The 63,424-nt window shown below is 35.4% G+C and overlaps 2 protein-coding genes across 9 annotated transcripts; one reads left to right on the top strand and one right to left on the bottom strand.

The window, feature by feature from the left end:
• Positions 1-20,686: 20,686 nt before the first annotated feature.
• Positions 20,687-25,031, top strand: LOC113723216 (F-box/kelch-repeat protein At3g06240-like). Its single transcript, XM_027246392.2, has 3 exons — positions 20,687-20,876; positions 21,136-22,472; positions 24,568-25,031. The coding sequence occupies exons 2-3, from the start codon at positions 21,145-21,147 to the stop codon at positions 24,701-24,703; spliced, it is 1,464 nt and encodes a 487-aa protein (XP_027102193.1). The 5' UTR covers positions 20,687-20,876; positions 21,136-21,144; the 3' UTR covers positions 24,704-25,031.
• A 313-nt stretch (positions 25,032-25,344) lies between these two features.
• LOC113727287 (CSC1-like protein At3g54510) lies at positions 25,345-42,840 on the bottom strand. 8 transcript variants are annotated; one of them, XR_011839437.1, is made up of 11 exons: positions 42,346-42,840; positions 41,788-41,928; positions 39,701-39,764; positions 37,382-37,594; positions 35,241-35,411; positions 34,020-34,318; positions 32,310-32,589; positions 31,858-32,136; positions 29,937-30,170; positions 27,813-29,376; positions 25,728-25,880 (listed from the first exon to the last, which is right to left on the bottom strand). XR_011839437.1 is itself a non-coding variant. In XM_072075863.1 (11 exons), the coding sequence occupies exons 1-10, from the start codon at positions 42,627-42,629 to the stop codon at positions 27,965-27,967; spliced, it is 2,016 nt and encodes a 671-aa protein (XP_071931964.1). In that variant the 5' UTR covers positions 42,630-42,840; the 3' UTR covers positions 25,728-25,880; positions 27,925-27,964. The 8 variants fall into 8 exon arrangements, 6 of the variants coding, with proteins under 6 accessions (XP_027107157.2, XP_071931963.1, XP_071931966.1 ...); XR_011839438.1 differs by having other exon boundaries at positions 27,813-28,015; XM_072075863.1 differs by having other exon boundaries at positions 27,925-28,015.
• Between the last annotated feature and the right edge of the window lie 20,584 nt (positions 42,841-63,424).

The following is a 63,424-nucleotide window of genomic DNA, read 5'->3' as shown; positions in this document are numbered from 1 at the left end:
TCACATTGCATGAATGTGTGATAAATGTGCAAGAATGTATGCCGATGTGTACTTTATCACATCGACTGAATTGAGTTTAACCCTATGCTGGCACACTATCCGAGACTCACAATTTGCGAGGTCGGATCAGCTGGACAGCTTTGGGTTTATAACTTACCAATATTAAGTGCAAAGCTCAAAACTCTTTGCCGAAAGGCCCTAAATACAATGTTGAATGTTTAATATTAAATGAGGGTACGGACCGGATCCGTGAAATTATTGCGGATACGGGTAGGGATTTAATTCCGTTACTCGGATCCAGATCCGGATCTGTTTTGTCAAACAAAAAAACGGGTCAGATACGGAATATAGTATTCCGACCCGTATTAGACCCAGATCCAGATATAAATGGATTAATAATTTAAAAAATATATATATTTATCAATATAATTTGATTAGGGTGATGTATTTGAGTAAAGTCAATTTGATTTATTTTCTTATTTGATTTTTTTTGTGTAAATATATTTTTTCTCATTTTTATTAGAAATTGTAAGTTTTGATAAATTTTTTCAGGTAGACCCGACTCGGATCCGAAACCCGTCGGATCCAAATCCGGAACATAGAGTAGAAGACCCGTCGGGTAAACGGGTCGAGTCCGGGTCCGGTATGTTATGCCAGGTCCAGGTCCGAAATAATGAATTCCGACCCAGACCCGACCTGTTGACAGGCCTAAATGAGGGGATTGTTGATTTATCGGAGGGCATAAGGTGAATGTTAAATGAGGGGATTGTTGATCTTTCGGAGGATATAAGGTGGGAGTTCGGAGGTTATAAGGTGGTAAAATGTAGGGGATTGTTTATTGGCAGTTATAAGGTGAATATTGTTCCTTGTGAGTTCCGTATCCTTTTAATGTTTAAATTATTGTTCATCCTTGTATTTACTTGAACGAATGATTGAATGCATGTATAAATGTTAATGTTTATCAAGTATTTTACATTAAAATATTCCTATTACAATTAGTTGCTGCATTGCCAATTTCTAAAGTTCAGTATCGATTTACCTGAACCTATATTACTTGGGAAAACATGACTATATGTTAAATTAATTGTGTTATTCTCTTATTTTGCCTGTTTACCTAGAATGCTCACTAGGCGCAAGCTCATCCCACGTTTTGTTTTCCTTAACAGGATTCGGATCCGAGAGTGTTCAAGAATACTGTTGGAATGTTTTGAGAGACTTTAAGTTTTTATTTTAGTAGAAATGACTGTAGTGTATATATTTTTGGATTGTAATTAAGATAGATGCCGAATGATGAATCTTTTGTACGCAAACCTATGTAATAGCTTTTAGATGTATGTAAATGTTATTTTGGGGTGTAATGAATATTATTTTAATTAGTTTAGAAATTTCAAGTAATTCTTGCTATGGATTATAGTGAGTCCTAACAAGAGTTGGACAGGCGGTCTACTGACCCCCTCTGGTTCGCTTTTGGGGAAAGTGGGGCTATCACACAAACCATCCCTGGGCTCTATATCAACGTCACAACGTTTGAGGAAACCACCACCGAATCTATCACTAGTGGAAGAGATACTCCCTGAATATTTTGTTGATAATCAATACTTGAGACTGAAACAACCCTAGGCTTTGGAAGAGAGCAAAGTAGGTTTTCTTCTATGGCTTTTGAATCAGAATGAGGGTGTTGAATCTACTGAGCAACCTGATCCTCGGATAGCACTTGTTTCCTTGGTTGTTGACTGAATAGACTTTCTTGCCCTGAACAACGATTTGCCTCACCATGTCCCAAATGCCAACACCTATTACAATATTTTGGGGGATTCTTAGGCTTGATAATCTGCCAAAAACCACTATCTTCAACACCAATCCAAAACTGCGAACAAATGGGTTTTGACACATCCACTTTCATGTAAACCCTAGCAATACTAGGGCACGTGAGTGATGCCGTTGCTGCATCAACGAAAAAAGTAGTTCCTATAGGAAATAGTAGAGAACAAGCTCTGTTTATTGAAGAAATGAATAGGGAAATTAGGCAAAAAGACCCAAATTGGGACCAACAAAGATTCCCTTGGAGTCCATCAAAAGACATGCATGGGGTATTTGTCAAGGTGCCAAAAACCCCTAGTCCATATGCGATGGAAATCAACTTCAAAAACAAAGCACAATAGAACATGGTGTGAATCAAGATGACCAACATGTACCACATTCTGGAGATCCATGGAGACGAAAAATTTACAAACTTCATCAATCTTCAGACATCTATGGGAGAATTTACCAATCAAAGCCAACTTGAAAGAAGCGGCCAATTTTGAGACATCCTCGTGGGTGAAGCAAACCGCCAATTTTCCCCTATGTAAAGAAGGAGTTTTCAAAGAGATAGGAGAGCGAGAAGAATTAGAAAATAGCTGAGAAAAGAATTTGGTAGAAAATTTAGGATGCCCTCCAGCGGATTGCTCAATGGCAGCCATGAAAGCAAAAACCTAGCAAAAATATTAGTCTATTTTTGTTTTTTTCCTTAGAACTTAAATCTAATTGAATCTCATCCAAAATTAACCATGACTGATCAAATGCATAAAGCATTGTGTGACTGAGGATGCATTTGATAAAATTGAAGTCTGGAAACTAAAGTTTGAAATCTGAAATTTGAAGTTTGAGTCCATTAAATTATTGAATTGTTAAACATTAAATCTAATACATCTGAGTGCATATCACATTTAGTGATAAGTAAATAGCTTATCACTTAATTTTGAGAGCAAGTTTTGCCTAAAAAATTCATTGCCACTTAATTAATTTAGATGTTAAATTTTTGTTTATCAAACAAGGTATAAGTATAATAGAGAGCATCCCACATGCATATGGACATTGACCTTCTTGACTCTAAATCTTTTTGACATTTTCATAATAGAAAATGATATCAATTACTACTTAATCCAAGATGCTAATAGAATTAAATTATACTTACAAATCAAATAGATATGGATTGGTTTCTGTATTCTGCTATTCAAAACATTGTTTTGCTTTCATTTTTTTTTAAATCCTTGTCCACATTTAATTGCAGCTCAATTTGCATTACTTTCCCAACATCATTATATACCAGCAAAAGTGAAAAATAAGGATTTTATATGTAATCTACCTTCTGGTGCAAATCTTTTTATGAGAATTTAGAGTAATCATATAGTTTTGTTTTGACGATAATTTGAATAGGAAAGTGATGAATTGATTGAGGTAAAAAATAAGTAAGAAATAATAGCATAATTTATTCAAACGTGTGTAAGACAGGTTATTAATAGATTGATAGAAATTTAACACAAATGAGAAAGACCAAAACGGGTCCTAATTAATTGTTGTTAGATAAAAGGAGCAATGGTAATAAATGATCAAACCAATTACAGGAGGTCAGAACACGATTGAAATTAATTAAAAAAAATGAAAGGTAAGAGTTGATTTAAAAAAAAATTAATCACATAAATAATATGAACGTATAAAATGCAAGTTATTCATAGATAGGTGACAATTTACCATAAATAAGAATGTGCAAAAATGATTGTAATCAATTAGTACCACACAAAAAAAATAAACTAAAAAATTCATGTGGCATGTAGATAGAATGTCCACTTCGCAGAAAATTAAAATAATGAAGTTAGCAATCTATCATATAAAGAATTGACGTTTTATGATATATATGTATATATACATACATACATATATATATCATTTATATATGTATGTATGTATGCATGCATGCATGTGGTAGTTGAATTGTAAGGTCCAAAGATAATCTAAGAGGGGGGTGAATTAGGTTGATTAAAATTTTAATCAAATTTATGCACTTTTTCTTTAATAAAAATTTACCTTCTTTTCTAGTAATGATCAACCAAGTAGATTAGAAGAGAGAGCAATGTTGATTATAAAAAAAACAAGTATAGATAAGCAATGAAAATTTTATTAAACAAAAAGAATAAGATAGAATATCAAACCGATTGTCTACCAAGTTTTTCTCAAACTTGAAGACCAATCACTAGGTTGAGCAATTTCTCTTTGATGAAAGATGATCAACTAGATGTACAATGGAGGGAGCACTTCCTCCTTGCCCTAAGCCTCACTTAGTCAAGTTAAGAAGTTTTACAATCACTCAAATAACCCTCAACAAAGCTACACTAATGAAACTTTCAACCACAAGAGAAATGCTCACAAGAAATTCACACCACTTGGAGAACAAATCTAGTTTTGGAGACTATTTTCTAACTAAAATATCCCTTGAGATCTTGTAAACAAAGTGTGCAAAAGTCTCTTCTTGGTTCAGAACAGTTTGTATTTAAAGGGGACCAAAAATGGGTTTCATTAATGTTTCCAACGGATAGAATGCAAATGAAGAGTCAGCTAGCCGTTGGGGCTGTCAGACGTCCGACGACCAAATCATCGTCCGAACCTATCGTCCGAAAACAGCCAAGTTGTAGTTCGGACGTCCGATGCGTTTTTTATCGTCCGACAGCATCAGCGTCCGATCGTCGTCAGAGAGTTGGCAAGTCTTCTTGAAATTTTTCGGACGTCCGACGCGGTTGATGTGCGTCCGAGGCGTGCGTCCGATCCTTCCAGACGTCCGACGATTCCTTATGAGCGTCCGACAGAGCTTTCTTCTTAATGTTCTTTATCCTTTTGGACGTCCGACATGAGTGTCCTGTTTTTGTTTTTTCTTTTGGTTGATTTTCATTTCTTGACATATTCGTACCTGATTCTTTGATAGGCAAAAAATACTTATATTTGAAGAGAGTTAAATAAACATTTCAAAATATTTTGTGATCATCAAAATCAAGAATAACATTCTCCCCCTTTTTGATGATGACAAAACAATGATTTGAAATTAGATTTGATGATTGCAATATAAGCTCCCCCTTTCTCAATTGACAAAAACTCCCCCTTACTTAGTGGATTATAGAGCAAAAATTTGAAAAACTCCCCCTCACTTGGCTACCCTACCGAATTAATCAATTATCCAAAAACATAACAATTAAGCAACCAACATCCAACATTTTACCAATTCAATCCATCAATCAATTCAATTTCAATTAAATCATCAATCAATCCAATCCAGTCCTCTCCCCCTTTTTGTCATCACAAAAGGCCAATCAATCACATATATCACGGAGAACCTAGGTCTAAACGTTCATCACATCCACACATTCATCATTCAAAATACTTAAACATCCATCCACATATCCATAACCATTACAGCCATAATCATCCATCAAAAAGTACTAAACAAACACAACATAAACATAAGCATTACATCTACATATCTATTGTTGAACACCATAAACACTAGAAACGCATGAAATAGTCAAACAAAATGCAAATGACCCTATGTGATCCTAAATGGTGAACTAGGTGGATCCAGGTGTCCTTCGAGAGAGCTGATATTGGGAGAGGTTCTCCTCTTCAGTTTCTTCATCATCTTCAACAGTTTCTTCAACTGGTACCTTGCCTTTATCTGATGTGGAAGGGCCATGAGGAGTCACGGGAGTTGATGAGCTCGGGTCTGGAATTGATGAACTTGGATCAGTGGGGCGTGGCTCTTTGCCATGGGAAACTTCCTCAACCACAGGTGGGGAAAAAAGAAGGTTCTTTTTGTCTAGGTAGGCTGTTTGTTGCTCAGAGGACATGGTGAGCATTAGACCATGTTTCAGAAGAAGAACATGCTGTTTGAGTTCACGAAGGAGCTCAATCACTTCATCATTGGAGGAGGAAGATCCCTTAGTGGCAGACTTCCTGGAATGAATGGGAGTGAGTGCAACAGATGAAGGAGTGTGTAGTGGATCATGTGCAGCCTTAGACCTAGGTTCACTAGATGATGCCCCCTTATAAGTCCATAGATTATCCTTAAAGACAAGATTTTTCCTTTCAAAATATCCTTTGGTAAAGGCATAAGAAGATGATTCTTTGGGACAAACACTTAGAATTGGTAATTTGTAAAATTCAAAAATCTTTTGAAAAAATTTTTCATAAGATAATTTTCTGCGAGAATCAGTGACATAGCGAAGTAAAAATTTGCACATGACAAAACCAAAATCAATACGAATCTTTTCTCGAAAATAGTAAAAGAGATACAACTCCATTTTGTTTGCATCTGTTCTATGGCCATCAGTAGGCACAAGCAGGTTTGAAATGATTGAAAAGGCAATTAGATTCACAGGGGCAAGATCATTCAGTTTAGCATCAGCAGGGGCAGAAAAACTTCTTTTAAAATAAGTCAACATCTTAGCCCCATCAAAATAATTATCAGCAGTAGGATACTCTTCATAGGAAAAGAAATTTGTAATTTTACTCTTGCATCCAGGTGCAATAGTAATTTTTAAAATATCATTCACAATTTCAGAATCAAAGACTAAGTCTACCCCATTAACCCTGGATATAATCTCAGTTTGGTCAGTGCATTTCCTAAGATTGGCAAAAAATTGAAACAACATTTCAGGATAATAGACATTAGGCATAGAAATGAAATGTGACCATTTTTGGAAAGCAAACAGACTCAGAATGGATTCTAAACCTATTTGGCGAAATTCAGAAGAATTTACGGTGCATTGAGGGATGACACATTTCTGGAATATCCAAGAGTGTTTGTCTTTTGCAGCATCATCAAAGAATGTAGGGACTGTGGTTGATTTTGGAGACGGTTGAGATGAGGTTCCCTGTCCAGATTCAGGCTGAGGGGTGGGTTGTGGTGTAGGTTGTGACATTTGACCCTTTACAGCTCCCCTCTTGACGCGTTTGGATGATCGTTTGACCGTAGGAACATCATCATCCCATCCCTGAGTGGATGCTTGCGTCCGGCAGTGACTTTCCCTCCTCTTAGATTCATCATTGTGCGAAATGTATGGAATGAAGGATGCAAATGATGCACACAGTAGTATGGAAGTGAATCGCACAGAAATTTTGGGACAAAAAGGCCTTGAAAAAGATTGGACAGAGCGGTTATGAGAAAATAAGGTTTTGAGTGAAATTTGAGAATTTGCGAAATGTTATGCGATTCGGTGAAATGATCAGGAGAAACGAATAGCAATCGATCAGGAAAAGTTTTGGTTGAGTCAATTTGGGAATGAGAGTTTCAGAATGGTACCAATTTGAGAGTGAGAAACGAGAGAGTTTTTGTCCGAGAGGAAATAGAAGAAGAAGAGTTTGAAGCAAATGAGGAAGAAAGTTACTTTAAAAGGTGAACCGTTGCACTGTCGGACTGCCGAACAAAGTCGTGCGTCCGACAGTTTCGTCCGAACAGGTGTTTTCTGGAAAAATAGCTGATGAACATTATCGGACGTCCGTTCATCTTCTTTCGGATGTCCGAAGGCTTTGAAAAATTTTAAGATGATTTTTCGATTATCCCTAATTTTGATCTTAGATGAGTGAACTGATCTAATGGCAAAGTTTTTGTAAAAATATCAGCAAATTGATCTTTAGAACAAACATAATTTACACATACTTCACCTTTTTGAACAAGATCGCGAATAAAGTGGTACTTTATATCTATATGCTTTGTCCTAGAATGTTGAATTGGATTTTTGGTCAAATTGATAGCACTAGTATTATCACAGAATATAGGCATGCAGTCATATGACAATCCAAAATCATTCAAGGTATGCTTCATCCATAAAAGTTGAGCACAACATGCACTAGCGGCAATATATTCCGATTCGGTTGTAGACAAAGAGATTGCATTTTGTTTCTTGCTAAACCAAGAGACTAAGCAATTACCAAGAAAGTGACAAGTTCCACTAGTACTCTTTCTATCCACACGACAACCTCCAAAATCAGCATCCGAATATCCATATAGTGCAAACTCACTAGATCTAGCATACCAAAGACCATAGTCTAATGTACCTTTCAAATACTTAAAAATCCTTTTAACAGCATTCAAATGTGATTCTTTTGGACAAGATTGAAATCTAGCACACAAGAAACAGCAAACATAATATCGGGTCTACTTGCGATTAAATAAAGTAAGCTTCCAATCATACCTCTATAGTGCTTTTCATCCACATGTTTACCTTCTTCATCTTGGTCAAGTTTTGTTGAAGTGCACATTAGAGTTCCAACTTGCTTTGAGTCCTCCATGCCAAATCTTTTCAGCAATTCTTTAGTGTATTTGGCTTGATTTATGAAAATGCCCTCTATGGTTTGATGTATTTGAAATCCAAGGAAGAAATTTAATTCTCCCATCATACTCATTTCAAATTCACTTTGCATAATGGTGGAAAAATCCTTGCATAGATACTCATTAGTAGCACCAAAAATAATATCATCTACATATATTTGCACAATAAGGAGTTCATTTAGCACTTGCTTAGTAAACAGTGTGGTGTCCACAACTCCTTTTTTGAAATTATTTTCAATCAAAAAACCATTCAATCTTTCATACCAAGCTCTTGGAGCTTGTTTTAACCCATACAATGCTTTTGAGAGTTTAAACACATGATTTGGAAATTTTGAATTTTCAAAACCGAGGGGTTGATCCACATATACTTCTTGATCAATAAAACCGTTTAAGAAGGCACTTTTAACATCCATTTGAAACAGTTTAAAACCCTTGAAGCAAGCAAAAGCGAGAAGCATTCTAATTGATTCTAATCTAGCTACGGGAGCAAATGTTTCATCAAAATCAATTCCTTCTTCTTGAGCATACCCTTTTGCAACTAATCTAGCTTTATTTCTTACAACTACACCTTTATCATCCAACTTATTTCTAAATACCCACTTAGTGCCAATGATAGGGTGATTTTGAGGTCTATCAACTAGTGTCCAAACCTCATTTCTTTCAAATTGATTGAGTTCCTCTTGCATTGCCAAAATCCAGTTTTCATCCTTTAAGGCATCATTGATATTTTTAGGTTCAAAAAGTGAAACTAAAGCAAAATTGTCTATCAATTTTTTAGATGAGGAACGAGTGTTTACCTTCTCGGATGGATCACCAATTATAAATTCTTTTGGATGATTTTGGCTAAATTTCCAAGGCTTGGGCTTGGGAAGATCTTTGAATGAATCATCATTTTTGTCCTCATCTTCCCTTTCTTGATCTTCATGAGCTTCATTCTCCATTTCCTTTGCTTCTGGTTTAGAGTTTCCTCCATCTCCAATTTTTAGCTTTTCCATTCCTTCACGAACACCTACATCATCATTCTTACACGAACTTTTGGAATTATCATCATTAGTTTCATCAAATGTTATGTGTATGACTTCTTCTATCACAAGAGTCCTTCTATTAAAGACTCTATATCCTCTTTTGTTCTCACAATATCCCAAAAATATTCGTTCATCAGATTTTTTCTCAAACTTACCAAGATATTCCTTTAAATTTAAAATAAAATATTTACAACCAAAGATTTTGAAATATCCAACCGTAGGTTTCTTATCAAAAATCAGTTCATAAGATATTTTATTCAAAATGGGTCTCAAAAGGATTCTATTCATCACATAACATGCAGTATTTACCGCTTCAACCCAAAGGTATTTTGGCAAACTACATTCACTTAACATAGTTCTAGCAGCCTCTTGTAGTGTCCTATTTTTTCTTTCTACAACACCATTTTGTTGTGGAGTTCTTGCAATAGAAAACTCATGTATTATGCCATTGTGATCACAAAATTCTGGAAAATCACAATACTTGAATTCCGTTCCATTATCACTTCTAATTCTAACAATTTTTAAACCAAGCAGATTTTGCACTTTAGCAAACAATGAAGTGAAATTCTTGAAGGCATCATCCTTATGAGTAAGAAATATCACCCAAGTATATCTAGAATAATCATCCACAATCACAAAACAGTATTTCTTACCTCCCAAGCTAGTGATTTGAGTAGGACCAAATAAGTCAAGATGTAAGAGTTCTAAAGGTTTAGAAGTTGATACACACTTCTTTGGTTTAAAAGAAACTTTTGTTTGTTTTCCAAATTGACATGCATCACAAATTTTATCCTTTTCAAAACTGATTTTTGGCAAGCCTCTAACCAACTCCTTTTTCGAAATTTCCTTTAGTAAATCCATGTTAAAATGACAAAGTCTCCTATGCCACAACCAAGGATCTTCATTTGAAGCTTTAAGACATTTGAAATTAGATGAATCAATTTTATCAAGAATCACAATATATATGTCGTTAAACCTCTTACCTTTGAACACAACATTATATTTGGAATCAAGCACAATGCATTGATACTTTTTAAACAATACATTCAAGTCTTTATCACACAATTGACTAACACTAAGCAAGCTATAACCTAAGTTATCAACTAAGAGCACATTATGAACAAAAGTTTCACCATCCTTACCAACATCACCTATTCCAATTGTCTTAGCTTTCACATCATCACCAAATATCACCTTTCCACTTGATTTTGATTTTAGTTTTATGAACAAAGAGGGATTACCGGTCATATGCCTTGAGCAGCCACTATCAATAAATCATTTGGACTTGTTTGAGCCTTTTTCTTCATTATCTCCAATAGCCATGAATGCCATTTGAGCTGATTCTTCCTCTTCTTCAACTTCCCCTTCGGAGTTGCATTCATTCCAAGTAATTTGGAAGTTGTTGAATCTTGGTTTTCGATCAGCTTTTCCATCTTTCATTTTCTTCATGGGGCATTCGTTTGCATAGTGTCCAGGCTGTCCACATTCATAGCATTTGTCCACTTGCTTCTTGTTAAATTCTTGTTTTCCTTTGTTCAAATGCTTCATTTGTTCCTTGTATTTGATGAATAATTTTGAAATTGATTGCTAGGTCCTCCCCTTCTAAACTTCCTTTTATTCAAGATTCTCTTGAAACCTCTTGTGATGAGAGCAAGATCATTATCATCACCATCCGAGTCTTCATCATCCAAGTGAGTTGGATCATCTTCACCTTGAGTAGTCTTTAGAGCAATGTTTCTCTTTGCTCTGGCATCCTCTTCCTCCTGCATTTTAGATTTCAACTTCAACTCATAAGAGATTAGTGAGTTAATGAGAGATTCAATAGGCACAGAATTTAAATCCTTAGCCTCCTCTATTGCAGTCACTTTATTTTCCCATTCTTTGCCCAATGTATTGAGAATTTTTCTGTTCTTCTCTCCCAATGTGTACTTTTTGCCCAACACCTCGAGGTCTTTGATCAAGTCATTGAACTTGCAATACATTTTGTCAATATCTTCAAGAGGTTCAATTTTAAATGATTCATACTTTGTGACCAAGATAGTCTTTTTCTGTTCTCTCACGTTGTCACCACCCTCATGGATTTTTCTTAGCTTATCCCACATTTCTTTGGCCGATTTACAGCCTTTTACTCTAATTGATTCATTTGAATCTAAGGCACTATAAAGAACATTCATGGCTTTGGCATTCAATATGAGATTAGTCCTATCTTGAGCATTCATTTCAGCTCTCGTTTTTGGCCGATGCAAACCTGTATCTGCATCAAGAAAGTTAGCTTCATGCGGTCCTTCACTCACAATAAACCATAACTCAATATCAATAGATTGCAAAAAGATAATCATTCTTTCTTTCCAGCTAACATAATTGGAGCTACTAAACATGGGAGGCCTAGTAACAGATTACCCCTCAACAAACATAGCATGACTGGTTGTTATTTTTACTCCAAGCCTCTTGAGTTTAATCTCTAAGAGACCAAACTCTGATACCAATTGTAAGACCCAAAGACAACCTAAGAGGGGGGGTGAATTAGGTTGATTAAAATTTTAATCAAATTTATGCACTTTTTCTTTAATAAAAATATACTTTCTTTTCTAGTAATGATCAACCAAGTAGATTAGAAGAGAGAGCAATGTTGATTATAAAAAAAACAAGTATAGATAAGCAATGAGAATTTTATTAAACAAAAAAAAATAAGATAGAATATCAAACCGATTGTCTACCAAACTTTCCTCAAACTTGAAGACCAATCACTAGGTTGAGCAACTTCTCTTTGATGAAAGATGATCAACTAGATGTACAATGGAGAGAGCACTTCCTCCTTGCCCTAAGTCTCACTTAGTCAAGTTAAGAAGTTTTACAATCACTCAGATAACCCTCAACAAAGCTACACTAATGAAACTTTCAACCACAAAAGAAATGCTCACAAAAAATTCACACCACTTGGAGAACAAATCTAGCTTTGGAGACTATTTTCTAGCTAAAATATCTCTTGAGATCTTGTAAACAAAGTGTGCAAAAGTCCCTTCTTGGTTCAGAACAGTTTGTATTTAAAGGGGACCAAAAATGGGTTTCATTAATGCTTCCAACGGATAGAAGGCAGATGAAGAGTCAGCTAGCCGTTGAGGCTGTCGGACGTCCGACGATCAAATCATCGTCCGAACCTATCGTCCGAAAACAGCCAAGTTGTAGTTCGGACGTCCGATGCGTTTTTTATCGTCCGACAGCATCAGCGTCCGATCATCGTCAGAGAGTTGGCAAGTCTTCTTGGAATTTTTCGGACGTCCGACGCGGTTGATGTTCGTCCGAGGCGTGCGTCCGATCCTTCCGGACGCCCGACGATTACTTATGAGCGTCCGACAGAGCTTCCTTCTTGATGTTCTTTATCCTTTTGGACGTCTGACAGATTCCTTCGGACGTCCGACATGAGTGTCCTGTTTTTACTTCTTCTTTTGGTTGATTTTCATTTCTTGACATATTCGTACCTGATTCTTTGATAGGCAAAAAACACTTATATTTGAAGAGAGTTAGATAAACATTTCAAAGTACTTTGTGATCATCAAAACCAAGAATAACATGAATCAATTCCAATCTTGAAAAAGTGCTTTACCTTTATTTCTTGTCCATCTTCTATAGGAGACACCTATTTTCTCCAATCCACTATGATTTTATCATTTATGTATCCCCAATTCAATATACATGATATATGTGTGTCTATATAAAACAAACATATATAGATACATTCATACATATATACATACATATATATATGTATGCATATATATATATATATGTATGTATTTGTATATGTATATGTGTATATATAGCCTATCAACTTATGATGCAAATTTGAATAGTTGAACAGTTGATTCTTTTTTTGTCATCTTAATTAACATGTAGAACAGGACTCTAATTATATAAAAAAAATTTCCTAGTCAAGAAATGGCAAAGACATTAGCTCTTTTTGGATTAGCTGTTTTTGGAGGTGTTTTTAAAAAAAATTTACTGTAGCAGTGTATATGAAAAATTTTTACATAAAATTTTTTTGAAATTTTTGATATATTGTATGGATGAGATATTTTTTGAATTATTGTATATTACTGTAATATTGTATTTGAAAATTTTGTTTTTGAAAAAATGACCAATCCAAACAGAGCAAATATTGTTGAGGAAAAGATATCTTTTTTTGGGTATTTTGAAAAGTGAATTCATGTATGGAGAGAAAGGTTTTCCATTTGCTAGCTTGAAGAGATATGTGGCCATGCTATGAGAGAAGAATTAAGTAGAATAGAATTGATAAGATTAGATTTGTAGGGTCATGAAAACAATTTTTTCTTCCATATTTTATCTAGTTACTGAGTTTCTCTAAAAATCGTAATATTTGTTTTATTCTACAAAAAATAAAAATTTTGTTGAAAAATGAATAAATACATGATAAAATATTTATCATTTTTTTCTTGTTTCCAAGATGGGGAGGCTTACTTCACCATCGACCTATTTGTCAAAGTTAAATTAATAAAAACAATGTTCTCTTGTTTTAGGAGAGTGAGGATAGGACCATTTAGTTAAAAGTTATTTTAATTAAAAGTTTGGATATTTATATTTAATCTAAGATAGAAAGAGAAAATACCCCCACCCCAGATATTCGCCCGCCTCTTTTTTCCCCCTATGGGTAGCCACCCCCGCTGCTATCCTTATCGAGGCATTCTATTATGTTGTCGATGATTTAACAGGTAAATACAGAACAAGTATTCTCTAAAACTGTAGATTCTTGGTCATTATCTAATGGGACACTTATTGTGAGGACCCGCAAAATTTCCTTATTTTTTAATTGTTTTATTGTATTTTATTTTATTTTATTTCTTTGTATGCAATTTTCCTTTACTTTACCTTATTATATTAATTTACCAGAGATTTTATAAGAAAGAATAGTTTTGAAATCATTTTTTTGCAAGTATAGGTTAGTTTATATGACATTAGTAGTGTATATTGTACGTGGGACCCGCTTGTGCATTAAGTGCACTACATTTTCAACAAATAGGTTAATTTTTGCATAAAGAGATTATTTCATCAGGTGCTAGGAGATTATTAGAGATTAATTATTTGGTGTAACCATTAGAAGACAAAGGATGAGAGAAAACACTAGAAAGGCCAAGTGTCATTACCCCATTGGAAGTTGGATTTTGACCAAGTTTATTTAACTTTCCTATACCTCCAATTTTGACCAAAAATCACACCATTTTCTTGTGTCTTGGTCGAGCTCCATGGAGAGCAAAAGAGAGAGGAACTCTTCAACTTTCACTTCAATTGCTTGCTTGAATTTTGAGATTTAACCATTAGTTTTGCAAATCACTCCATAAAAGTGCTCATTAAGATAGTCTCCAAGGTGTTTGTGGAGTGAATTTGGGAGGAAGAAACCTAAGCTACCATATTTCTTGTGGGTAGAAGGTAACTTTCCAAGAAAACCTCTCTTTACTTCTAATAATTGCATCATAATGGTTTAATATTGTTAAATGTGTAGTTTTATGGGAAAAATGATGGCTTGAGACGGTGTTATGGAAATTTTCAGTTTTATTAGAGGATTTTCTGCCCTATTATGAAGCTTAGTGTTTGACCATGGATTGATAGCTTTGTGATGTGTATTATTGAGCTTTTATATGCTAGTTCTAGTTGCCTAAAGGAATTTCAAGCTTTTGTTTGAAATTTCAGATTTAGGGTTTCTAATTTGGCCTTGTTTGTGGTTGGTTTTGGAGCTCTCACTTGGTGAGATATGAAGGGTATTTAATGGTTTATGATTTGTATGTGAAGCTGTGGCTGAAATGAGATGAGATTGGGTGTTAATGTTAGGTTGGAAAAGTAAAGAAAAACAAAAGGAGTGCTGCTGAAATTTTCGCAAGACCCTTGAGCAGTCTTGGGGAATCTGCTATATGTTGATGTAGGAAAATCGGAATTGAGTACTGTTTGTTACGTTTTAAACTAGATTCAAAGGGATATAAACCGTGTAAATTTCGGACCCTGCTTCTGTCTTTACAATTTATGGTGATTTTTCAAACTTGACTGAAATTGCGTACCTGTTCTGTCTTTTACTGGACAAAGCAGCGACTTGAGGCTCTAATTTGACTGACTTGTGATCTGAATTTTAAAAATGTGTCTTCTGAGAAATTTTACTCCTTTGAGTCTATTTTCTGACGGTATAAAGTTTACCAGTTTTGGATTTAAGAATTTTGAGATATGATTTTTCAAATGTTGGTGCGCAAAACTGGAAAATCCTGTTTTCTTAGAATTATTCTTACTCTTATTTTGCACCTTAAGTTTGGAGTTAGTATATCATTGAGGGTATGATTTTGGGTAGAAACGAAGGGTTTTTAGATCATTCATATCTATAGGACCAACTACTATCTTTTCACTCCAAAACTATACCTTCGTGTGCATTGGTAATTTCCTTGGTTTGACATATGACTCGTAATCGAGTCTCAATTGTTCTACCTTGTTGGTTTAGGATGTGCCAGTGATCCAAGTACTTCGGGAGGAAACGTTTGAAGTTATTTGTTTAAACTGGTGAGTGTACCATTCCCTTAAATTGTTGCTTATCTGTGACTTCTGTATACTTTATATGAAATGAGGGTATACTTCATCACACTCATTTCTCTCATCTGTTCATGTTAGTTCTTGTATCTTGTATAAATCTGTATTTGTTCTTTGTATTTGTTATCTATATCTGTTCTCTGTATGTGTTGATGTCGTTTGGAGGGTTGAATCCAACGACTATTCTATGACTTATGAGCTCAAAGCCGGTGGCTAGTTACTCGAGTCGTGTCGGCAAAGGCTTGGTCGATTAGATAACGAACCATGATAGTCCACTTTTAGGAAATCTTTGGGTATTGGAGACTCTGGATTTCCGGTATACTCGAGTATTACCATCTATGTTTCTGTTGAGGTGTTCGGGCCCGGTGAGGGGTAAGTTTGCTGGACGGAGTTGGCGTTAAAGTAGTGCTCTACTGGACTGACTCCTTTATTTGAAAGTTGACGGAGTGTCAATTACTTTGATCAAGCTTTGGTGAAGTAAGGAGAAATTGGCTCTTAAGAGCCACCTGTATCTTTTCTATTCGAAATCTTTGTTTATTTCCCTTATCTGGCATGTATATTTGACTATGTGCATTTCTGGTACCTCACTAAGCTTCTAACTCACCCCGTTCCTGTTACTTTATTTTCCTTACATGAATACTACTTTGGAAATCATTATTTTTGGAAGGAAGAGTTGAGCTAGTAGATGTGTATCATTTTGTTAAGCTCCTCTATAATTATAAACTTTAAATGTATTTTGTATAAGTATGAACTTTTGTCCTACTTTTGACTTGTACTTCATGGAATCGTAAAAACATCAATGTATATATGTTGGTAAGTGTATACTATATGTATCTTATGAGCAATGCATGTCTTGCATGTCTTTATGGTTATTTAAACCTTATTCGAACTTGTGGGCAAAACCGGGCGAGTGCGGAATTTAAACGAAGAAAGAAAATTTTTGGCGGGAATTTCTGTACGAGAATCCTGCCAGTTCTTGGCCGAATAGCTGGCCGGATTGGCAAGGGAGTTGGATCACTTTCGTGTTTAGCTACTGCCTCCAATCCGACCTGATCTCGGTCGGATTGTGACGTGGCAGCGGCACTTTTATTTTGTTTTTCGATGGAACATTGTATCAAAGTTTTATTGCATCTTTTAGTTTAGTTATTTTAGTTTCCAAAAGTTCTTTTCTCGAAGTCCCTTTTGAATGTTTGGTAGGGCTTACTTCCGTTTCGGATCCGTAGTCCCGACGAGAGTTGGGCAGGCGGTCCGTCGAACCCTTTGGTTCGCCTTAGGAGAAAATGGGACTGTCACACTTATCAATTAAAAAGAGTGCATACAGAGGTGTAATAGCAAAAATGTAACAGAAGACCTCATGCCAAAGTGGCAGTGAGGAGAAAAATTTGGCCCGAAGACGAGGAAAGAGATATTCATTACCTTTTGCCTTTAAGCCTCATTTGGTACACAGGAGTTGTCTAAAATAGAAAAACATTTCTAACTTATCCATTCCACTCTCAAGTTTGGTACGAGCCCATGAACATTTGAATTGGAAAGCGCTTTTTCTATAGAAAACTCATTCCTACTTTTTCTTAGAAACTCTATCCCTCACAGAATCGTGAGGACCTTCTAGGTTTATTTTGGAATATTGAAAATTATTTGGGTCAAGTTTATCCTTAGTTTTCTCTTTATACGATTGTCAACTATTAGGCATATACCTTTTTATACTATTATCAAATATTAAGCTATATGTTGGTTTAGACAATGATTAACCATAATCTTTTAAAAATGATTCTAGTTATTTTAAATTTTTTTTCCTCTATTAATTTTAAGATGTTATTTATCTAAACTTTTGTGCATATGTATTAGTTTTTATTTCATATGATATAGACATTGAAAACATAATAATGAGAGAAAGTGAATGTTTAATTCTATGTAATTTACTTTTCTAATAAGTTAGTAAACAAATAGCTTACCTAAAATGAACATAACAAGAGTGAAAATATGTAATGCCCTATAATATAATTTAGAGAAACTAAGTGAAATTTGTATTTATTTGAATCTAATATCTAGATATTAATTATAACAAACATTAAAATAGAATGGATATTCCATTCTGCCTTGTCTACCCGACAGTAAAATGATAACTTCTTTTACAAATCATTCTTATTAAAAAGGCATTCAGTTGGGCAGAAAAACTTTTCCATTTTGGACATTTTGACGTACCAAGCGCAGGATTAGGGGTTTAATCCATGAATGGTAAAGTAATAGATGAATTACCAACAATAGTCAGCCCAAACCTTGGACATGTTGTCATTATTATATGCGACTGTGTGTCAATTCAAGTGAAATAGGAGTACAATTCATAAAAATGTAACAAAAAACCTACTGTCAGATAACCCATAGAAGGTCCAAAACGTGCTAACAAAATTTGTTACCTTTGGAAGTGAAGCGTGAAAACTTAAATAACACTAGTAATGACCAAGTCCAGGAAATAGAACACCCTATGTATGTATATATTTGTGTGTATATATCTTAGGGAAATTATGGTACCATTTTGTCCTTTATTTGGAGGATAAAATAGGAAATATCAAATGTGACGAATAGTTTACACCAATCGCTCCTCTCTCAGAAACAATTTCACAAATGCGATGTGTTCAGAAATGCTTTTTTATGAATTAATTTTATATAAGATTTTAAGTACTAAAGTAAATGGTGGTATTTTAACCTTTTTTTCTCATCAAATAACGGTTACTTTAGTAGTTACCATATTTATAGTCATTCATTTTGTCTTTTTTTTTCCACAAACGTTAACAGATATATATATATATATATATATATATATAGTCATTCATTTTGTCAAGATGTGTTTAGATGAGTTACAATTAAAAATAGTTGTAGGTAGTTATTTTAGCAATTTATATTTAGATAGTAAAGTAATAAGTGAATTTCATGGGGTTAAAGTTGAAGGAACATAAAGTGACACAAAAAAGTTTACACCAACCCCTCTCTCCCCCTTTATTATTAAGCTTGAAAAATAAGGATGCATGTATATGTTTGTGTGTGTTTATTTTGGCAAATTATGGTACCATTTTGTCCTTTACAATAAAGCCTCCATGAAATAATAGTCGATAAATTAATAACCTCTATTACATAATAATTTTTTCTAGTTCCCACTTGGGCTAACGAGCTAAATTAATGATTTTGATAAAATAGTAAGATAATAAAATTTTTTTGAAAACCTTATATAGTCTTTTGGTTCCATTCATATCTTAAATTAATAATACACTCAAATTATAGATTATACTTTTCTAAAATATGAGTCTATATTTTTCTTAAAATTTAAATCTAATTGAATCTCATCCAAAATCAAACATGACTGATTACAAATGTGTAAGGCATTATGTGAGTGAGTATAGTAAAAAGCATCCCACGTGCATATGGACATCTATCTGTTTGACATCTATCTTTTAGTATTCCTAAATCTTTTTGATATCTTGCTAATAGAAAAATGATATCAATTACTATGTAATTGAAAATATTAATAGAATTAAATTATACGTACAAATCAAGTAGATATGGATTGGTTTATATTCCTTAGATAAAATTGTAAATACACTCAATAAATTAATAAATTATTAATTTATTGGTTATATAATACCTTTTAAATTAATAGAATTTGCATGGTCCCAAGGGTATTAATTTGTAGAGGTTTTACTGTATTTAGAGGGTAAAATAGTAAATAGAAAAAGTGACAAATAGCTTATACCAATGCCTTCTCTCTCAGAAACAATTTTACACACGCAAAGTGTGTGCAATTCAGAAATGCTTTTTTACAAATTAATTTTATATAAAATTTTAAGTACTGAAGCAAATGGTGGTATTTTAACCTTTTTTTTTTCTTCGTCAAATAATGGTTACTTTAGTAGTTACAATGTTTAGAGTCAATCATTTTGTCAAGATGTGTTTAGATGAGTTATGGTTAAAAATAATTATAGGTAGTTATTTTAACAATTATTTTAACAATTTATATTTAGACAGTAAAGTAATAAGTGAATTTCATGAGGATAAAGTCGAAAAAACAAAAAGTGACACAAAAAGTTTACACCAATCCCTCCCTTTCCCTTTATATATAGTATAAATATCTATATATTAGTATTAAGGGCACACTTAATGTATGTGCAGTTTGGAAATAATTATTAACTTGAAGAATATATTAATATTGTTTTTACAAAATTTTATATAATTTTTCATGAAAAATTTGCAATTTATTAGTAATTTTTTCTTTAATATAGTTATAGTTAATTCGATAGTTGCACTACTTAAGAGAGTTATGACACATGTGATTGGGTGGTTGGGATAAAAATTAATTTTTTAAGGCCAAAATTGAAAGTTCAAAAAATGATGCAAAATATTTACCTCAAGTGTCACCTCTCTCTGTTTATTGTTGTACAGATAGATAGCATGAATGACACAAATAATTTACATCAATCCCTCATCTCTCCTTTTATATGTAACATAGATATATAGTATAGATATTGGAATTTTTTTGCATTTGGATTGATCATTTTTTTAAAAACAAGATTTTCATATATAATGTTACAGTAATATGCAAACAAAAACAATCTCAAAAATATCAAAAACAATTTCAAAAACACAAAAAACAGTCTAAAAATCAACCTCATTTATAGTAAAAAATTTTCAATTACATTATACAATAAAATATTTTAAAAATATCTTCAAAAATAACTAATTCAAACGGAGCATATTATTCTCAATATATTTGCCAATTATTAATCAGCAAAACATTTACTACTATAAAAGAAGTGGGCCAGTGGCAAACACCCCATTTCGTGTCGTCATATTTGAGCAAAATTGGTGGTTAATGAAAATGAATTTACTCAGAAAAATTATAAAATCGATCCAAAAACCAAAGCAAAATCACTATTGCTGCCTCTTTCTGGAATGATTGCCCCGCAGCCGTTTGCATAGAGTCATGTCAATCTATCAGTCGGCCATCCAAAATTCCCGCCATTGTTCCATTTCAACCCCTGGAAAACTTCCCGCCAAATTTTACTGCCGTAAAACTTGGTTCAATTGTGATACATATCAAATCAGTTACTTCTCCATGCAACTCTGATCACAATTCCTCCTTCAAGGTGACTCCTGTCTTCCCCCATCATCCCTTTTGATCTATTAATTTTATATATTACTAATATCTTGTTCAAGTTCAACAATTATAGATATAGATTTATGGCTATGGTTAAGAGAAATTTGGCTTAAATTGAAGTTCTAATCTCTTTTTTGGATAAATGTGTGAGTTTTAATCTACAGAGAATTTTGCAATTAGTTTTTCATTGAAAAGGGCTGCTGATATTGCGGTTCGTTTTGCTTTTTACTTGTTGGATTGAATTGCAGATATTAGAGATGGATTTGAAAAGGAGGAGGAACTCAGTGAAAGTAGAGATTGAGAAGGGCATTAAAGGAGCAGATGATCAAAGTCGAACTTTCAGTGCTTCCATAATGGATATTCCTGAGCATATCTTTATTGATATTCTCCTAAGATTGCCTCTCAAGGGAATTCTTGTTTGCAAGTGCACTTGCAAAGCTTGGCGCCGCCTGATCTTGAGCCCTCACTTTGCTAGGATACACTATGCAAGATCGCAGACTAGCCTTCTAATCAGGAATTTGGACAGTTCATGTGTGCCAAGAACGCTTTATCTGATTGATCCATCTGAAATGGATCTCAAGTCTTGCCTGGGATGTGATAAAGAACTTCATTTAAGTCTTGATGTCAAACTGAGGATCCCTTTACGCAATCCTCTAACCGCACTTCAAATGGATGCTGTGAAGAAGAAGCGTCGTGTTAGACTGAAACTCACAGATCAAAAGTTCAGGATTGTGAACTCTTACAATGGATTCCTCTGTTTGTCTGAACCCTCAGCTAATGAACCTGTGGCGGTATGCAATCCTGTCACTGGTGAATATGTAGAAATTCCAGAGGGTGATAAGGCTTATGAAAACTTTGTGGATTGTGGATTTGGCTTTTGTCGAAATACCAACCTGTATAAAGTGATCAGAATATTTGATACGGGGATTAAGAGGCTTATTGATTGCCCTATTGCACAGAGAGAAATGTATTCAAGTAGAATGGCTGAAATACACACACTTGGCACACAATCTTGGGAAAATGTTGGGTATGCACCTTCTTATTATGGTAAATTAACATCACCAACTTACTTGAATGGAAATCTTCACTGGTTGCAGGAGGGCTGGGACAGTTCAACCATCATTCTTTCCTTTGACTTTAATCAGGAGTGCTTCAAGAACTTCCCACCACCAATGTTTGAGATGTTGAATTTTGAGTTTGCCTTGTGTGATGTACGACATATGAGCATGGGTGTGTTAAGAGGTGATTTATTTTTATGCCATGCTAGTCATAATTCAATTAACTTCTGGGTGATGGAGAAGTATGGTGTTCAAGATTCTTGGACTAAATTGGCTAAGATCCGAAAGTCAGCATGGGAGCATAATTATATGTACCATCCGATTAATTACCTGAGATGTGGATCACTGTTGATTTTTCATTACCCCAAGAATATGTTGATACATTATGATCTGAAGAGCAAAGAACGCAGTTATTTTAAAGTTTATGGGACTAGATCGAAATGTGAAGCTGTTTCTCTGATTCCCAGCTTTTTCTCATTCAAGGAAGCTGTGCAAGAAAATATAAGGGTGTTCAACATCCGTTCATTGTAAGAGTGCATTAATTTCCTTATATACATGAGATTCATTTGTACATGTCAATTTAAGTACCATTAATTCTCTTTTTTTTTTCCCAAGAGTGTGCCTTCTTTCAGTTTTCCATAAAGAAATCTAGTTGTTTGATTTCCTATTGAAACTACCTGAATTTCATTTTTTGGCAGACAACTATACATTAAAGATGTTGATTCATATATGTTTTTGGTTAATAATTTGTCGTTCCTTTTGATATACTTTTATTATCTCTCAGAACATGAGAATACCTGCTCTTTCACACTTCTGTTTGTTTAGTATCTACATAATTATGTTTATTTGATGATTTTGATATTTCTGACACTCTGTAGAATGGGGAATCTGCTTCAAGTCGAATATCCAGGTGGCTAATGTTATTCAGTTTGAAGTGTCACAACAGAGTTAGTAAAATAAAAGAGCTGTTTGTTTATGTATGTAATAGCTACTTAGATGTGTCAAGTGAATTTTGACATGGTGTAGTGGCAGAGGCTGTCAGGAGACAGGTAGACGGAACCTTGCGAGTTTCTGAGCACAAGTTGGAAACCATGTTTCATATAAGTGCATTTGTCCTATTGTTTCACTTTGAAAAAATGAGCATTGTTTTTGATAGAAGCAACTTCAACTTAATTGTAAGTTTATCAGGTGACTGATTAACTTAAAGGATGCCTATATGTGATCTTACATCAGATTTTATATATCATCTGTCTTTGGTTTTTGTGTTTGTAAAGTATATTCTCAGCCTGGCTGTGGTGAAATATATAAATTTTGAAATTTGCCAATAATGATGCCTCTGAAGAGCAGTCATGGTAGCCATCCAAAATGTGCTGCTAATTAGTTCCACCAAATTGAGCGACTTGTAGATGTCAGACTTCTAGCTGAATTGAGAGGTAGCAACTTTCTTTTTATTGTTGTTGAAACCCAAAAATCTAGATGCAATGCCAACCTTCTGATGTTAGTTGTGTAACAATAAATTTATTCTTGGCATGTCTATGATTGTTTCTTACTCGTTCTATCTAGTTCCATGCTTTATACTGTTCTACCAATGAAAGGAAGAAGACAGATGAAAATAGAAAATAAAATTAAGAGAAAATAGTCTAGCATCTGTCCATTAAAATCGTGAATATGACAAAGTAATTGGCAACTACTTTTTTTTGTGTGTGTGTGTGTGTGCCTGTTGATGACAAATAGGAATGTTCCTATATCATGATTTACCAAATCATGGAACTGATCTTCACATTTGGCAGAAGTATGTCATGGCCACAGTTTGTTCTTAGATTTTTGTGATTTAGATTTGGCTTCTGATAAATCAAATTATATAGTCAAAATGACACGTCTCTGGATTCAGGAAGTTGTCCTTTTTGTCATTCTTCTGATCCCGAATGATCATTCAGGGCAATGTACTTTATGCAGATTGATGCCTTGAAAACTTTCAACTAGAACATTGACGTATTAACTTTCCTTACCAGAGCATCTCTGACTGTTTAGTTTGAACTCTTTCTAAAAGTTTTTGCATTCTAGCTGACGAGAAACAGAAGAATATGCATGGTTATAGATATCTATCATATTGTGGTCATGCAATATCTCAATCGTTTTCTGTACCATTTTATGGATGGTAGTTATTTTCTTGGATTAATTTTTTCTACATTGACAGGTTTAGACGCATGTCACATGATCTAAATTTAAATTTAAACACTAAACTTTACATATATAGCATCCATCTAGATCTACAAGTGTACACATTGGCAGTGCATAAAAGATTTAATTTTTATTCTTGAAAAGTAATTTCTTCTCAAAAGAATAAAGGACTGTATCACTGATCACAATGTTCGAGTTCTCCTTTAGAAGATTTTCATTAGAAGAGTATTTGCACTCTTTTGCAGGTAGACACTGTGCTGCATAATGCAAAGTGAATATGTATTACCTGCTTAGCAGTTCTGTACTCATGTATTTGACAGAATCTGATAATTTTGTAGGTCAACAACATTCGTTGATATTTCCGTTTTTTTATCAGCTATTGTCGCCCTTGATTAATATGTTGCATGCTCTCTGATTCTTGAATTTCATTATCTGGGGCAGGTGCGCAAGGATTAAACTTCAAGGTGAGAATAAAGCTCTTTACGTAAGGGAAGAAGATAAAGCAAATATTCCTTCTGATAGCTCAACTTACTGGAGTGGAGATGATTATGATAGTGAAGATTGGCCTTGGTATTAGTTTTTGAAGTGCATCAAGAGGGACGTTTGTGATTGTGGAGACTGGCCTTGGTATTAGTTTTTGACGTGCTTGAAGAGAAACAATGTTTTGAAACATGAATGGGTGTAGCTATTTGAAGCTTAAGACTTAAAAAGACTACTAATATATTTATTAGGTCCTATTTTTATTTGCCCTTAGAACATAGGTTGCCTGAAATTCTTGGAGCTGTCAAAATTACTTCTTTTGTGACTGCAGTTCCCAGTTGCTTTTCCTTGGGGCAAAGTGTTACTATTGGTCATGACTAACAATCCAATTTGTGTTTTGTTAACTATGGCATTTGATAGATCAATGTATGACGAATCAACTTGCTTTCATGTCCCCTCAACAACTACAACTTTGGTTTTGGATTACGGTGAATACCAGTCGGAATTGCATTTTATTTCCGCAGTCCTTTGCAGTGCCTTCTGCGTATATCAGGCTGAGTATTTTTTGCATGGTTCTGCGGTTTTGTGTCAATGTCCGGCAACGGCTGCCAGCGGATGCATAAGCTGAAGCTATGTTTGATTCTATTATGCATATTTCTCAACATCAGGTAAATTTTTGCTCAATTCTTACAAACTCAAGGGCCCAGATTGTCAACTCCTTGCATGCCAGTTCTAATCTACAAGGAAAGTACTTCCAGAATTTTGATTGACGAAAGTGTGTTTATGAACTATAGTTAAAACATCAATCAGATGGCTCAATTCTGTCCAAAATATAAACCTTTACACAACGAGTGAAACTGAAAACATCAGCAAGCCGGGGAAGAATCCACTAAAATGACGCGAATTCTTCAAAATGAAGTAGACGAGTACAACTGAGGAACGCTTCACACGAGATTGAACTGTAGTTGTGTTTAAAATATCAAACAGATTCTTCGACAACCTCTACTTAAGCTCTTTAACACCGAGGAAATCGATGGCAGCTGCATTCTGTATCTTGTGAATTAAGCATCCAAGAGATGGTTATGAATCGAGATAGGAAAATGAGCATACTACGTGAGTCATTTTGGGGATATTAATGGCTGTGTCGAGCAAGATTCTTCAACTTCAAAGTCAACAGGTCGCAAACAAGGAGGGCAATAAGCATCAAGTGCATTTTGTAAGTTAGTCTCCATCACACCATTTTGCTCATCAAGTTCATCATTTTTCTTTGCATCCTGAAACAAGACGATATAGGTGAAAATCACTTCACTATTCATAATAGCATTTAAATCGGATTTTCAAGGAAGTATAACATAACCTATAATGGACGCAATGCAAAACTTCAAGTGCAGATATAAAACAAGTAGGGCATCTTCTCTTAACAAAGTCGGGAATGGAATGTTAACTAATAGGTCTATTATATATCTAGTTTTAGTATTAAATGAATGAAACATCTTTCCCGCACCACATTTTTTCAACAAAAAGTTCTGAAAATTTTTATGTACATTTTAGATAACCAAGAAACTAGAAAAGTCCCTGAGTAGACATACCTGCACAAAGGCAGAGCAGGCACAACAAAATTCATCTTAAGGCTGCTCAGTGATATGTTGACTACAAGATTTGATCATATCTGAGTAGGCAATTGTCTTCATGCTGCTTATCTTGCTAAAAGTACGTTAGATTTTAAGATTCCTATTTTTCTTAAATGACTTTGCCCAACTCTAGTGGTTGGTGGTGTGTATTTTTTTCATGGGTGCAGGCAGGTAAACCAGAAACAATATCGTTTAAAATTTGCATTAGTTAGGTACACTGCTGCACAGAGATGTAATATCCTATCATCTCCCACATATTTATGTTCTCAAACATCTTTAGAGGGATGTAACTATATTATTGAGGCAGAGACAACAGTGTCCAGTAGTACCTTCTTGTCCCTGGTTCATATATTGTGACGAAAAATGACAATCCTCCTACTACAGAGGCTCATGCCAAGTAGGAGAAGAGGAAACTTGCAGTCTGAAATGAGCTGGCAGTAATTGAGAGAGTGACTAGGATATATTTTAGTAATCTCCTCATCAAAGGAGGATAGAATAAGTTGTGGAAATTACACCCCAGAACTACTTCATCTAATTCAGCTTTTCTTTTGCTACATGAGCCGATTTTTCTTGACTTGCAGCTGCTTAGCAATACTAGTTGCCTTCCTATCGCATTTAGGGAATGTGGAATGATTACTGATGATGGCTTTTTTTTTTCCCCCAGTACATGAGATGATGTTTTCTCCTTACAGATATCAGGTTTTGTGGTACCACATCAGTATCCAATTAAGCTTTCTTTAAGCTTTGTATTCCTGCTGCAGAAACTTGAAAGGATGCAATTAGATACTACGTGGAATATGCTAGAGGTGAGAGGGCAGAAAGAAATGGCACTTTGCAGACTTCATTGTGGCAGTCAGTTGCAAATGGATGTTCTACTGAGCTGAATAGACAAATAACAGATTTAATACTAGTTCGGTTGCTACGCATCTTTGATTACTGAGAAGCACCAAGAGCAAAAGGAATTTTATGATGGGGCTACCATTTCTTCTTTGCTAACTTGGACTTTAAAATAATTGAAAGTCAACTCACACATCTTCTGGGACGGAAGAAGTTTATATCTCAATCCCCCCAGCCCCCCCATAAAAAAGAAAAAGAAAAAGGGAAATCAAAGGAAGAAGTTTAAAGGAAGATGTCACCTGGATTCGCAGCTCAATTCATAAGGACAAATTACACTAGTAAATAAAAGTCTCATTCAATAGGTTTGGGAGATTCCAAAATCCAATAGCGAGATTTGCTTCAGGAAGAGACATCCAGAGTGTGTCATGTTCATGCACTTGGCCAAAACTACCATGCTTATTGTTTGTTAGATATTTTGTTTCTAATACAGAATGATTCAAAAGGGAATGCTCAGAAAGTCCCTAGGTGGGGAAATTGAAGTCAGAGATGCTGAAAGACATAAATATCTTAGAATTCAAGTTGCTGCATACAAAGAGGCAAGGAAGTACAGTTGGGCAACTAGCAAGTCGGAGTAACACCTAAAGATCTTGTTATAAAAATAAATCACACACTTATAATGGTGATTAGGTGAAAAAAGAGTGGTGAAGATCATTGGAGACTGATTTATCTTTCTCTTACCTGCATTAATAAAGCTTTTGCAACTGCAAGTTATACCATCTGCATATTCTTTGTATGCCTCATATATGAAGATCATTAGATATCAAAGCTGGACTATGAGAAGGAACATTACCTTCACAACCCTGACTTTAGAGAAGGAATATTATCTCCAATCATGAAGACTGGAAGTAGAAAGCCTTCGTTAAAGCAGATCGCCTATGGTCCTTTGATGATAGACAGAATTTAAAAGTTTAAATATTTGTCTTGCAGGAATATCTTGCCAAATGGAGAAGCAAGGAAAAAGATGCAAGAGTTCAATATATCAAAGAGGCAGACAATGGTTATGACTCATGGACTTCTTGTCCTGCGTTTCCAAATTTGTTAAAAATAAGGCCAAGGTTTATTGGACAAGGTCTGAATTGCGACCATAAGCTTTCCAATATAAATGAAAATTGCTCAAAACCCAGTCTTACATAACAGAACGAAGCATATAACAATAGGTACATAACATATATAGAGGAGCTTGAGTTGGCATAAAATTATTGCAGCTTCTGATAGCAAGTCCATTGATTCCAGGGTATTGAGTAGAGGTGTCAAAATGCGTGATTTGGGCGGGTTTGGGTTCGATAAAATGGGTAATGGGTATAAGTGAATCAATCCATTTATACCCATTTAATTAGATGGGTATAAATAGGTAAGTCAAAAAATGAATTGGATAACCCAATTACCCATTTATAACCCATTTATTTTAATTTTTTGTAAACTCATTTAAATTTATTTTTGAAAACTAAGTTATCGATTTATACCGCTCTTTGTACCCATTATTAATTTTAAATATTTACTTCTAATGTTCAATAAACCTAATTACAATTTTTTTTTTCATTGATACTTTATGTCATAAAATTACATATTATTTAATAATTAAATAATAAGAATAAAAAAATTTGAACTAAGTACAATAAAAGTTAATATAAAAACTTAATCCAAAAATTTTGAACCCCTAACATTTTTTTCATATATAAATTTAAAATTTCATTTTAGAAAGATAAGAAAAGAGACTAAAACTTATCATAAATTGGTAATGCTAAAAAATGAGCAAGTTAACAAACTAAAAGAAAATTAAATAATAAAATAAAATCAACAAATAATAATAATAATGAAACAAAAGTAGTTAACATCATGATAAAATAAAAAATTTGAAAAAAAAAGGGTAGGGGAAGAGAAGAGACTTGGAGGAAGAGAATTCTAAATGGGTTAATTGGGTTTGATGGGTTACCCAATTATACCCATTTATCATTTATATCCATCTACAAAAATTTAAAATACCCATACCCATCCATTCATGGACGGACATGGATAAATTTAGTTAAGTAGATTGGTTTACCACTTACAGTATTGAGCCAGGACGTTACCATATTTTTCGGGTACTACAGTGCTATGCTTGATATCTTTTAATAACATTTAAAGTAAGTGACAGCACACTTCTTTATGTTTATTTTACACAAAAATCCTCTCTTCTCTCTCTCTCTGTCTTCTGTTCTCTTCTTCTCTCATCATATTTCTTCTTTTGTATCAATCTAGCAATCTGTGACAGAAACACTGTTGCTTAAGATGTAAGACAAACTTAATCGATCAAGGATAGTTTTTTCTTACACAAAACTTTAGATGTATAAAAAATCGTAACAATTGCAGGAAAGTTATCGATGAAATCTTTTATCAGGCTGATTATCAACCTGGGAAAAGTTATGATGACATAGAAACATGACGGAAGACAACCTCATGCCTGTTATTGAAAGCAACAACTTCCATTTATATAGTGGTTCTCAAACAAACCTCATTATAATCCTCTGTACTGGATATCCTGTATTAAGGATAATCTTCATTTATAAGGTTTTTCTTAAAAGTGTTGCAATAAATTAATGTCCATGACTGAAGTAACAGTCTCACTTTCAAGTCGCTCGCAGATATATAAATTTCACATGAGAGGCATTTCTACATTAGCCTAAAAAAACAAAAAAATTAAATTGTGGCAGCAGTATAGTGGTGAAATCTTAAAAGAAATGGGACGTTGCAGTGTCAGTTAAGAATGAAAATTAAGAAAGAAGAGCAAATAGTTTACCACAAGCATTGGAAAAACAAACTTACCTGCATAGAGTATTTGTGAAATGTTGGAACAAACCGCCTCTTGCAGTATTCATTAAAACCGAAAGTGAGAAGAAGCAGAGGAATTGTAGAAATGGATGCGGAGGGCTTCGACATCAGTCCAAAGACACCAACCATAGTTATTTGCATTAGGATGAGAGCAGCAAGAATGTACTGATAAATGTATGGCCAATATTGACCACACGTCTCATAACAAGTTATGTAAACATCTTCAATCTGCCATAAAATGCAGGACATCTGTTATGAATATATTTTGACTCCAAGATTATAGTCACTGTGCTAGTTGTATAAAGTGGACCTGTATCGCCATGATAATGAAAACAAGCAGGAGACATCGGTAAGCAATAGATGAAAGCTACCTCAGGATAAAAAGATTCTCCATTCACCAGCAAACTATTCAAAATAGACAAATGTTCCTCACTCTAGGAAAGCTTATAAAGGTAGCAAAACAGGTGCTAAATAGCTTCATTGTGTAGACTAAAGGCAGGAAATTAATGTATGTCTTTGACATGCTATTCTTGGATGTCGAGTAAGTCCAAAACAACTAAATTCATGGATGACAATTTGACTTAGTACCTAATGTTTACTCCACAACCCATGTTTTAACGAATAATTAATGTTTATTCAATTCAAGGTACATTTTGTAAATACAACAACCATCCATGAGTCAAAGCAGTGCCTATGTATTGTTGTCAACTTGTGAACAATGGTGATTTAAGGTATTTGCATAAAGTTTTGCTTACTTTAGAGGAAGCAGCATGTTGCACTCTTGCCACAGTTGCCCACATCGTAAAACCAAGAGCAACCTATGCATTCTTTTTGTGGATAGGTGTTTTCAAAGGTGCTTTCTGGGCGAGTCCTTGAGGTGGGGCGACCCTCAAATGCCCCAACGCGGTTGAATGGGGCACAAGTGTTACTGGGCATTCGCCCCATGCTACAGGGCGTACACCTGATGTTTGGGCATTTGGTGCTTTTTCTTTTTCTTTTTCTTTTGTTTTTTAAGTTTGAACTTTGACTTTGTTTTTCTTTCGTCCTATCTTAGTTTCCTATCTCATTATTTTTCTTTAGTGATTTTCAAAAATGGATCTCATCTGTTTTCTCTTTCAAAATTTTTGAAAAAAATACAATGTAGAAGCATTTATGACTTTGTTTTTAACACTGTTTTTCCTTGTTGTTGATGCCCAGATATTGTTATTTTCTACTAACAAGACTAGATGACTAATGTATGATTTAGACTTTAAATTTTGATACTTAATGATTTTGTTTCTGAAGGAACATAGGTTGTAGGTTCAAGCAATTGAGCATTAGCCTTATAAATTGAACACTTTGCAGTCATGAAATCTCATAATTTCTAACAAAAGTGTATTAAATTTAGGTTTGTGATTTTCTTATAATGTTTTGTAATTTTCTTTAATTTTATCGAGATTTTGTTTCTATTTGTAACTATTATATATATATATATATATATATATATATATATATATATATTAGTATTCTTATATTTTTATCTTTTAAATATATAAAAAAGTCAAAATTTGTGGGGCATGGCTTTTGCCTTGTCTAGCCAGACATTAAATGCCCAGCCCTCCTTACCTTTTAAAACATTGCTGCATAACAGGTTTTTTCAGCATATCTGATTCTAGATTTATTACAGCAAAACAACCTGTTGAATTCATGTAATGCATAGACTCATCATAGCATGTCTGTGAGTGCACATATAAGCAAGACTCCACATAAAGATTTTGTTCCAACTTCAAATGCACTGAGAAGCATTATCAGAACTGTTTATAACAGTGGTAACAAATAGACCATCACATGGTTTGAAAATTGACAGGAATGCAAATTGTGATAAATTTCAGAAGTATGAGATTCTCAATGATTTCTTGAAGGATAAAGAGATAACCTGATTAATGAAAACAACATAGCCTAGCAGTAAGTAGCCAACTAGAAATGGCAGAAGCAAGGGCGAGATAATTGCATATACCATGCCAATCAATATAGAGAGAGCAACAAAAGGAATAATTCGGTAATAAGGTATTGAGTTAAGATATGCAGTTTTCCTCTTTCCGCGGTGCCATGTGTGGGATTTTATGTAGTTCCACATGAATAATCCTGGTTGGAGAATCTCTAAAGAAAATCCAAACAGCCCATTTGTCAAGATGTATGTCATGAAAAAGTCTGCCTGAAACAAAACACCAAAAGAAGTATAGCAAGGATTAAACAAGACAATTCTTTAAATCAAACAATGTTTACAACCACCAATTCAAGTGTAAGGGTCTTTTTTTTGTATTGTCTCATGTTCAATCCATACAAGAGATGGAAATAGAAAGCAAATATCCAGAAAGTTGCTCTTACTTGGGCAGAAACGGCACCGGCGAGATGACCGGGAAAATCTTTAGGATGAGTGAAAGATTCCCCAATTTGGTCTAGTAAGGATCCAGATAATAAGCTTAAGAAGAATGCATTTCCCACAAGAAAATAGAAGACCATATTACAAGCTTTTATGTCCTTCTTACTCCTTGAAATATAACCCGCCATTTGTGCCATAGCAATCATGGAAAAGGGAACAATGTAAATAAAAAAATTCAGAATCACACTTGGTAGATAGCCTGTCACAATGGATCTTAGTCCTGGTCTGGAGAAAATAGTACATGCCAGAGAAACAAAAAAAAAAAAAAAAAACAGGAGATCAGTTTTGCTGGTCTTACCAAAAACTCAAATCATGCAATCACATTGGATGGAAATGCCAAAAGTAGAATATGGATATCAACTTTAAACACCCCCCCCCCCCCCCCAACAAAAAAAAAAAGGCTGAGTCCCTAGGAAGATGTCCAGTCATCTCGCCCTTCCTAACAAAATTTTAGGAAGATTAAAATGAGAAAACAATCATAATTAGAAAGCACAAACTTTTAAATGAGCATATTAAGTCACAAATTATCTCGTGATTCATCATTTGCTGTTCTTTCAATGTATTCACTTATAACAAGGACCAGCTTAGGTTCAGGACCTGCATTTTGGTGTATTCTTTTTTCTTTCCTTGATCTTTCCTTTCATTGAATTCCTAATGCAGTAAATATTTTTTTTCTTGTCAAGTCCTCTTGTGACATGAGTTTTTTAGGCAAGGGACAGAGTATTCTCCGAGGATATCATTACATATAGGAGAGTAGGGCTTATCCAACTGCAACATATAAACTGCTAATGCTTTTCATTGTCATTCCAGATTCTAAATTTTTACAAACTCCTTTCTTATGAGGGTAGACACCAAAGCCACAATTTCTCGAAAACAAGAGGCTCTAGCGCATAAGACAGTAAAAAAAGGAAAAACACATACAAACAAAAGCCAATAGATTCTTTAGCGATAGGTTCTAAAATTAGAGAATTGCCGAAAGTCCATGTGCCTTAGTATGTTAAACAACATAGGAAAAACATATTTCAGCAGGCTAAGGAAAATACTGCAGGAATAACTATAAAAGAAACACAGGGCATATAGGAACAGGTGAAATTATTTCTTCATTCTTTCTACCTTATTAAACTTAGCATATAGCAGCAATAGCTTCCTTTCAGCTCAGCCCATCAAGGATTATTCTGTAAACAAGTATAGCTTTTGAAAACCCTTTTACTATCTCAATTTTCTCATGCAGACAAATGAAAAGAAATTTATACAAATTGAAAGTTCCAATGATATTCTATTTGCACCCAATTTTGTAAGAGTTGAACCTCTCTGATTGTGATCTAAAAACATTGTTTCCTGTTTCTATCATGCAACAGATCCTGGTAATCATTAAAGAATGAAAGAGCAGAACAATTTTGGTGAGATAGCATTTTGTACATTATCCTGTCCTCCACTTAAAAGAGGTAGAGCAACATGATAGTGCACAGAGGATAAGATACTGGCATAGCAATGAATGAAGCACATAGTTTCTTTTATGGGTAGCGATAGAGAAGTTTTGCTGCAAACTTAAGCTGTCTGCTATGTGCAGTTCTAGGTTAACTGTATCAGCTAATTCTGAAAACCATTTTCAAGCAGGATTCTCAATCACAAATATCAAAGATGAGAAATCTTACATTAATTGCACTGCCATTGCAGGTGGAAACCATTTTCGTAATTTTTCAAATTTTGCAATTCCTTGAATAGCTGTGACAGGGATGGCAAAGAATATTGTGAGAAGTGATGCTAACAAGAAGACAACAATTTCATGCAGCGGCAGGTGTCGATAAGGAATTGCCAAATTACTCCAGAGAACATCCCTTGGTTCTGGGGCTATTCCTGTGATCCATACTAGAGGATTTGAGTGCTGTTGAGATTGGGCAGCTAATGCAGCACCCAAGCGAGACCTGAACGTAACAAATGCAACAGGCAACTCCTACACAAATGAAGCATGACAATAGAAATCTGAATATCAAAAATTCTTGACAAACTAATTTATGTTTTTCGTCCAACAAACTTTGGGATACACTGGGAGCATAACTGATATGCTCAGTGATGGATGTTACATGAATGTGGGGCATCAGACGAAGCCTAGAACATGCATGGCACATGGATGTGAAAATCTTGAATTTTAAACTGATTCCTAATTGTCAGTAGAACTTTTAACCAAGAAACAATTCACATTACCTAGCTCTAGCAATCATCGGGGACTGTAAAGCTTTGCTAGCTGCAATGTTCAGTATAGAGTAAGAGCATGCAATGTAGTTGCTAACTTGTAATCTAGGATAGGTCATCTTGATAATTAGGAATTTTTAGGCTTCGATCTGCCTCCTGGCAAGGGAATGTTTTAGCCGAAGGTGTTTGGGAAATTGCACCACCAAATAGTTTTCCCAGACAGTTGAAAAAAATAATAATAATAAGAAAATAAAAAAAGCCGTTGCTGTGTAACATGGAGAAAATTTTTTTAGTTTCTCATAATTTCACAATGAGCAATCTTCTCCTCAAGCCACTCATGGAACGTGGAGTATAAAATATAGGAAATAGCAGAAGCAATCACAAAGCTATCCACATTAGCCAGAAAGCAATATCAACAATCAATTTTTGCACTTCCACAGACATTAAACACTAAAGCAGAACATGAATCTTGACAAGAATCTTTGGATGTTCTATGATTTGCCAGTAACTGAAGAAAATCCCTTTTTATTCATGAACTTTACTTGCAAAGTTTAAACCAAAAACACCAGAATGGTAAATCACATCTCAATTTGAAAAGAATAAGTTGTCCAGTAATAATAGCCAATACTGATGACAGTACTCAATAAAGAGTATAGTACCATGATTCTGATGATTACTTTTACCTTTTCTGAAAGCATCACCTCACCCCTTATGTGTCGTATCTTATGACACACATCTTGAAGCATTTCTTTGAGTATTTCTATTTTTGAGCTATCTGATCGTCTTGTATATCTATTAGTCAATGACTGCTGTGTCAATTTCTCAATCCTTTCTCTGATTGATTTGCCATGAATCTACATCCAATATTATCTTGTGATTAGTAGTCGTTCAGGAAATAGGCATTTAGATATTTGATTAAGCTGACAGATACAGAACGAAAATTTAAGGATGGTACAATAAATGTTATCATAGTGTTACACTGAATTTCCTCTTCCAGATGGTAAGAAAATCTCTGTGCCCATGCATCAGCGAGAAGTAATGATTGCACTACCAACTTTTTTGGGTTTGTACGTGAAGAAATAAAAGCAGGCATGCTTTCATTTTCAGATCTAACATGCTCTACTCACAATCTAAACTACAATATCCAGTCAAAAACCATGATCTCCAAACCCATACCTAGTAAAGATAAAGCTACTCAGTGGTTTTACAATCAAAGGAATGACGTGAATTTGTATAACAATCTGCTAAAAACATTTCATTTTTATAGTGTGCTAGAAATATGACTACCAATTAAGACTCGTAATGTATGTCAATGAAATTCATTAATTTTAACAAAAATATATATTAGGATGGTGGGCAATTTCTCAATCAATTGCATTTTACAATGTATTAAGCAAATTAGAGCTAGCTTCACTTATGTCATGCATCTGTCTTGCTTTAACTTTAACATGTGACTGTTATTAACGCACCTGCAGCATAGCATAAACAGGTTCTTTCTGAAATGTAGTTTTTAAACTTTGTACGGTATGGAGTATATTTAAGTTACTTCATTTCATTAAATGCAATCCAATCATCCAAGAAAAATGCTTTCTGCAGTTCTTAACCCCTGTCAGCAAGACATTCACTGTTCTTATCACAGAAAAGCAACATAGCCAAATCATAAATACAGCGTAGAGCAGTGCAAATAGCATTCTATGCCAGTGTAACTTAACTTCACATCCGACTTTCCTGACACAAAAGAATAGCTCATGTAACAGAGGATCCATTAACCCTCACAATCGGACTAATGGAGGCTATTTAGAATGAATGATTGACATTTTACAGAAATGAAAATTTGATACTGGCAAATTCCATAATTACAGAAATGAATGATTGACATTTTACATAATGGAGGCTATTTAGAATGAAGTTAAGTGTGGAATTTGATACTGGCAAATTCCATAATGGAGGCAATTTAGAATGGAGGCCATGGAGGCTATTTAGAATGATTGACATTTTACATAAAAGTGGAAAATTTGATACTGGCAAATTCCATAATTACAGAAATGAAAATTTAGAAGTGTGGACTCCCAATTAATCTCTACATCCAAAAATTTCGGTTTGTTGCACTGACTACCAAAGAGAAGCGAAAAGACACTGTACATAACACTGATGCTACTAATAAGGGAGGGAATACCACCTGAAATAAAACCTCTACCTACTGATTATTTGATTCCAATCTTTTCATCCCCCCTCCTTTTGCACTTTTCGGAATAATGTACAAGCACACATTACTAACTTAAGACCAAATAAACTGTCATATTTTGGGTCAACTATTAACTCAAAAGGAAGTGACCAGTAGACAGGATACACTGTTACTTTGGTTAACTCAGAACATAACAAAGTAACAAACATTAGCCAACCACCTACACTTATGCAGTACATATTCAATAAGCAAATAAAGTCATACATTTTTGTATCCCTTAATCAATTGAGCATACTGGTGAAGACAAGTGTGAAATATTCTATGATAAACAACATATAGATATTTCAACTGCAGCCATGATAATAGTACCTTGATTTCAAATTTCCTTTGAGATGGATCTCAGATTCTAAGCCTATGCATTTTAACCGTAGAAAAATGTCAGAGGCTGCTAAACTGAGGACATTAATCAACATTGATTTACAGCTAAAGTCTAACAGATTATTACTTTCCTTCATCTCAGGTTGGTGTGTTCCAAAGGGACAAATATACTCCTCAAAATATGTATCAAGATCAGTGTAAGGAGATCTTTCTTTTTTTTTTTTTTTCTTTGGTGAGCAGCACAATGAGAATAATCCTTACTAGCAACTTTTCGAGTTCCTCGCAGTCGTACAGAATCTGATATGATTGATAAGAAGATGGATAGTGTTTAGAAAAAAAGTGATCCACACAGCAACCATAAGCTTTGTGCTCATTGCAAAAAGGGATCTCTCGAACTAGGACAGTGAATTGATCTGGTCGATGCCTTAAGTTATGTAGCTGCTGAATCCTTTTCAACCAGATATCTTTATATTCCTGACCAAAAAATGAAGCAAGGAACCAATTGTTAAAGCCACTTGTCTAAAATTAAAAGAAAAACTTCCGAGAAAAGAAATATGACCTTAGAGTGAACATCAAACTGATCTACCTTTGAATAGAATCATACCATTCTGAACATATTCAGCAATGGGGATAGATTGAGCTTCTAAAACTGTTGTTTGATTGTATGAATGAAAAGATGAGAATATAGTACCATGCATTTACTTCAGTGTGCTGCTTTTTAATAAATTCACTATTGGACCCCCTAACTAATGCAAGAAACGATGCAGTACTTGTCCTTGATTTTTCTTTTTGTTTAGACAGTCCCTGCTTGTGTTACATCACTTCTACAAATCATGTTTAAGAATCTTACCTACATGATGCAGGGATTCCGAGAAATAACATTGAAACATCTATGACTACTCTACTCATAAAATTTCTAACTGTTACTGCAAATCTAAGGAAAAAGTCATGCTGTCCCCTAGGTGCTCTGACTGTGCATCATTTGAACGTCTAAATATGTCCCTTTCTCTTTCTTTAATTCTTGAAACTACTATGCCTTTCCAATAAGAGAAGTTTTAAAAGAACAGTGACAATCCATGATACTTCTGGATATAGAAAACAGGAAACTAATTCTTAACATCAAACTACAAATTATTCAAATTCATGTCAAACAACCAATGTGATGGTTCAAGATGGTTGAAGTATTTTCTTGATTTTTATTTGAACTTTTGGACTGTTTTGATTGGTTTTGAACAACAATTTCTTCTTTTGCAACCACTTTGAGCTTTTATTTGTCTTTTCTTCAAACTTATTTAAGGACAACAGGCTCTTTGAAGCTCAGTTAAGCTTTGACAATCCTTTTAAGGTTATGTTTTAGAGAAACATCTCCATCACATGTCAGACATGATACTTTTGGACCCTATCAGGACCATTGATTTTCTAGAAATGAACGACTTCGTTCAATATTTTAGATGATTTTTCTTGTCCTGCATCTTTTACGCAATCTTTCAAATCCAGACCAGGTGAAGACTTCCATGAACAATCTAATGCTAAATGTTCAAGTTCCTTGAGATCTACTAATCGTGAAACACTAACAGAAGTATTCTACCTCTTAGTTTGGTGATATAACGATGTAAAGGTTAAGCATTGGACTTGAAGTACAAACTTCTTTACTGAGAAAAAGCATGAAACTGACAGTCAAAGCTCGGAGTTCTTTGCCAAGAACTCACAATCTAAGATGACCAGTCACTAAATTGAGACCTTAAAAGGAAACCCAGAAGAAAAGAGGGGAAAAACTTTGTGATTCAAGTACCAATAGTAAATTAAAACAAATATGACCAAAGGCTAATTTTTTTGGTGGCTGTTAACAGCCCTCTCGAATTGAAGATTACCAGTTAAAGCATGTATAAATAAGGTTTCAGAGATCGGAAAAAGAAAGCACCAAACTTCATACAGAAAATGCTCAAATACATATATGCCCATTGCATAGACTATGGATACTCCTGTGAGTGAAGAAAATGCTCTGTTGTTCTCTTAATAGGACTATATTCTAACCATCTCTCTTCTTCTCTTAATAGAAATATATTCTAACCATTCTTTTATCTTTCTACACAGAATTTCAGCTGCCAAGCATAATTTTATCATTTAAACTATCAAACTACATAAGAAGCCATCCCCAAAACTTGCTTCCGAGGATATGATAGATTAGAGATCAAAGCTACAGAAATCCAGTAGTTGCTGTTTGGATTCAGGAAAACAATGGATCAATGAGTCATGCCAACAAGAAAAGTACATAGTTTCATTGTCAGATGCAGCCCTTCTACTTAAGCTACTTAGCCATTCATTGAGTAAAACAGTTTACAGCATGTGATGACATATATGATGGCAGTATTATTGCATGAATCCTTATAGATTTAGCTTTAGTGTCTCATGGGATAGGTGGAATGTCTATCAATAATTCCTGTTTTTAGTAAAAATGATACCAACTGCGGGGGAAAATTAACCCATCACTATGGGAACTCTAAACATAAGATACTGATTCGCTGGAGCTGCTGAGAACACTTTTGATATTACTGTGTAAAGATCAGAGCATAGTGATACCTTGTACAATAGGTATAATCCATAGCAAGAAATAAAATACAAGCAAGAAAGATGCACCCACAGCCTGCAAATAGCAAACAAATTAATGAATAATATACAACATCCAATTAAAGAAGGTTTTACCAACAAAATATTCTGATTGAAGGTTAAAAATCAATCCAAGCAAAAAGAGAATGTTGTGAACATAACAAAAGTGGTCAGAGTGTGCAAACAACACCATGGGTTTGATGGAGAAGAAATTAATAGACAATAAACAAAGAGGACTGCCATGACTATAAAAAAAAACAATGGCATAGCCACAATGATGAATCTAAACAAATACATGCAAAAAGAAAAAAAGAATTGCCTGCTTATCATCAATTTCAAGAATAGTGTCTCAAGATACAATAAAAAGGAAAGTAAGAAAACAATACAAAGGATACCACAGATATACCACTTACAAAAATTAACATCCAAGAAGAATTAAATAGAGAAGAGAATCCAATGACAAAGTTAAAAAAAAAAAAAAGTTATACAAACTCCCTTCAATTAACTGTCACTTGCATTCATGGAAAGCTATACTAATTTGACAAGTTTTTTTTCCCATTTTTTTCCTTAAACCTATTGCCAAGGATAGGAGGAGGGAGAAAAAAGAGCATTTCAGTCAGGATTCTACACCCATGGTACCAGTGTTGCCCACCAAGCACACAACATAAGGCCAAGCTCTATCTTTTACAAGTCTTGTTCTCATTATGCTCCATTGTATCTCATGTCCTCCACATACCTCTTGACAGAAAGCAAAAAGAAAACACCAACAATTTTGTGTGGATCCATAGTCAGTTTTATGAGGACCACCATGCATACAGACTTAAAGAGAGCAGCATAGGATAGCTGCTTGATCAAATTATCATTATTGCCTCAAGTGACATCTCATCACCAGTCACAAAAAAAATTCAGATTAGAAGACTACAACAGTATGGCATTATAACAATTTGTAATTGCCATTGTACGGCAACATTCCAAGTGAAATTTCTTTTCTCTGAGATCATGAGTTTATGCAGAGGAACCAATGCAGTACAATCCACAGATGCAGGACACAGTTATCTTCTTATTGGATACTGAGTTGTGGCAAAATGATCACAAAAGCAGAAGCTTTTGGTTCATATTCAACAATAGTAGTTGTTTTAGTAGTGAGTTTTTATGCTAATTTTTATTCTGGTCATATTTGAATGAAGTTAATTATCATTTCTCTCTCCACAGTTTCTAAAAGAAGTGCATAGAAGAAAATTGCCAAATGATTGCCAAGTCTGAGAACTCTTCCTTGACGAGCAAATATCCAGCTTAAAAAGAGGGTCCTCATTGTTAATTGCAGTAGAAAACCACAACAAACTTTTGGGGTATTGCTAGTAATAACATATGGAGAAAATCTAGGATTTTGAATCGTGATGACTTTGACACATGTATGATCCCCTAAAAACATCAAGTAATGAGCATATTCCTTGATCAAAGTCCAAACTAGGTGTTAGATGGTTGGCATAGCAAGCTGGCATTGCCAAGCCACATACTTCTGATAGTTGCACAAATTATCAGTAGTTCCTTAAAATGCAATGCATATATCTCTCTGACTCTCTTTCTAATAGATGTCGATACGTTCTCTCCATTATAACTCTTCCACACTTCTGAATGATTTTCCTTCTAGCCTTTTCTATTTCTCTATGACAACACATCAGAGAAAGAGAGAAAGGAAGATGAGACGACTAAATGCATTTACAATAAAAATTCTTGAATGAGACTGACATTTTAGTTTGAAGTCAAGTAAAAAGCAATCAGTACAATTATGCCACTAATACTTTATACCTAGTATATCTCATCTTTAAACCAAAGAACTCAATAAATAACTAGTATGCAAATTAACTCCAAATCTATTTCACAGAGGTACATTCAAGACACTTAAAAAAAATGCAACGGTGATAAAATGCATCAAGAGTCTGATAAACTAACTCCTAATCTGATTGACATTGAGGTATACATCAGTTACATTCACGAGACATTAAAAAAAAAAACTGCAATGGTGATTAAAATGCATCCAGAGAGTCCGATTAACTTACCTGTTAGAACCTCCTATAATATTAGATATTGTGAAAGAATTCACGGAATGAAATTGTGAAGATAGTCTGTCAGCGTCAATATAGTTAAGTGGAAGCAAAACCAATACACCAACAACACAGGAAACAGTGAAAAAATTGATCCTGAAAGTTTTAGACTACAGAAGGTCAGCTAAAGTTCATCAATTGACATCAGTTATTGGGAAAACTTTATCTCAAAGTGCACAACATCAAAGTTTCAACTAGTGAAAATAATGGCAAAATCTCATATCTCCATTGTATCCTTGATATATCACAACAAACACTAATTCAGTATTTTGTATAAAACAGGTGCAGCACAAAGACATATTATTGAGCATATTTGACTTTCATATCAATTCGCTCTCACCGAGACCAGTGAGTATGAGGTTCAAATAAATTAAATTGTTTAAGGTTATAATTAAGTTAATGACAAAACACTAGCCATAAAACAGATAAATAAAACAGGTCAAGACAGATTTTCTATAAAACAAACGAATTTAAACAGACAATAATAACCTCAGTACCGGTTTAATGTCTCACCCGAATTTAAACAGTCTAATGAAGACGAGCACGTCAAGACCACACTGCTGAAGAATCTGCCCTTCGGAAACTCGCGATGCGCGACGAACCCATTCCAGTGAGGGAAGAAATCGGGAAAAGGTAAAACGCTCGTCCAAAAAGATATGGTGATTCAGAGAAATGCGACGTGGATAGTATATTGGTGCATTTGAAGGCTGCTTTTTCAGTATGGAAAATAGTGAAAGGATGAACATGGCTACTCCTATGTTGATGCTGGCTGATGCCAGCAAATTTTCTGCTTTCATCTCTTACCACAGATGCAGGGAATGTGGAGGGGAACTGTATTGATTGCAGTTCGGTTGGAATATTGGATTGTTAAAGAATTGTTCAGTTTTGGTTATGGCAGTTAAGGGTGAAGACTGAAGAGTATGGACTGTAGCGCGTTCGGAGTCGCGAAGGAAAGAGCTTGCTGCCACCTCTGTCTGTACGTGGCGCAAATTGACTAGAAGGGGTGGCAAGAGTCAGGTTGTTCAAGGATGTAGCGGTTGATCAGAAAATTGGGACCCCCCATGATTTCAAGAATTGTGAAAGTTCCTCTTGTGAAAGAAAATGGTTTCATTTAGGTCCTTCAAGAGATGAAGTTTGGCCCCCTCGAGAATTTATCAACTCATTCAACGTTTTTCCCCCAACTGATCTCTATGTTTTGCTTCTGTCCTTGAGCATGGGGTGAACATGTTGATGTGGTTTACCTTGAATTTTTGGGATGTAGCATTGGGATTGTAGATGTAACTTTTGAAGGACCTAATTGAGAATAATCTAGATTTTTATAGAGTAAAATGAAATTTGAAAAATTGCCTACGTATGTGTTTCAGTGCTATGTACAAATACCACCACTCATGTTTCTTGTTCGGTGTCCACCAAAGAATGAGTCCACCCATCCACCATCAATGCTTGACAGACGTATTGCATCGTTCATTGCAAAAACGAGCTTTTATCAAACTCAAATGAGTTTGAATGAACTTACTTTGCGGACAATTTGATTCATTAGAAGCCCCTATTAAGAGGATTTACGAATATATGTAAATTAACAAAAGTTTTATTTCTCTACATACAAAAAACAAAAAATAAAATAGTTTTGCACAGTGACACTAAGATTATGCATGTACTATATGTGCCTACAAGAACCTATTTGGGGAAAACCTAATTACTAAAGAGTAAAATGCAATTATAAAAACACCCAATATGGATTGAAATGATTCTCAATCCATTTTAAAATTAAGAATTAAAATCCAATTCATGAGTAGAGCTGTAAACGAACCGAAACGAACCGAGTATCTCATGTTTGAGCTCTGTTCGTTAAGCGATTCGAACTCTGTTCGTGTTCGTTCGTTAACTTTCGAACTCTAAATCTGTGTTCGTGTTCGGCTCGTTAAGTAAAGTTCGTGTTCGTGTTCGTGTTCGTGTTCGGCTCGTTTAACATAAATGAGCCGTTCGCGAACACGCTCGAAAAGTTCGAATCCAGATTATTCTACGCCTTAAATATGCCACACAAATCATTAATCATCCTAAAAAATAATTAAAATACTAAATGACTAAATTCCATTATTCAATAACTGCATAACCAACATTAACATAAAAACAACAAATAAAACAAAGTAATTTGTCCTTCAAATATAAAAATTCAGCCATAAGACAAGTACAAATTTTCGGCAGCAGCCAATGGGGAAGGAAAACAAAAGTAAGGTTGGAAAGGGAAGGGGAAAGTTTTAGAATTTCTTATGAGTAACCCTAAAATTTGTCAAATGACAATTATGTCCTTGTTCGCGAACGCTCGTTAAAATTCGCGAACATGTTCGTGTTCGTTCGATTATTAAACGAACAGAAAAATTCGTTCGTGTTCGTTCGTTTAAGGCTTTCGAACGAGCCTTTAACGAACACGAACGAGTCGAAACGAACCGAGCTAACGAACAGCTCGGTTCGTTTAACAGCTCTATAATCATGAGTTTTTCAAGTCAAAAAGTTGAAATATAGTTGTGCATTTTTGCTGTCGAAAGTTAAAACAGCGGATTGATTAGTCAAAGATACTTTTGTCATATCTCATTCTATGAACATCCAAATGAGATGATTCTTAATGCATCGGAAATCTAACTCAAACAGCTACAGGAAAGCATAGCATTTTCAAGAAATACCTTTTGATGATTTCAAAACACAAACTTGCATTAGTTTTAGCAACTCATTTGGAACTTGAATTCATCTATAAATAGATGCCTTGGAGAGCTTATTTGCTTAACTTTGGAATCTAGATAAACTATACAAAATGTAGTCTTTCACTGGAGCTTCCTAGTTCTATAGTGTAATACAACTTGGTGTCCTTAGTTTCATCCAATCCTTGTATGTAATTAGACATAAATGGTTATAATATAAGTTTGGTTCTTGTTTTCTTAATTTTTATGTTTTGCTAGTTTGTAAACCCAGGGAGTGGATGAACTTCTATGATTTTTAAGTGAAGTTTTCATGATTATTTGAGCTTATTTCTTGAGCATATTATTTAGAACTTTTGCTTCTAAAATCATGATTAATTTGGAACCATTGGTTGTGATTATCTAAAGGTGTTGTTTTATCAATAACCATTGTGATTCAATACTAGTTCATGGATGTGTTAAACCTAGGGAGTTAACTCACTATTATAGGGTTATACCTTTATAGTTTTGGTGGCTTGTTTTATATAATTTCGTAGAATGTAATGAATCTATAGCTATTTTCATATCATGTTAGTAGGTGTGGAATAGTTATACATATGATTGGTACATCGGCGAAAGCGTGTATCACATATATTAAAAAATTATGTCATAACTAACTAAGATAATAAACTCATTTAACTGGCTATTTCATTTGTATGAGTAGATAGGAATTCCATAACCCTAAATACATTTTCTTGTCATTGTATTACTTTTATCACATATTAGTAGTGTAGACTTACTTGCTCATTTGTGGTAGTCTAAATAACAAAGGAGTTCAAAAAACCATCGATAGTTGACAATTTCCCTTTGGAATCGACACTTAATATCCTCAATACTCAATAAACGATATATATACTTGCAGAAAATGAGGTAATTAGGTTATTAAAATTTAGTTCATGATAGAATCTCGTCAAGTTTTTGGCGCCATATTAGGGATCAAACCCGAGTCACTCACATGACAGGCGGGAATGCTCACCACAATACTACAGCGACTACCCTTAAGATCCTGGGTTACTTAACACTTCACATTCTCTTTAATAGTTTACAAATGTCGACTATCCTAAAGGTTTGTTTATAAAGAGCCTTTTAATTTTTTGTTCTTCATTTTCTTTATTCCTCAAGAACCCACACCAACACACACCACACTTCATTAAATCTCCATTTTCAATTATTTTTCTTGCTTTAAATCACCATACAAACACCTCAAGCATCACTTAAAACAATTTTTGCCAATTAAATGATCCAAAAACTCTTCAACTTTTGGATTGAATCTCTTGAGCATAGGACTCTTGAACCATTTTGAAGTCTAAAAACTAAAATTTGGATCGATTAAATTAGTGAATTGTTAAATACTAAATTTGGTTATCAAACACATCTGAACATCTTAAGATTTGAACCCATTAAGTTTAAGTGTTAAATTGGATTATTAAACAAGACTAAGTCATATTTGACTATTCCATGTGTCCACGTGATATTTTGATCCACGTATAAGTTTCAATTAATCACATTTCTTGCTTGGTATCGGATCGACGAACCCTACAAGTGCATAGAGTCTATCATAGAAATAAAATTTCCTGGAGTATTCCAGGAGTCGAACCCAGAGAGACAAATTAATTTCCTACTTTAATTATTCCAACAATTTGCAAAAGTTAAATTTCACAGATTTGAATCCAGAGGAAAAATAAATGAATAATCCATTTAGAAGAGTAGTTGAGAAAACAAATAGATGAGGGACTAGGGTTTTAGGTTTTAATCTATAATTAGCATTAATTTTTTTGCTAATTTCTTGACAAGCTATAAATGCATCATACAATGGTATATTAGATTATCTCTCGATAAATCTAATGTATGTCTAATTAAATCTTACATGTCTCCCAAAATTGCAAATATTTAATTAAATCCTGTAAGAACTTAGGTGATATAATTGCATCATACAAATTTCAACCTACTCTCATGATTAGGTTAAGCAAATTTATCTATCTAATGCATAGTTGCATCTCACTTCTCCATCCAATACAAATCCAAAGATCATGTTCATGTTGATCAGGTATAAACAAGTAATTAAAGTCAAGATAGACAAATCATAGTAGAATTTAATTGGAGAAACTAATCAAAATTCATTCATAAAAACCCTAACCCCAGAATAAATTTAGTTTAAAATGATTGAAAATTAAAACCACGAATTCAAAGAGTTGATACAAAGATAAGAATTAGAGTAAGAAAACTTCTCAGTTGCTCACTCTAATCCTCTCCTTGCATGCTCATTGATTTGTTTAGGTTCAATCTTGATTTCTCAAGAAAGAGTTATGAAGATCTGTTAAACTAAGTTAGACTACTAGTATTTCTAACCCCCTAAAACATCTAAGCATCTCCTATTTATAGCTAGTAAAAATCATAAGTGAATTCCAATTGGAATAGGTTTCTTGTAACTGAACAAAGATGCGTGTGACAGGAATTGGATGAAGTCTGGCAAAAAGTCCAATGCAATATCCAATGTCGGACTTTAGTGAACTGCCGCTTCTTGCATTTGGCGAAATTACATCTGATGAAACATCCAGTGCCAAGTTCAGTGCCGAACTTCAGTTTGTTTTCCGCATCTTCGCTCACTTGTGCTTCCATTCCTCGACTTCCACAATTTTTCTTGTAAGACCCAAAATATACTCAAATGAGACAATTCTCCAGTCAATTAAAGCATATCATAAATAATTTGACATTTAACACATATAAAACACTCTAATTTATGTCCTATCAGTATCTACTAGAAAATGAGTCAATAATTATCGGTACTTGGTTGATAGATAAGGGGTGAGTCAATAATTGTCACCCTTGTTATTATGCTACCTTGGTTGATAGAAATATAACAACTACATATCAAGTTTATGCTAACGCCCTATAGGTTTTGCGTGCTACCAATTTGATATAGAGGCACCGAATAGAAGACTCGAAAATGCTTAACTCAATTTCAAGTTTGGAAATGCCATTCAACAATTGCAAACGGCTTCTAGAATGGGTTGTTCCAATGCTTCAAGTCAAGAAGTAGGCTTACAAAAAATTCAAATGGAAGTTCATCTTGAGTAGAACTACCCAACAAGTTATTAGAGAAGCATATCGCTTTTTGTATTAAATTGGGTATGCAAAGGCGTTTTGGAAAAGTCATTTTCGAGGAGACATGGATTGTATCTTTACATGATTCATATCAGGTGCTCCAAAAAAGGTGCAAATTATTTCCATGGCATGGAAGAGACCTCCGCTGTACGAGAGGAGACTTGTTTTCACTTTCTACAAAGAATTTGGCGAGTATGGTGTTACAAGCAAAAGATTTAGCATTATTGACTAAATTTCAAATGTGTGCACCACAAAATTTACAAAGTGTTCTGGCAGTAGTGGATTCTATTAGTCTTATGCATATGGTACATTCAAGAGTAGTTGAAAAATGACCACATTCTATAATAAACTCAAGCAAAATAAGGCGTTGATTCAACTTTTTGACACATCACTTTTAATATTTATGGAGAGGCAAATTATGTGGTAGATAAGTTGGAATACTTGCATTTACAAATTGAATTTGTATTTTATCATATTATTTAGCTTCCGGATTTAGTTCGTGCATATTTGCAATTAGACAGCAGAGGTTTCCTTTTGTTCATTTTTGCATTGTAAGAGAATAGTAAATCTTTTATAAAATTTTATTTGTTCTTCGAGTTTAGGTTCCCACCGACTCCTCTTCATCTTCCTTCTCCCCCTACCACACTAACTTCCAATCTCTCCCAACATTATCAACCGTTCCCAACTCTCTCTTTCTCCACACCCTCCTCACACTTTATTCCTTTCCTCCCACCCTCTTTCCCAATTCATCCCACCCATTTTTTTTCTCCACTCTTCTCTATACAATTCCACACCCATATTATCTCTTCTTCTTTTAGCCTGAGCTCCTTCTCCCACAACCTTCCATCCCATTTCTTCCCTTTCTTTGCTTATTTAACCTATACTATCTTTCACTCCCCAACTTCTCCTTTCTTTCTCCATTTTTTCCCTCATAGACCACCTCTCCATTTTTTTGCCCTTTTCCTCATCCACCATCTCTCTTTCTCCCTTGTATTCCTGACCTCCCGGCCTTTCTCCACTCTCTTTTACTCAATCCTTATTCCTATCCTCCCAGCCTTCCTCCACTCTCTTTTACTCAATCCTTATTCCTATTCTCCCACTCTCTTTCCACATTAACTCCCATCCCCTCCTTTCTACTTTTTTACCTAACCCTCCCAAGCCATCCACATTCACCGTTGCCTCTGCCAACCTCCTCCCTTCACACCCAAAAAACTCCTAACCTGCTAGCCATCCTCCTTCACTATTAACCCTTTCACTCCCCAACTTCCCATTTTCTTTCTCTATTCCCTCTCAATTATTTTCCTACTAAACCTACACTTTTCCGCCATTTCCACTCTCCAATTTCCCCTTTCTTTCTCTTTTTTTTTTTATTTTCCCTATCCACTCCCTTTTTCTTCCCCTTCGAACCTTCAGCCTATCTCTACTCTCTCCGTTTCATCGCTCATTCCTGCCATTGTAATCTCTTTCCCATAGCCACTTTTCACTCCTACCTCTTCGTTGGTACCACTTTACCAACATTTCCAAGCCATCCACCTTTACCATTGTCCTCGTCAACCTCTTTACGCCCTCCACTACAACATGCATCTACCTTCACTACTAACCCCCGTTACCTACCTTTCCTTACTATCAACGCAATCCCCATCTTTCTCCACCTTCATTGCTACCCTCCCAACCCCATCCCAACCCTTTTACCTAACCCGCCCAAACTATTTACCTTTTACCAACATCCCTGCCAACCACTTTTTCCCTTCTAACCTCCCAACCTTCCATTCTCCCTGCCCCTAACACCACCCAACCCCTTCTTTTCCCCAACCTGTCCTCCCCACTACCCTTCCCACATAACAACCCCACCGCCACTTTTTCTCCCTTTTATTAGGTCTCCTAACCAGCCATCTTTAAAACTATTCCCCTTCCTAACCTCCATCACCTTCTTTCTCACCCTTTACACAACCATCAACCATCACTGCTGTCTTTGCCCTCTCATCTCTCTTCCTTTCTATTTCAACCAACTACTCCCATTTTAATAATGCCCCAAGTTCTTTTCCTTTTTCTTCCTATTACTGTCCAACACCCTTATTCCCTCAACCCATCATTCTTCCCTTTAACTTCCTCTTATCTCACCCCCCACCTCCTAACCTTTCCTTCCCTCTAGTACTGTTCAACCCTCTCTTGCCTCCCCAACCCTCATTCCTACAATCCCAACCCCACTCCGCTCCTCCCAACTATATTCTCCCTCAATGCCTTCCTAGCCTTCTAACCATCCTACTTTTCCCTCCCCTATCACTTTCCCCTTATCGCCCCTTCCTCCCCATTACCGTCCAACACCTACCCCATCACCCTTACTTCTCACTCCTTTCAAGCCCTCTCAACCATCCTCCATTAATGCTCTTGCACCCTCATCTCTCCCTCTTTTAACCTCTGGGCCATCTCTTATTCACTAATGCCCATGCCATTTTCCTTATCCCTTTGTCGTCATCCTCTACCCTTCCTACCATCTCACTTCCTCCTTTACCTTTACCACCACCCTTGCCACCCTTCTCTCCCCCGCTTCTAAAATACCCAATCCTCCTTCCCCTTCATCACTATCCACTCCATCTTCCCTCTGCCCTCTATAATCGTCAGACACCCTCATTACCCCTACTTGTCCTCCTTTTTTTACTCTATCCCTATCTCATCCTCTTCCCTCGCCCCTTCTCCCATTACTTTTCAACCTTCAAGCCTCTTTTCTCCCAACCTGATGAGATCGATCATCCAACTTTGCAAGTTGAGCAAGTCAAGGTTCCACTAGATTCAATGACAGTGGAATTTAGGCTGAGAACATAGCAACATTGCTTATATATTGTAGACACCAAATTTTCGAATTAATTTTGTATGTTTGGTTTTAGTGATAATTGGTTGATTTTTGTTTAGACGGTTTGCATTTTAGTTCATTTTCGTTTGTCTAGCTTTTTTAGGTTTTATTTTTATTCCCTTTTTAGTTTTTAGTTGTTTTGTAGTTTTTAATTTATAAGTTTTAGCGTAGATTTTTTTTAGAAAAAGGAAAAAGAGAGAAAAATGAAAATAAACAGAAAAGGAAAAAAAAACAGAAAAAGGGGGAAAAGAAAAGGGAAAAATGGTTTAATGTATATTGGCCTATGTTTGAAAAAAAGAAGAAAAAAAAAGAAAAAAAGGAAAATTGTTGCCGCAGCATCAAAGCTGCGGACTTGCGCCGTTTGCAAAAAAAATCTGGGACGGCTCCTGAAGCTGCAAAATACAGAAAAAGGACAGAGGTTCTTAGGGTTGAACTGGGATATAAAAGAAAAAGAGAAAGCCAGCCGCAAAGGAGAGATTTTTTTGGAGAAGAGAGGGACGGAAAGAAATAGAAAAAAGAAACGGCGGAGGAAAAAGAAGAACACAAAAAAGGGGGCAGCCGTAAAAAATTTTTGAGGGAAGAACCAGAAAAGCTGTGAAAAGAGGGGAGAGAGCTAAGGACTAAGAGAGAAAAAAAGAAAGCTTGGAGTCTTGGAAAGAGTGACGGAAACGGAAGAACGGCAAAAGAAAGGGAGACCAGAAAATTTCCAGATTCTTGGCGTAAATTCCATCAAAATCAGTCCTTTCGATTCATCTTCATAGCACGGTTTTCATATATTTGGTGTTAAGGATTCAAGGTAACTCTTCCTCTCCACCTTTCCGTACTTACAATGCTCAGTTTTTCATCCGATGTTGATGTTGATTTTGGCTTCACAGTTTTGATTTCTTCTGTGTCCTTGGGTATTTGCTTTTTCCTACGTTATTGGTACAGATCTTAGCTTTATTTCCTTGCATTTGGGTTTTGTGTTTAACATGGATCATTGATACTCTTTCTGTGTAGAAATCACTTCACGTTTTCTCGTATTTAGTAACACATCCTTGGGTAAAAGTTTCATGAGCAAAATCTGTTTTTCTTTTCCCTTTTTGCAAACTGTTTCTTCAACTCAGATTTCCGTGGGTTTGGTTGCTTGGCATTGAAACCTGCTTTTGTGGGTATAGAAATCTTTCTATGGGACATGATGAATCCATGAAACTTGTTTTCAATATTGAAGGTTGATCTTTGTTTGTTTGAATAAGCAAATTAAAAAAAAAATGAAAAATTTCTGAGCAGATTCTGTTTGAGGCTTCCTCAAAGCCATTTCGTAGTATCATTTTGAAAGCCTTTAGAATGTTGTTGTCTTGGTACTTTGTTCTTAATACTTAGTTGTCGTCTTGGTCAGCCTTTTTAGAGTGTTTTTGAAAGCTTTGAATTAGGATGGGGCAGTAAATGATTATCTCATCTTGTTCTATTGCTGAATTTCGATTGAGGGAAAAGGGTAGTGAATCCGTATGTTTGTTTTATTGTATGTTATGCTCCAGGAGCTTATGGACTCCTCCCTCTCTCCTTTGTCCCAAGTTTTGTGCTGGCGTTATGTTTAGGATCTGCTTTGAGTCCTTTTATGTCTTTACATTAGAGCTCAAATTAGCTAAGAGCCCCCTCAATCATCATGCGGCTATGCTAACAGTTTTTCTTTCTTGTCTTCTGCATTTGGGTTGCTGGAATTTGTTTAAGTTTGCTTTAATCGTCTGAGATGTCATAAGAATGTTTGGGAGCTTAACATTAGAGACCATATCATTTGTTGGATTGGTAGTGACCGAAAGAAAGATCTCGCTGCAATTTTCCAGTTTAGACGTGAGCTTTCATAATTGTTCCCTTGCTGCACTTTCATTTAGCCGTGGTTTCCTTTGGTCATTCCTTTGCTGCACTTTTCATCTAGCCATGAGTTGCACATCTTAGTTCCTTAGCCGCACTTTTCATCTAGCCATGAGTTGCACATCTTAGTTCCTTAGCTGCACTTTTCATTTAGCCGTGAGTTATCATTTTGTTTCCTTCGCTGCATTTTTCATAAACCCATAAGCTTGATGAGCTTTATATGTGCGAAGTTCATGTGAATGGAGTTGCGACATAGCAACAGAAATTTTCGTCGTAGATGGTTTTCTTTCTTTTGCTGCAGTTCATCTTCATAATTTGCTGTTTTCTTAGCTTTTTCGCAACAATACATAAGCTGGTTTGCTCATTTCTTTTCGCTAGCTGAATTAGGTGTAGAAAGGGGTGGTGTTTGATTGGTTTTGAAGTTGTATGCTCGGCTCTAAACATTGTGAACCCATTTTTAAACATTGCTGGATTTTTGATGAGATTAGAAATGTTGAATCTTCTTGGCATAAAATTTCCTAGCACTTGCATGTTCGTTCCTGATGTGTTTTGGTTTGTTTAGGGGATCAAGTTGGGAGTTATGTTGTTTGACTCAAAGTGGGGATGTTGCTAGATAAAATTTGTCCAAGCTTGGCGTTAGTTTTGCCAAAATCTGTTTGAAAAAAAAATGAAAATGCACCAATCTTTGAGTGGGTTTTTGTAACAAAAGTGCAGCAGCTTTTTGGTTTTGTAAACTTGCAAGAAATTACTTTGATTAAGTATTGTTTAAGCATGCTTTAATTAGAGTTAATTTAACGCTTTGTTAGCTAAAGATTCATAGATGAATTTGTGGATAAGCTAGCTTAGCCTACCAAGATTTTCTTGTTGCTGCCGAAACTTCCTTGTTGTTTTGCCGAAAGTTTCTTGTTTGTTGCAGAAAATTTTGGTCCTCACGTATGCATGCATGTCAATATTTCTGAATTTAGCACTTTGTCCCCCCAAGTCCCTTCTCATTTTACTATGGCCCAAATAATGGAAAATGGTAATCGAATTGATCCTTCAAATTTCTTTTCCATTTCAATTGGGATTCTCATTTAGTGAATGTGGACTTGTTTGATTATTTGAAGGGCTCCAATGGTTCAATTTCATATCAATTAGTGGTTCTTTGACTTTTGTTTTTGTGCTATTTGGTTTACTATTAAATTGGTGCATTGATCATTTGTTTAATGGTTTTAGCCCAATTTAGAACCTTTTCCATTTACTAGCTTCACAAGCGGGGGAAGGTATAACTTTCTTTTATCCTCTTTACTTCTCTCTTACGTGCTCCTACGTGTTACGTGAATATGCATGTCTACTTTGTTTTCTTAATTCGTTGCATTTATTTCATTTACTTTTACTTTTATTTAAATTATTCATTATGGGATATGTGTACACCTCTTGGCTTGTAATAGATAGGGCATAGCAAGTAATTTGGTCCATTTTCCCTTTCCCTTTTGTTTTAGTTAGCAAATGTAATGGTTGCATGCCTATGTGTTATATGTTAAATGCTTTATTAGGATTTTGCATCTAGTCAAGCATGCTAAGTGTTATGTGCTACGTGTTTATAAGTGATTCGCATGTCTACTCGCTTTTTGTAGTATAGATGAATGGAATGGATGAATGTACGTCACCACACTAGTCCAACGCTAGTTGTGGCTTCTTTTATCGTTTCCACTAGTCCAACGCTAGTCGGAATTCATAGAATGGGCTAGTCCAATGCTAGACCCAATAGGTTCTTTTTTTCCCTTTTTCATTAAGTGCATGATCACCACATATCACGCATTTTTCCTTAGTTTATCACTTGGTATGTTCCTCAAACCCCTTCCCCTTCACTTTAGGACTTGCATCTCATGCTAGTTAGGGTTCATTTGCGTGAAAATCCCCTCTTGATAAGGGAAACGAGCGAGTGTGGCTACTCGATAGCCTTAGCACGCTAGTTTTACCTTCTAATCCGAGGGAAAATCAAAGTCGAAAATTAGGCGTCATCCCCGTACCCAATTTGTTGCATTCCCTTAGGGACATACTTTCATTTTTTCTCACTTCCATGCTCTTTTAATCACTTTTTCTTTCCACATTTCTCAATCCATATTTTTCACTATGTTTTACTCATCTTACTCCACAAGTAGAATTCAAGTTTCATATATATTTATAATCCTATCTTCATTCATTTGCACACACTAATACTTTGATTTTTCATCCAAATTCACACGTGCACTTTCCTTACATACTCACACACTAATACTTTGATTTTTCATTCAAATTCACACGTGCACTTTCTTTACACATGCGCACACAAACACTTTATTTTTTTTACACCATTTCATACATGAATCTTTTCATACACTTGCACACTTGCACTTGAGTCACCATTTGCATCAAATCGACCTCTATGAGGTTTTCCTTTATTGGCCGCCACAATTCATGTGGTTTGGGACCAAAAACCTCACGAGAGACATCGTAGAATTTAAGATTGCATTTTTTCGTTTTTGCATTCATATAGGCATAATCCAACATGCAATACATACCCTGGGTAGAAAGTCAGGAAAGTTAGGGTTAAGTTACGCAACTAGCTTTGGCTAGGTCAAAGGGGTGCCTTGGAGTCTATCCTTGCCTTCCCCTTTGTCAAACGTGACTCCCGAACCTTTTTCTTTGTTTTACGTAGACTAGGAGTCGTTTTAAAAAGGGTTTATTATTACTTAATTCATTTTTAGGTGACTTGGTACACCTTAAATCATTACCAAGTGGCGACTCCAAACTTTTCATTTCAAAACCCTTTTTAAAACTATTTTTTGGGTCAAATCGTCGCTTTCCAAAGTCCCATTGAGACCCATGTCTTTTCAACTCACAAAAATCATTTTCCAATCAAAATTGAAACAATACATCTTTCTCAAACGATTTATTTTTCTTATCAAAAAATGGGGCGCGACATATATAGTTAACAAAAACAAAGTCAAATGTAATACTAAGTCAATGTGCAAGCATAATTTCACTCAATTACAAAGTTAAATATAATGCTTAGTGATAAAATATAACTTTCATCCTTTTCTCAGAAATTTTTTCTATAAATTAAATTAGAAATGTATTTTGTTGTACTGTTAATTGCTGGGTTGAATATTTTTGGTGTGTATTGGGGTTATTTAACTAGTTACTTTAAATTGTACTAATAAACTCATGATTAGATTCTTAGAGACTCTTACGCTAAACCAAAGCTCTTAGACATACGTAGGTTGGGGCCTCACAAATTAGTGGTGTCAAAGTTTAAGGTTAGGCTATGATAAACCAAAGCTGCTATTTAGCACTTGTTTTATTAAGTTTTTGACTTTGAAGTTGTAAATGGTGATTTAGATCATGGATCGTGAGGAGCATCCCGCTGCTATTCGCTTTGGTCATCCCTATGTTGGACAGTTGAAGATAACCTATGCCCCACCTATGTATAGGGGTGGAGCGCATGAAAGTAGATGCATTTGTCAGCCGCTCATGCCCTGATCACATTGTGATTGAGGCAATATCTAAAAGGAACCAGATATATAGAGAGAGAGGAATGTTATCTACCAGCAGATTGAAGCAGCAAATGAGAAAATTGCTGCACTCGAGGTTCGAGAGAGGCAGTTGAAGCAAGAGGTTACTTGAGAGTGTAATCTCCATATTGATGAGTACATGCGTAGGTGTCTTTGGCAGGAGAGGTTTAGGAGACTAAGAGCTGCTCGGAGAACTAGGCTTGTTTCCATTCGCGAGGCTGTATCAGAGACTTATGGTTGTGCTACCGTTCTAGATGATATTAGCGAGAGTAAGAATGGACTTAGTGACAGGGAGTCTTAGGCAAATGCAGATATATGGGATGCATCATTCTTGTGCCATATTTGCATGATTTTCTGCTTATGAAATTACAAGCAAAGTAATGTGCAGATATATGTGCTTTAACTAATCCAATAACTCATCACTTAGGAGAAATTCTACTTGACTCCAAGTTTCAAATAGCCTGAAACGAATCAAGGTAAAGTTACTGCTGATTTCCAGTTTCCTCTTTTGAAGAGATTATTTCCTCATCTACAATCTAACCACATAATCTCAGTGCATTCTTGCTGTCGACTGTGGCTTGCCTTTGAGATTGCAGCCGAGGAAAGAATCTTATAGTGATTTCTTATAGTCCAAGTACTAAACTTTCTCCCTCCTTGGGAAATGTGCCAATCTCCCTTCTTGGGAGGTTGCTGAAGCGTCTTTGTCTGAAAACAGAGGAACAACCTAAGCACTAAAAACAACCATCTTGAAGACATCAAACCTTCCACTTTAGCATTAAAAGGTTTTCCAACATTCTTAAGTTTAGCATTAATCCATTACCGACAAGATCTCAGTCTTAGTTCTGATTGGTGAAGCCAGAGAAGAAGCAAAGTGAAGGTACTACAATGCTATCTCTGTCGGAAACATTACTCCAAGCAAAGATAGGTAACTTTAAAGCTTTAAACACAAGGATCCTTTCAGGTTCTGCATGTCTTCTTGAGGGGAAGCTGATTGTTTCTTTTTCTTGCCTTTTAGTTTTCAGATTATCTCTTTCATGTGTTTATAAAAAAAAGAGAGGAATATCTGAAAATAGAAAATGTTTTAAAAAAATAATTTTATATAAAAAAAAGAAGGATAGTTCCAGTCTTGTTGTTTCTTCATAGCAAAAAGATGGCGCTTGCTCTTTTTCTGGGGGTTTGTACTAATGCAGTAAGGTTGTCTTTTGGCAAGTGTTTGAGGTCTTATATACCTGACTTCTTACCCTCAGTGCAGCACAAAAATTGGTGCGTTTGAATGTAGAGGTTTACCTCTGGGGTCAGCCAACAAACGCTTCTGTTCTTTGTTATGGACTGGTTTGGATCTGTGATATTTCCTCTTAGAAAACCAGTAGGAGCTCTATGGCGGAGGAAATAACTGAAATACTGCAAAGATTTGTACTTTCCACCAAAGAAAGGGGTGAAACAGAGCTTGACTTGGGAGATGTAGCACCAAGCGTGAAGGAATGCAAAGAAAGTCTGGTTGGGAAGATAATGGTTGAGAAAATCATAAACTTTGTGGGTGTGAAAAACTTCGTTACACTAGCATGGGGCTACCCTAACGGTCTAAGGATAGTGGAGGTAGGAGTCAACATATTCCAGTTCTTAATACCCAGTGAGAAGGATAAAGAAAGAATTTATAAGGGAGGTCCATGGATTATTCATAGCTAGATATTAGTTGTTAGACCATGGTTTGAAGGATTCGAAGAGGAGGGAGCTGATTTTAGCATAGCTCAATTATGGATTCAAGTGTGGAATCTCCCTATGCACTGAATATCCAAGAAGGTAGGAAAAAAGATAGCATTAGTGTTTCATGAAACGAGGGAAGTGATTATACCTCAAGGAGGAGGAAAGGATGAGAGACACATAAAAATGCTAGTGATGGCTGACATTTCACAACCTCTCATGAGAGGTACCATGGTGAAAATGGAAGGAAATGTGAAATGGTTAAGTTTCAAATATGAGAGGGGACCTGACTTCTGTTATACATGTGGCAAAATAGGACATAATGAAAGGAACTGCTCAGATAGCACATTCGGGGGGAAAGGCCAGCAGGATAATCAATTCGGGCTATGGCTGAGGGCAGGAGGTGGAAAACTGTCGCCTCATAAGGAAAGGAGGGGGAGGCAGCCTGCTAATATATCCCCAAACAAGCAAAGGTGGGGCTTTAAAGATGGCGAGCTGGTCCCAAAAACAAATGGAAGGGAGTTGGTGGAGAGGGGTCAATCAAGTGAGTATGAGAATACAAGGAAGGAATGTCGACAAATTGTGGGTGACAGGCAGAGAGATGCCATAGTGACACCTAAGGAACAAGAAAATATGAAGGAGAGGGAGGAGGCGATGGATAACAGAGATGGGAAAGAGGAACAGGAGCAGGAAAAGCCTGAAAGAAAACTGTGTGGAGGACAGTTAAATATAGTGTTGGAAAAGGCTGTGAAGCAATCCTCAAAGGAACTAGAAACTGGGTGCATGCAAGTGGAAGATCAGCTAGATGTGTTAGAGGAAAGGAGCAACCAGAAAACAAATACAAGAACGAGAAAACAGCTAAAAACTCCAGTGATAAAGAGAAAATCCCTGAGAGATGTTCAGAATAACAGGATAAGCAAAGCGACTACGGGGAAGAGAAAATTTCAACTAACAAATGAAGATATGGTGGATGTTGAAGAGACTGAAACAGTTGGAAAAAAAGGGAGAAAGGGGACGGATCAAGAAAGCTGTGTAAGTCAATCAGAAGGGGTGGTGGCCAGCCTAACTTGGCTACCCATGGATAAATGAAAGCATTGGTGTGAAATTGCCAAGGTGCTTCCAGTTGAGGGAGGCTTGCAACCTCCTCTCCCTACAAATGGTCTTCTTGTGTGAGATCAAAAACAGACAACAGTTCATGGTAAAGGTTAGAAGATAATTGAGGTTTGATGAATGTGTAGTGGTGGAGTCTATGAATAAGTCAGGCGGTATGACAATAATGTGGAACTATGATGTGAAGGTTTCGAAGGTCAAAACTACTGCTTTCACTATGAAAATCCACATAATGGATACAGACAAGAATGTGGATTGGTGGTTCATAGACATATATGCGAGTACTGATGATCAGATTAGGAGGAAGCAGTGGAAAGTTGTAGAACGAAGGAAGGTTGTAGGGGGTCCTAGGTGGATGATTACAGATGATTTCAATGACATTACATCAAATGAGAAGAAATGGGTGATAGGAAGAGAGAGGAAGGAACCTTTAAAGACTTTAGGAACTTCATTGAACAAAATGGACTCATTGATATTGGATTTGAAGGTAACCCCTAGACATGGAATAACCATTAGACTCAAGAAGGTGAAATTAAACAAAGGCTTGATAGAGGTTTGGGAAGTAATGATTGAAGCCTAATTTTTGACAGAACATTAGTTAAACACATAGATAATTTTGGATCAGACCATAATATGATGCTTATAGATTCCAACCCTCTCAAGGAGAAGAGAAAGATATTTGATAAAAGATGACTGACAAAAGAGGGACTGGAACAAGTGATAAAGCAGGCGTGGGAGGAGGAGCAAACAGGTCCTAATATGTACAAAGTGCATAAGAAAGTAGCTAACTGCAGTTGGCTCTACTGAAATGGAAAAATAACTTCCAAGGAAATGCTAGGAAGAAGATTGACAATCTGAAAAAACTACTGGAAGAGCTCAAAGTTAGTGAGTGTGATGACAAAAAGGGGAAGAAACAAGGATCTCAGAAGACAATTAAAGAAGGCGTATGATGAAGAGGAACTGTTTTGGAGCCAAAAATCTAGAGTGCAGTGGCTTAAGAAGGGGGATAAAAATACTCATTTTTTCCACCCCAATATGAAAGGTAGGAGAAAGAGCAACAAAATGCAAAGGCTACAAAGAGAGGATAGTACATGGACTACATCAGAAGAGGAAATTAGAGAAGAAGTTGTGAAGCAATTCAAGAAACTTTTTAGTAGCAAGGGAATGACTCAAACGGATATGGTTCTGGAGGGAATATCACAGAAAATATCAGACCACATGAATTCACAACTAACCCAACCAGTCAAGGAGAAAGAAATTAAAGATGCACTTTTCTCCATGAACCCAACCAAAGCCCCTGGACCTGATGGCATGACACCAATTTTCTTTCAGAAATTTTGGCACATTCTTAAAAATGATATCATAAAAGCCACCAAAAGTTTCTTTCATTCTGGCCATATGCTGAAAGCTATGAATCACACCAACCTATCCCTCATCCCCAAGGTTGAGAACCCCACTGAGGTTAAGCAATTCAGGCCTATAAGTCTGTGTAATGTGCTTTATAAAATCATTTCCAAAATTTTATCAAATAGATTGAAAAAAGTTTTGGAAAACTGCATTAGCAAAAACCAGGCTGCCTTTGTACCTGGAAGACAGATTTTGGATAATGTGATAATCTCTCATGAGTACTTGCACTACCTCAAAAATAAAAGGGAAGGATGTGAGAACCCGTAAATTTTCTTATTTTCTAGGCTTTATTTTATTTATTTGCACGCCTTTTATGCATTTTCTTTATTAGGAAAATTGTCTAGATAATTTTTATGAGCAAATAGGGGTTTTAAGTTATTTTTCTAGTATCGGTTAGTTTTAAGAAATTAAGAGCGTATGTCGGACGTGGGACCCACTAGTGCGGAAAGTTCGGTGAAATTCGGCCAATTAGGTTAAGTTTGGTATACAGGGTTTATTTTACAAGGTTTTAAGAGATAATTAGAGATTACTTAGTTGGATTAATCTTGGAGAGACAAAGGGATAGCTATAAACCAAAAGGTGACAAGTGTTACCATCCAATTCACTCTTGGACTTTGACCTAACTTTTAGCTTTACTAAAAACCAATTTTTGACCCAATTTTCTTCCATTTTTTCTTGTCTTGGCCGACCCATTTGAGGAGCAAAACAAGAGAGGAAATTTCTTCATTTTCTAGCCTCAATTCTTGCTCAAATCTTGAGTTTCAACCACCCAAATCACAAACTACACCATACAAATGCCTAACTAGGAAGCTTAAACGTTTTGGTGGAGTTGTTTTGGAGGAGGAAAGTCTAAACTACCATTTTTGTCTTGAGTTTCCAAGGTATTTTGCCAAGAACTTCCTCTTACTTCAATTAATTGGTGATTAGTGGTTTTTAGTTGTTTTAGATGTTGTTTTGTGGAAGATTGGCACTTGAATGCATGAATTTCAGATTAGGGTTTCTAGTTTCCTCAATTCTGCCCATTTCTGTTTGAGTATGTTATAGACCGAATTAGTCTTGGGTTAAAACATCAAAGTTGTAGAGAATGATGTTTTATAGCAGCCTGCAAAATTTCAACTCAATCGGAGCATCGTAGCTTGTGAAAAGACCGAAATACCCCTACTGCCCTGTTTCTACCCGAACATGCTAATCAGCTTTTGTGATTGGCTGTTTTGACCAGGAATATTACTGATTTGGTTGTCAATGTCTTCTTAAGACTTATATCCTTGTATCGTAGCTTTCAAATTGCTTTAGAATCACTTGAATTGGAGTTGTATATTCTGAGATATGACTGAAGGAGTTAGGACTGCCACAATGAACTTCGAACTGGAAAATCTGGAGTTGTTTTGGTAAATTTGACCTAGATACATTGCAAACTGAACTGAGTGACCTTCTTCAACCTTGTAGCCCCCTGTCTTAGCTTTGAAATGGTATAAGTTTCACCTCAATCCGATAAGCGTAGCCTCGGATGTGCCCATTCCGTAAAAATCCGTCAAAACTGTCTTTTGTAAACTTCGTTTCTGCACTTGTTGTTAGCTTAATTTTTGTCCTTGTATTGTCTTGAGAATATTGAGTGACTGTTTATGTTGTGTGTAATGTTGGGATTGATTGAGGAAAACAATGAAGCCATGAATGGTTGGAAAATAGATAAATACAAAGGACGTACTGCCCAAATTTTCGCTCGAGAACTAATTTTCTATTTGAACTTGTATATTTTCGTTTGGCAAATACTATGACTATTTTTCCATCTTAAAACATGGTCCTTCTTCAATTGGAAACTCCAAATGTTTACTTACTCTTACCAAATAAAGAGAAGTGGTTTAGGGTTTTCTTAGGCACTTTGTCCTCCTTTTACATTAATTTCATTAAGACCTTTAGTTTATAATATCTACTTGAATATGAGATGATTTTGAACCATATAAACGATTTCAAAAACAGTATTTCTTAGCCTATCTAGTTGGATTCCGACTTGTCTTTGGTTCAATTGTTTCTATTGAAAAATTTTATAATCCTTTTGAGTTTGGTTTTACATTTGGTCTATGAAACCCTAATTATTTTGTCTACGAGTCTAAATGTCCTCGTTTCACTTTAAAGTCTTTTATTACGATCTACTCATCAATTGGCGAGTTTCTTTGATTTCACCTAATTGTTTGTGCTAGATGAGCTGTAATATTTTTTCTCGTTAATTTTAGGTTTTCTCGGTGACTAAGGATAATATCTGGAATGATATTTTGCAAGTTGTTTTGCGTACATAGGTGAGTGTTCCTTGTTTGTTATATTCTCCTTGACTTCATGACTGGTTGTTATTATTTGAAGATGTGTTAAGTGTTTTCAATAATTTTCAAAACGAATTTTCTTGGCGAGTGTGTACTTTATCGCGCTCGACCTAAATGAAACGTGAAATTTTCAATGATTTAATGGTTGATACATTAGTTACGCATGATGTAAGTCTTTTGGCTGAATTGGGCCCTGCCCTTCGTTACCGATCGACTCGAGCCAGAAGCGGACTCGGTCGGGCGATATGGTGACCCTGGGTGAATTTGGTATACTCGAGTATTATCTTGTAGTCTGGACAACGACCGGATAGGTGGAGCCTGGCCAACGGTCGGGAAGGGGGTGAACGAACGAACGAAAGAACAAACGAGGGATTTTTTTTACAAAAATGCATTTTCAAACGATTGGAGGAATAAAGGGAAATGTCAGGAGAACGAACGAACAAACAAATAAATTGCTCCTTGTGAGCCCGTATCCTTTTAATGAATATGTTACTATCGCTTTCCATTGTAAATGTTTCTTGAATTATTGATACTCCATGTTTAATGTCTTGAATTGATTGTTTGATTATGTGTTCGGAACCTTACTGAGATTTTAGCTCACCCCTTTAGTTTTATTTTTCTTAACAGGGGACGGCGAGCAGGATGAGAGCATAGACTAGCCAGTTTAGTTCTTTTGTTTCTTTTGTAGTGGTTCTCGCCTAGTGTTTGGCACGGGCTGGACGTATGAAGAATTGAGAACCTTTGTATATTCGATCTTTATACTCCCTTTTGGGATGGCAACGTATATAAGTTCTGCTTTAAGTTTTGGATTGTTGCCCTATTTATTCTTGTGATTTATTCCGATTTCATTTAAGAACTGTAATGAGGGAGTGAGTCCCGGCGAGAGTTGAGCAGGCGACCCGCCGAACCCTAGGGTACGGCCTAGGGGAGGTGGGGCTGTCACAAAGGATCTCATGGTTTTATGGCTCTAAAGTTAGATATGTC

The sequence above is a fragment of the Coffea arabica genome, chromosome 2c (assembly GCF_036785885.1).
Source record: "Coffea arabica cultivar ET-39 chromosome 2c, Coffea Arabica ET-39 HiFi, whole genome shotgun sequence".
In the NCBI taxonomy this organism is placed as follows: domain Eukaryota; kingdom Viridiplantae; phylum Streptophyta; class Magnoliopsida; order Gentianales; family Rubiaceae; genus Coffea; species Coffea arabica.
This window is presented reverse-complemented; position numbering and strand designations above follow the sequence as displayed.

Excerpts from the sequence above, each read along its gene's own strand:
- LOC113723216 (XM_027246392.2), top strand. The coding sequence starts at position 21,145 with ATGGATTTGAAAAGGAGGAGGAACTCAGTGAAAGTAGAGATTGAGAAG. Across the intron at positions 22,473-24,567 it reads GTGTTCAACATCCGTTCATT|GTGCGCAAGGATTAAACTTC; the intron begins GTAAGAGTGCAT and ends TATCTGGGGCAG.
- LOC113727287 (XM_027251356.2), bottom strand. The coding sequence starts at position 42,629 with ATGAAAGCAGAAAATTTGCTGGCATCAGCCAGCATCAACATAGGAGTA. Across the intron at positions 35,412-37,381 it reads AGGAACTCGAAAAGTTGCTA|ATTCATGGCAAATCAATCAG; the intron begins GTAAGGATTATT and ends TATTGGATGTAG. Across the intron at positions 25,881-29,936 it reads TTCACAAATACTCTATGCAG|GATGCAAAGAAAAATGATGA; the intron begins GTAAGTTTGTTT and ends GTCTTGTTTCAG.